General features: G+C 38.7%; 1 long non-coding RNA gene across 1 annotated transcript; it reads right to left on the minus strand.

Annotated features, from left to right (window-relative positions):
* Positions 1 to 6,178: 6,178 nt before the first annotated feature.
* LOC106095107 (uncharacterized) lies at positions 6,179 to 15,767 on the minus strand. Its single transcript, XR_001222690.2, has 3 exons — positions 15,624 to 15,767; positions 15,323 to 15,551; positions 6,179 to 6,841 (listed from the first exon to the last, which is right to left on the minus strand). It is a non-coding gene; the product is annotated as an uncharacterized LOC106095107 (long non-coding RNA).
* Between the last annotated feature and the right edge of the window lie 56,322 nt (positions 15,768 to 72,089).

A 72,089-nucleotide genomic window follows, 5' to 3' on the forward strand; every position in this document is an offset into this window, starting at 1 on the left:
AATTTTACCTGGGTAGGTTTATCTGAATCGCTAAAGACACAGTTTAAAGACTTTTACAATGATTTCGACATAAAGGATGACATACGTCGTAGAAAACAAAAGTCCAATGAGTCCTTTGACGAATATTATGAGACAATAATTTCTTTGGCTGACAAATTGCAGACACCTTTATCAGATAGTGAGCTTTGTGAGACTCATGTACGTAATCTTCGGACTGAGATCAGACACGAGCTATTACATCTGGATATTTATCGCATATCAGAATTACGGAAGGCAGTTCGAAGGCATGCAAAATTTGTAAGAGATACTCAAGTTTCACACAGTGGTAGATTGGTACGCCAGAAGGACAATTTGGCTGAGATTGACGGAGAATTTGAAGAGAACAGAGGAACCATTGATGGTGATGTCATGGAACTACATAAAAGTGTAGTTTGTTGGAATTGTGGGATGAATGGGCACATCTACAAGGACTGTTTAAAAGATAAGACAGTCTTTTGTTATGGGTGTGGACTGAAGGATGCTTATAAACCCACTTGTTCAAGGTGCCATGGTTCGGGAAACTTGCGGAAGGATGTCCCCCGTCAGCAGAGAGGACATCCGCATCATTAATGGGAAATTTAAACAACTTACCAGATGAGACAATTTACCAGGATAATACTAAATTTGTTCCTTTTACTAAAATAGGACAAACTAATTCACTCGGAGAGGCAAATATTATTACAGCCAAAGTTACACGCAGTGCAATTAGGATGCGGAAATATTGGAGAGAGCTAAGAAAATTTAGGAAATACAAGATTGCCTCCATAGTAACCAAGACTTCAGACTCTAGACCTTTTATACCTCTAAATATTGAAGGTCAATTATACATGGCTTTACTAGATAGCGGCGCAAACAAGATCGTTATCGGAGGAGACTTAGCAAGACGAGTGCAAAATTCTAAGAATTTCAGAAAATCTCGTGGTCAGGTTAGCACTGCTGACGGTCAGTCACAGCCAGTGTCGGGAGTTTTGGATCTCGAATTTTCAATGGATGGTCGTGATTGTAGATTTGAATTCTTAGTCATCAGCACGATAAAACAGGTCTTAATATGTGGCATAGATTTTTGGAGGAGGTTTGACATTACCATATCTATGGGTAATGAAGTAAATGAGGTTTGCTGTGAGATGAAGGAGTCAGTTCATATTGACCTGTCGCAGGAACAGAGGCGGAAATTAGATGCAATCATTGGGTTATTTCCGAATTCGGAGAAGGACGGTCTTGGTTGTACACAATTAGTAGAGCACCATATTGATACGGGAGACTCGAAACCCATCAAGCAAAGGTATTATCCGATATCAGAAGATTTTGTGTACTGAGATCGATCGGATGCTCTCCCTGGGAATTATAGAGGAATGTCCGCAGTCTCCTTGGTCATCTCCAGGCGTTCGTCAAGCCCGACAAGGTTAGATTTTGCGTTGATAGCCGGAAACTTAACTCTGTCACAGTTAAGGATTCATACCCAATCCCCAACATTGAGGGTATTCTATCGCGTTTGCCTTCTGTACATTTTATCTCCAAAGTGGATCTTAAAGATGCCTTTTGGCAGATAAGATTGGATGATGCTTCGAAACCTAAGACTGCTTTCACAATTCCCAACAGACCACTCTATCAATTCAAGAGAATGCCATTTGGGTTGTGCAATGCACCCCAAAAAATGTGCCGCCTAATGGACATTGTCATACCTTACGACATGAAAACTCATGTTTTCGTCTATTTGGACGATCTCTTGATTATGTCAGAGAGCTTTGATGAATATTTGCAGCATCTTCAACAGGTTGCTTCCCAGCTTAGGAAGGCAGGACTCACTATTAATGTGAAGAAGAGCTGCTTCGCAATTGCAAACGTTCGAAACCTGGGGTATATAGTTGGAGATGGAGCTTTAAGGGTTGATCCCGATAAGGTAAAGGCAATAGCTGAACTTGCTACTCCAACTAACATTCGGACCCTTCGCCAGTTCTTGGGAATGATCGGCTGGTACCGACGTTTCATTGGCGACTTTTCGACTTGTACCTTTCCGTTGACAGAACTTCTGTCTAAGAAGAAGAATTTTAGGTGGACGGTAGAAGCTCAAAAATCGTTTGATCTCATGAAATCAAGGTTGTGCAGCGCTCCAGTTTTGACTCATGCTGATTTTTCCAAGCCGTTCGTATTACAATGCGACGCCAGTAGTGTTGGTGTAGGAGCTGTGTTGGCACAGGAAGATAAGGATGGAGTTGAGAGACCAATAGCCTACATGTCGCAGAAACTGAATAAGGCACAACGCAATTATACAGTTACCGAGTTGGAATGCTTAGCCGTTGTGTTGGCTGTGAAGAAATTCCGGTCGTACATTGAGGGGCACGAGTTTAAGGCGGTGACGGACCACGCCAGCCTTAAATGGTTGATGCGACAGACTGATTTGTCAGGACGTTTGGCGAGGTGGTCTTTGCGGCTGCAAGGCTTTAATTTTACAATTGAGCACAGACGTGGAAAGGACAATGTCGTGCCGGACGCTTTGTCACGTGCATTTGAAAATGAGATTAGTGCTATAAACATTGAAAGGATGTCATCCGTGGATCTGGATTCGGACGCTTTTCTTGGTGAGGAGTATAGCCGCTGGCGAGATGCACTTCTCAAATCTCCATTCCCTGATTTCAAGGTGGAGGGAAAATATATTTTCAAGAGGACCAGATTTGCGTCAGGTGATGTCGACGACACTGAAGCATGGAGGCTATTGATTCCTACGGAAATTCGTGAGCAGGTCATTTATGCAGCACATAATATACCGTTTTCATCTCACTGCGGTATTGCTAAAACTATCGAGCTATTAAGAAGGAATTTCTATTGGCCAGGTCTAGTCGTAGATGTGAGAAACTTTATTGGGAGATGCAATATTTGCCGGACAAGCAAAGTGCCAACAACCGTTTTAAGGCCACCTATGGGTCAGTTTGTGCAAACTGAGAGGCCATTCCAACGGTTGTACGTGGATATCCTTGGACCTTTTCCCCGGACTAAGAGTGGCCATATTGGTATATTAATTGTTTTAGACCATTTTTCGAAATTTTCATTTCTTAAGCCATTGCGGAAATTAGTGACCAAGCCGATTGTTTTATACTTGCGAGATGAAATTTTTCCTTGCTATGGAGTGCCAGAGGTAATAGTCTCTGATAATGGTACTCAATTTAGGAGTAAGGAATTTGAGGATCTACTTTTGGAATTTGGAATAAAACATCAATATACAGTTGTTCACAACCCTCAAGCCAATGCGAGCGAACGGGTAAATAGAACTGTAAATGCAGCTTTAAGGTCTTATGTGAGAGAAGATCATCGGTTATGGGACAAATTTATACCAACCATAAATTGCGCCTTGCGCAACACAGTCCATCAGACGATAGGAATGAAGGTAATTTTTGGCCAGAATATGGTCAAGCATGGAAAAGACTTTGAACTTTTGAGAAAACTCCAACTTTTGAAGGAAAATGACAGTGAAATCGAGCGAATGGATAAATTTACGATTTTAAGGGATACACTGCAAGAGAAAATGAAAGCTGCTTATAGGAAGAACGAAAAGACATATAACTTACGTTCCAAAGATAGACATCTGGAAATTGGGCAAGAGGTGTTTCGCCGAAATTTTCCCCAAAGTTCACAAATTAGACATTTCAATGCTAAACTGGCTCCTGTGGGGATAAGGGCGAAAGTTTTGAGAAAGGTTGGTCATGTTCAATATCAGTTAGAAGACGTCGAGAATGGGAAGGTGGGCATATACCACTTAAAGGATATTTGGGAATGACAAAATTTTCTTTTGTTTTGGATTTTTTATAATTTTTTTTTTTTTTTTTTTTTTTTTTTTGCATGGTGTAATTTAAGCATTGCATATTCTGTTTCTTTTGCTTTATGAGAATAGAGAAATTTTCATTTGAATTTTCAAACTTCTCAAAGACAGTCGCTTTGGTCGCAGCAGGAATTTTCATTTGGTCTGATAATTTGTGTGTTGACCGTGAACCCGGAATTATTAGTATTACTTAAAAACCGTTAGTTTTATGTTCCGCGAGCTTTTTATTAGTGGAAAATTTTAAAGAATATCGCTCAAGGAATCTTCAATTCATCTTTTCGGAGTCTTTTTGGTGAGTGAATTGGAAAATGTACCTATAGACCATGTAGTGACCCCGCTTTTCCCAATTGTGTAGAGACTTCCCATCTGGAAGAGGTTGTGAAAAAACCTGCATTTTCGATTGTCCAATTGTTTTGTGGACCGTTTGGCAAGAAGGGAATATCTTGAAGCCAGAATCAATATTTTTGTTCCTCTTGATTACGATATCTTCGAGACGCTTCAAAGGATATTCGACAGGAAGCAGACATTTGGAATTTGACTGGAGGTCAGAAGTTTCTCCGAACCACCTGGGTTCGGAAGACCTAAATAGAAACTTTAAGTGAATATAAAGATATTTCAAAACATGGAAAACTAATCAAGGACACGACACATTATTGTAGAGATTTCTCTCATTAATTTTAATATCACACATCTATAAATAATCTTTTTATGACGTCATTTTTCGTCATTTAAAACATCCTGAGACATACCTTTATTATTTAATATAACCGTTTAATACTTACTTATTTAACATCTCGGTCTTTTTTATCCGAGTTAAAAAAAAAAAAGTCTGATTTAATCGTCTTAAGTCTACTTTTTGCGGTATTTTTCCTTAATACGAACTTAGTTTAGACACATCAAATATTTTTCATTAGATTTACTCTTTTTGTTACATATGTACATTTTTAAACACTTGAATTCTCATTGAGCTATGCAATTTTGAAATATCTTTTATAACGTAATTTCAAACCCTCAGCAAGTGGCTGCATATCCGAAGTCATCAGGCCTGGAGACAACTAAGGATTAATTTGGTGAGTCAAGTTATATATTTCATTTTTGTATACGCTCTTTCACACATTTTGTTTTAACTTTTACATCACACTTATTAAGTTTTTAATTCTATAATTTTTTGGATAATTTTTGTAATTTAAATAAGAATTTGAATTTTACTTACGGTCAGGATTTTTTTTTTGTTTCCAAACTTATCCAGTTACTTTGTTATTAGTTTTAATGTAAAATACAAACCTACAATATGAACTATTAAGTTTTAGTTTTCCTTACGAAAAGTGAAGTACACCAAGTAGAGGATGGTTACGTGGCTCAACATTGTAATTTAGACAAGGTTGGGTGAGAAATTTAAGAAGATGCGGCGAATTAACATCTAATGCTGCAGACATCATTCAAAATTTTCTGTTTCTATCCTATTTTAATATCTCCTTTTCTCATCTATCCCCTAATCAAAGAGCTACCTTATTTTACTTATATGAAAACGATTCCGTGCCTGCTTCTAATGAGTAAGAACCGCCCCATGACTGAGCACGGCCGGCGGCAAGGAGGTAGCCACATTCGGAAGAAGCAGGGCCCGCGAAGGTGGAACGTTACAATGCTCTACACATGCTATCACTTGCCGCACTGATATAACATAAGTGAGCTCGAAGTCCTATGTGTCCCGTTATGATACCAATATACTCCTTCTTGACCTCCTTCTGGTTTCCTTTCAGTAATAGCCTCGTCTTCTCACGATCTGGATCTCCCATAGGATTTTCGCCGTCCTACCGACCGTTTTGCTGTTCCACAATGTTGCATGCGCATTCGTCGCCCACTACCCTAACTCGGACTGCGTCGACCCCAAAGGCTTCGGGTTAACCTATTGTAGTTTATTGACGGCAGTCCTCTGGCCTTCACTGCCAAATCGTCTGCCCTTTCATTTCCCCTAACTCTGTTATGGCCCGGCACCCAAACGAGAAGGATGCAATAACTTTTTTTTTTTAATTATAAAAAAATCTCATTTACAGTTTACAGTATCGTTAAAAGGCAACAAATCTTCCCCAAACCAGCCACAGTGCCCAATCAAATTCCACCTTTTAAATAAAAGACAACATGTTCCTTGAATATTTTCCTGCATCTTAACATCTCCCGAAAATGTACATAGTAATCTCCATAGATTTCAAAGGATTTTAATCAGATCAAGAATTGCTCATAATGAGATATTACATATAATTATGTAACTCCACATCTCTGTTGCACCTTTTCCACAATTGTTGGGGCCCGTCCAAATTGTTGCATTGTTCAAGTTCATACGCGCAATTGCACATGTTCAACATTAAAGTTCAGTTAACATTATTCAACTTTAATCCTATAATTATTTTAAAGCTTTTTTCAACCTTGCCATCGTTAAATGGTTCATAACCATTGAGCTGACCGACAAGATTATAATGTCGCCTTGTTTAATTTTGGTGGAATCATCTCCGGGCCATGGAATAAAAAAAAGCTCGTACGCAATTCCGCCACACATGCCATTTTGTATCTTTATTAAATTTTATTGTCTGATCTTTGCAGTTTGTAGTTGGTCGTCGGGCTTTTCGTTGTGTTCAGTGGTTTTCTGTTTTCTTGTATTTCCTTTTTTGGAAGTGATGAAAATGTTTCTTCAACATGCAATGCCCATTAAAAGTGTTGTTGTCCAGCAGACGCAGCAACAATCTCAGCGAAATAAAATATGAAGATCTCCAACGTTTACGAAAGGAAAGAACGAAAATCCTTACAATTATTTGTTAATCCACCGCAGAATCCACCTGCCCTATTAACCAACAAAAGAGGAGTACAGATTTCAGTTAATAGCTTCGTGTAACTCCTTTAACTTCCTCAGGTGTACCAGCCAAAAGGTTTCGCACACCCTCTGGTCGACATTCAACTGGTTGTGGTATATGAGCCATGGCATGGAGAAATTGACTAAAAAAGAATTTCAATATGAGCTAGAATTTTTATGTCAATTTAATATAGTTATGAAAAAAAATGTTTACTTGGCCCACAAAAAAAAAACAAGTGAAAAGGCGTTAAGTTCGGCCGGGCCGAACTTTGGATACCCAGAACATCGGGTAAAATTAATAATTTCGGCGAAATAGGACAACAAATGCGTCTTTTATGGGTCCAAGACGTTAAATCGAGAGATAGATCTTTATGTTAGCTATATCTAAATCTGAACCGATCAGGGCCAAATTAAATAAGAATATCGAGTAGCCATACACAACTCACTCTCCCAAATATCACCAAAATCGGATAATACAATAAATGTGACTTTTATGGGTCTAAGACCTTAAATCGGCGGATCGGTCTATATAGGGGCTATATCGAGATATAGTCGGATATAGCCCATCTAACAACTTAACCTGCCTATGGACAAAAAAAGAATCTATGCAAAGTCTCAGCTCCATATATCTATTTTTAAAGATTTCAGCAGACAGACGGACATGGCTAGATCTTCTTAGATTTTTACGAGGATCAAGAATATATATACTTTATAGGGACGGAAATGGATATTTCGATGTGTTGCAAATGGAATGACCAAATCAATGTACCCCAATCCTTCAGTGGTGGGTATAAAAATGTCATGACGACCTAGAATATAAAAATATAAAGATTTAAGAGCCATAGGAAAGTTTTTCAAAGAAAAAAAACATGAAATTCAGAAAAATTAATGACATTTTTATTGGAATCGGTAATACGTTCCATATAATTAAATGTATGTATTTAATGTAATGAAAATTGTTCATGCAAATGTTGACCGTGACTGCTCCTCAAATGGTCCATCCACTTGGTCCATTTTTGGCATACTCTTTCCAACATGTCGGCCGGTATCTCAAGTATAACTGCTTCAATGTTGTCTTCCAATGCGCAAATTGAAGGCTTGTCTCTATAGATATGAGCTTTAACATAGCCCCACACAAATAGTCTAAAGGCGTTAAATCGCACGATCTAGGCGCCAATTGACCGGTCCCGAACGTGAGTTAAAATGATCTCAGACCTCGCGTCTCAATAAGTCCATTATTACACGTGCTGTGTGGCATGTAGCATCGTCTTGTTGAAACCACATGTCATGCAAGTCAAGCTCTTGCATGGGCAAACAAAAGTTGGACATCATCTTATGGTAACGCTCACCATTCACAATTACGTTACGATTCGCTTCATCTTTAATGAAGTACGGTCCAATGATACCACCAGCCCATAAACCGTACCAAACTGTGACATTTTCTGGATGCATTGGTAGCTCTTGCAATGCTTCTGGCTGATCTTCACCCCAAAATAGACAATTCTGTATATTTACGTACCCATTGAGCCAAAAATTAGATAAAACAAGTAAAAGCGTGCAAAGTTCGGCCGGGCTGAATCTTATATACCTTCCACCATGGATCGCAATTGTCGAGTTCTTTTCCCGGCATCTCTCCTTAGGCAAAAAAGGATATAAGAAAAGATTTGCTCTGCTATTAGAACGATATAAATTAAATTATATGTTGGAGACCTTTGTAAAATGTCAGCCAATTCGAATAAGAATTGCGCCCTTTGGGGGCTCAAGAAGTAAAATAGAGAGATCGATTTATATGGGAGCTGTATCAGGCTACAGACCGATTTAGACCATAATAAACACGTATGTTGATGGTCATGAGCGGATCCGTCGAGTCCTATTACGGCGGGGTATATTCAGAAGTCAGAGAATGTATGGACAATGTCTATGAGGAAACACTAGAAGTACTCGTTGATACACATTTCCCAGGAAATTCTCCAACAGACAACATAGCGCCAGAAAAGGTTGTCATTGGTATGCATTCGTCGGAGGTTGTTGGGGAAATTGTGTATGAGCCGAAAATCCTTTGGGCGATAAGAAGTTTCGATTCTTCAGGCCCTGATGATGTATCACCGGTTAAATTACAAGCTGTGTCTGATAGACTGGTTCCTTGACTAAAGGATTGTTTCAGCATGTCATTTATACCTGCGGGATGGAGGGACACAAAGGTCATTTTCATTCCGAACCTTACCACACGAAGGCGAGGGGTCCTCTCGCTGTCAAGGAATATACAATGGTAGTATTTCTTGATATTGAAAGTGCTTTCAATAATGTAAAACCGACGCCACTGGAGCTAGAGTTTTAAGGAATCAACTCTACCGTAAGAAAGGTAATTAATAACTTACTAAAAGATGCATTACGGCAGGCTTGGGATTTGTGGATCTAAAAAGATGGGTCAGCAGAGGAACTCTTCCAGCAGGTGTATTGTCTCCTCTACTTTGGAATATAGCCATTACCAATATATTATTGTCTCTGGTAAAAAAAGGTGTAAAAGTGGTCGTGTATTCTGATGACGTAGCTAATGGGGTTAGAGGAAAGTTTCCCAGCACTCTAAGAGTTATACTTCAGAAAGCTCTATGTGCAACAGCGAAGTGGGCAACCGAAAATTTACTAGGCATAAATCTTCTTGGGAGAAAAGAATGTTTCATTTACAGAAAGCCCAAAATACCAATACACCTGCGCCATTGGCAAAAGTTGGGGATTAAACCGCGCGACATGCACTGGGTATATAAAACAGTTGTCAGACATATATACAGCGGACCCTCCCCCTTACCCTAATTTTCAAAAACGCCAGATCTCGGAGATGGGTGGCGCGATTTAAGCGAATTTTGTGTACCGTCTTATAGTAGCCTAAAATCAAAATTTTTTTATATATATTTCGGATGGGGTACTTAGGGGGCCGCCCCACCCCATAACCAACTAAATATATTTATAACAATCACGACAATATAGGAATTAAATGAAAGGTATTTAAGATTAGAAAACGTATTTGATATCCAATTGTTGAACCAAGTGTTTTGGGATCACCCCAATCCCCAAAACACCCCTAAATCGGACATATTTACCCACCATGGCAATATGGGACTAAAATGAAAGGTATGTAGGAGTAGAATACAAATTTTGGTATCCAAATGTGTGATCAAGTTTCTGGGGGTCCAGCCTTTCCCCGAAACACCGCCAAACATGACTTATTTACTGACCATGGCAATATTGGGCTTAAATAAATGTTATTTGGTGTAGAATACGAATTTGATATCCAAAATTGGGGTCCACCCCTTCCCCTAAACACCCCGCAAACATGACTTATTTAACTGACCATGGCGATATGAAGCTTAAATAAAAGATATTTTAGTCTACTTAGAATACGAATTTGATATCCAAATGTGGGACCAAGCATTTGGGGGGCCGTCCCTCCCCAAACCATCGCCCAAAGAGGACGAATTTACGACCATAGCAATATGGGGCTCAAATGAATTGTCTTTGGGAGTAAAGCATGAATTTAATATCAATATTCGGGAAAAGTATCTATGGGGCCACCCCACACCCACAAACCACCCAAATAGGAAATATTTGCTGACTATTGCAATATGAGGCTCCAATGAGAGGGTTTCTAGAGTGGAACACGAATCCGATATCTATTTTCAAGGCCAACTCACTGAGTGGCCGCCCATCATCCAAAACACCCCCAAGCCGGTCATGTTTGCTGACTATGGAAATATGGGGCTCAAATTAAAGGTATTTGGGAGTAGACCACGTATCTGATATCAACATTAGGGACCAACTGTCTAGAGGATGTCGCACCACCATAACAACCCCCAAATAGGACGTATTTGCTCACCAAGACAATTTGGGTCTTACAGAGAGTGGAATTAAATATTTATATTTTTTAGGGCCAATACCAGAAACTGGACATATTTGCTGACTTTTGCAATAAGGAGTTTGAATGAGATTAAACAAGTAAAAGCGTGCTAAGTTCGGCCGGGCCGAATCTTACATACCCTCCACCATGGATCGCATTTGTCGAGTTCTTTTCCCGGTGTCTCTTTTTAGGCAAACAAAAGGAAGGGAAAGGCTTAAAGAAAAGAATCGCTATGCTATTGGAGCTATATTTAGTTATGGTCCGATTCGGAGACCACATTAGAAGTCATTGTGTAAAATTTCAGCCCTATAGGGGCTCAAAAATAAAATAGGGAGATCGTTTTATAAGCGAGTTGTATTAGGTTATAGACCGATTCAGACCATATTTGACACGTATGTTGAAAGTCATGGGAGAAGCCGTTGTACAAAATTTCACACCAATCGGATAAGAATTGTACCATCTAGAAGCTTAAGAAGTTAAGACCCAAGATCGGTTTATATGGCAGCTATATCAGGTTATGGACCGATTTCAACCATACTTAACACAGCTGTTGAAAATCATACAAAAACGACAGCCAAATCGGATAAAAATTGCGTCCTGTAGTGGCTCAAGAATTCAAGATCCAAGATCGGTTTATATTGGCAGCTATATCAAAACATGGTCCGATATGGTCCATTTACGATACCAACCGACCTACACCTATAAGAAGTATTTGTGCAAAATTTCAAGCGTCTAGCTTTACTCCTCCGAAAGTTAGCGTGCTTTCGACAGACAAACGGACGGACGGACATGGATAGATAATATAAGACATAAAATGTCTGAGACGAATATTTCGGGGAGTTACAAACTGAATGACGAAATTTGTATTCCTTCATCCTACGGTGAAGGGTATAAAAACGAATTATATATCCAAGGCCAATGGCAATATGGGGTTCAAATAAATGATATTTAGATATATGAGAATAGAGGACGTTGCAGGTATATGTTTCGGGCTTAGTGTTTGAAGGACCACCCAATCTCCAAAACACCCCTAAATCGGGCATATTTACCGACCATATCAATGTGGAGCTTAAATGAAAAGTATTGGAGGGTAGAGAAAGAACTGATACCCACTTTCGGGACCAATTTTCTGGGGATCTATCCCTTTCCCAAAATTCCCCACAAACAGCAATTTTTTTAGTGACCATCGCAATATGGGGCTCAAATAAAGGTATTTGAGTGTAGAATACGAATTTGTTATCCAAAAGTAGGACCATGTATTAAGCGCATCACCCCTTCCCAAAACACCCTCCCAAGGCTAAAAATTTTAGACCATGCCAATATGTGGTTCAAATGAAAATTATTTTAGATTAGAAAACGAATTTGATAACCAATTTTTGGGGCCATGTGGTTGGGGAACGCCTCATCGCGTAAACTCCTTTTAAACCCATGGCAATATGGGGTTTAAATAAATGGTATTTGAGAGAAAAGCACGATGCAAATATTTTTTCAGGGCCAAGTGGCTGGGTAACCACCTCACCCACAAAAACACCGCCCTGGTCCCGCTCCGCTGCGCCTTCTTTTATTGTACTTTATATGGAGCAGAATATATATATATATATATATATATATATGTGTGAGAAAAGAGCACGATACTGACATATTTTCAGGGCTTAGATTGTGGGGACCATCCTACTCCCCAAAACACCCCTGAATCGGGCATGATGGATATTGGGGAGTAGAGCACGAAATTGATACCCACTTCCGGGACCAATTTTCTGGGGGTCTATCTATTTCCCAAAATACGCTACAAAGATCAATTATTTAGTGACCATTGCAATATGGGCTCAAATAAAGGTATTTGGGAGTAGAATACCTATCTGATATCCAAATGAGGGACCAAGTATTTGGGAACCACCCCTTCCTCTAAACACCTCCTATAGGGTAACAATTTACCTACCATGCCATTATATGGACCTAATGAAAGGTCTTTGAGATTGCAAATAAAAATGTTGCCCTTGAAAATTCCGCTGAGGAACAGGGACAAACTTCTCACATGTCAATGAGTGCCGCAGTGCGACACCGCTTTGGAGAGAAGTTTTACATGGCATAGTACCTCACAAATGTTGCCTGCATTAGGAAGGAAAACCAACGCTGAAAATTTTTTCTGATGGTTTCGCCAGGATTCGAACCCAAGCGTTCAGCGTCAAAGGCGGACATGGTAACCTCTGCGCTACCATGGTATTTGAGATTAGGAAACCAAAAATTGTTAACCAATTTTGGACCCAAGTGTTGGGGGACGCCTCATCCAATAAACTCCCCTTAATCCAATGGCAATATAGGGTTTAGACAAATCGTATTTGAGAGAAGGGCACAATGCCAATATTTTTTTCAGGGCCAAGTGTCTAGGGGACCACCTCACCCCCGAAAACACCCCTAAATGGGACATCATGAGAATATCGGTCTGAAATAAAGTCTTTTATGAATGGAGTACATCTAACATCCAAATTTAAATGACATTAAACCCTCCGAGGGATTTTGTACTCAAAGCTTAATATCTTAAATTACATGATGGTCCATCATCTGCTTCCCCATAGAAATTGCTCATATATTAATTCCTACCAACAATATCACAGGCCAGTTGCCAGTGAAGTTCATCGACAACAATAACAACAAATATCAAAATACCAACGACGTTGAAATTTTAATGCTAATTTGAAAACATGTTTTAATAAGTGACCGAAAAACAAAAATAAAGCAACAACAAACTCATAAAAGCTCAAACCACCTGCAATGGACGTTATAAAACACTCTATACATTCGGTGCCGTAACACGCAGCAGCAGCAACCTGCTCATATAACAGCGTCCTCTGGTAAAACACAAAGTTATCCCCAGACACTGAAAGTCAGACACATTGCTTCAAACCACATAATGATATCAAAGTCGATACGCTCGATAAACTTCCCAAAATAAAAGAGAAGAAACACGTTTCGCCGTCTTTTAAATGACCACGAGAGCCGTAAAAAACGCAAAACGCGACGAATAACAGCGTGAACAAATGCGTACCCAGACAGCAGCTCATAGTTGAGTCTTTTTCGTAGAATTGTTTAGTGATCACTGAAGTGCTTTAGTAGTCACATTTACCTCTCACCCATGGAGCAACACATTATTATGCACCTTTGTGGCCTAACCATTGTAGAGAACGAAGACAAAATCACCACCAATTCGATATGGATGGTGGTCTCCTATACTTGGCGCAGACCTTAAAATAAACAGATTAAACAGCAGTAAATGTCTGTTTCTATTGTACACTGTAAGGTCTATTTCAAAATATGGACTTTTAAAGATTGATTTAAGATAAAACAAATAAAAATCATGTTAGGTTAATCTAGGTCGATTTTTTTTGCCCGATTTTATAGCTAGAAACTTAAGTAGGATAAATCTTGAGATCGGATTATATGGGAGCTTAATCAGGACTATTGTACTGATGATTAGTCTAGTCAATCAAATCGAATCTGTTGTCTGGCAATGTCATCAGTAATCAAAAAAGATCCTTCATTTCTTGTAATGTTCATTTTCTTGGTTAAATTAACTCTACTCTTTCCCGCGTTGGGGGAAATAATAACACAAAAAGTATAAATTTCCTGCTAAAAGGCACCAGCTCTACAAGTCAATATATAACAACTTTATTCTTAAGCAAAACAAAACCATTAAAATAACCACCACTTTATGCCTTGCTGCACAGCTTCGATGTGGTATATATATATATAAATATATATATATATATATATATATATATATATATATATATATATATATATATATATATATATATATATATATATATATATATACATACATATATATATATATATATATATATATATATATTTATATATATATATATATATATATATATATATATATATATATATATATATATATATATATATATATATATATATATATATGTGTCCTTTATTTACAACTAGAGTGTATAAAAATATTACAAAAATAAGTAAATACGCATTAGGTTCGACCGGGCAGAACTTTGAAAACCACATAAGGCACGGATGTCGAAAAGGCACGACAGCTAAATCAATACCTTAAATCGAGAGATCGGTCTATATGGCCGCTCTATCCAAATCTAGACCGACCTGAGCCAAACTGAAGAAGAATCTCGAGGTACCTAATAGAACTCACTGTCTCAAATTTCAGCAAAATTGTATAATAATAAATGTGGTTTTCATGGGCATAAGACTTTAAATCGGCAGATCGGTCTATATCGGATCTATATCAGGATAAAGTCCGATATAGCCCATCTTCGATCTTAACCTGTCTATGGACAAAAAAAGAATCTGTGCAAAGTTTCAGCGTAGCGTGATTTCAACAGACACACGGACATGGCTACATCGTCTTAGTTTTTATGACGATCAAGAATATATATACTTTTAGGGTCGGAAATGGATATATTGATGAATTGGAAACGGTATGACTAAAGGAATATACTATCATTCCTTGCAATTTTTCATTTGAACTACGGCCTGGCCGGAAAATTCGAAATATTTGTTGTAGGCAGCGATTAATAAAAACTTTGATTTGAGGGTAGTCGTTTGTGTCAAGCTCCAAATTGTGCAGCCATATAATAGAATATATTTCACATTACTATTGAAAATTCTGACTTTTGTCTTATATGATATATCACTGCATCTTCAAAATTTGTTGAGCACTTCAAGCCTTGTTAATACGTACGCGGATGTCTGATTCTGATTCTCCATCCTTTGTAATTTTGCTGACAAGAAAACAGAATTGGTCAAGATCTTCAATGCAATGGCCGTTTATAGTGAGTGGAGTCATATCTATCTTCATCAACTTGGTCATAACTATGATAATTTTCAGGCCTTCTTTGGCAGAATATCCAAACAAGAGTTCCAATTTTGCTTTCATTAGATCAAGGCGATGAAAAAAGAGCATACGAAGTCTGATCAAAAAATTACCGTTGTTTTTAATTATTTCAAAAATATTTATTTATTTATCAATAAAGTCTTATCACCTTTACATCAGATATTTTTTTCCAATTTTTTCCTTCTTTCAAATCCTTGCAACACTTCTTAAACGCGCTTTTTATTTATACAAAACTTAATGCAGTTTCTTTGATCCATTTTATCGAATAGTTAAAAATCGAAAAGCTCACCAAAATACGACTAACCTATTTATCTGTCAATAACAAACTGACAACCCAAAATGGCTGATATTACCAACAAATATTACAGACACGTGCACTAACGTAACAGAACAAAATACGAATATCGAACACACGTAAATCACGATATTTTAAAATAACGGCTATTTTTATACCCTCCACCATAGGATGGAGGTATACTAATTTCTTCATTATTTTTGTAACTCCTCGAAATATTCGTCTTAGACCCCATCGTGATAACATTTTAAGTCGATCAAGTCCATATGTCTGTCGAAAGCACGATAACTTTCGAAGGAGTAAAGCTAGCCGCTCGAAATTTTGCTCAAATACTTCTTATTAGTGAAGATCAGTTGGGATTGTAAATGGGCTATATCGGTTCATGTTTAGATATAGCTGCCATATAAACCGAACGTAGATTTTGACTTCTTGAGCCAATATTCTTAACCGATTTGGCTGAGATGTTTTGTTGTTTTTGGTGGTTTCCAAAACCTGTGCTAAGTATGGTTTAAATCGGTCCATAACCTGATAAAGCTGTCATATAAGCTGACCTGGGGTCTTGACTTCTTGATCCTCTATAGGGCGATTTGGATGAAATTTTGTACAACGGTTTCACCCCTGACCTTCAAAATACGTGTCAAATATGGTCTGAAATGGTCTATAGCCTGATACAGCTCCCATATAAACCGAATTCGAATGAGATTCATTGTAACATTTTCAAAATGACTTCTACTATGGTCTCCAACATTTAATTCAATAATGGTCCGAATTAAGGATCCCAATGTCAACTTTCGCCCAATCGATTAGCCGATTTTTGGGTAAAAAGTCGAAGTCGTCTTTTAAGTTAAATAGAAAAAAATCGTTATGTTCGGCCGGGCCGAACTTTAGATACCCACCACCTTGGGTATATACGTAAACAATCTTTAGTGATAATCCGGTGAAAAATGCATAATGTATGCCCCCATTGCAGCTATATCGAAATATGCTCCGATTTGGACCATATTCGTCATGGACATTGAGTGGTCTAATAAGTATAAATCACTGTTCAATTTTGTAGAACAAAATATAGGTCTTTTTGGTAGCTATATCCAAATATTGACCGATCTGAACTATGTACAACACAGATGTTGAAAAGTCTAACATAAGTCACTATGTCAATTTTCAGCGAAATCGTACTATTAATGTGACTTTTATTGGGGCAAAACCTTATATCGAAAGATCGGTATATATGGCAGCTATATCCAATTCGTCGAAATGGGACAACAAATGCGTCTTTTATGGAGATAAGTCTATATAGCGGCTATATCCATATCTGGACCGATCTGGGCCAAATTGCATAAAGATGTCGAGGGGCCTAACACAACTCACTGTCTCAAATTTCGGCGATATCGGCGCCTTTTATGGGCCCAAAATCTTGAATCGAGAGATCGGTCTGTATGGCAGCTGTATCCAAATCTGGACCGATCTTAGCCAAATTGCAAAACTATGTCGAAGAGAATAACATAACTCATTGTCGAAAATTTCGGCGACATCGGACAATAAATGCGCCTTTTATTGTTCAAAAACCTTCAATCGAGGGATCCTTCTATATGGCAGCTATATCCAAATCTGGATCGATCTGGGCCAAATTGACGAATGATGTCGAGGGGTCTAACACATCTCTCTGTCCCAGCTTTTGCCAAAATCGGGAAATAAATGCGCGTTTTATGGGCCCAGACTTTTAATCCCGTCTGTCTATATGGCAGCTATATCCAAATCCCAACCGATCAGAGCCAAATTGAAGAAAAATATCAAGGAATACCTTACACAACTCACTGTCCCAAATTTCGGCAAAATCAGAAAATAAATGTGGCTTTTATGAGTCTAAGACCTTAAGTCGGCGGATCAGTCTATATGGGGGCTATATCGAGATATAGTTTGATATAACCCATCTTCATCCATGGACGAATCACCCAATATTTTTCAATAGCTCCTATGTAAGGGTACATTTCACAAATAGAGATTTTAGAACCGAATTTAGGGAAGTCTAAATGGAATTTAGAATAGATAGACTCCGATTTGGGGTAGGCGGTATTTTTTCATGTTTAATGGTGACGACACAATTTGGAAAATTCTACATTTTTGAAATATGGTCTTACGTAATGGCGGATACGTAATATCGGATAGAATAGAGATATTTTTGTGTTCTTTTTGGATTTAATAGAAGAAGTGATAGAGAACTAGTAAACGCGTGCTAAGTTCGCCCGGGCCGAATCCTATATACCCTCCCCCATGGATCGCATTTTACGGTATCTCTTTTAAGGCAAACAAAGGATGAACTCAAATATTTGCTATGTTATTGGAACAATAACAAGTTATGGTTCATTTCGGACCATAATTGAACTGAATATTGGAGACCATAGTAGAAAATATTGAGTGAAATTTCACTCAATAGGCCTCCTTTTGTGGGCCCAAAACCTTAAATCGAGAAATGGGTCTATATGACAGCTATATGCAAATCTGAACCGATCAGTGCCAAATTGAAGAAAGATGTCGAAGGGCCTAAGATAACTCACTGTCCCAAATTTCATCAAAATCGGATAATAAATGTGGCTTTTATGGGCCTAAGACCCTAAATCGGAGGATCGGTCTATATGACATCTATAACCAAATCTTAACCGATCTAGACCAAATTAACGAAGGAAGTCGAAGAGCCTAACACAACTCACTGTCCCAAATTTCAGCTAAATCGGATAATAAATGTGGCTTTTATGGGCCTAAGACCCTAAATCGGAGGATCAGTCTATATGGCAGCTATAACCATATCTGAACCGATCCAGGCCAAATTAACGAAGGAAGTCGAAGGGCCTAACACATCTTACTGCCCCAAATTTCAGCAAAATCGGATAATAAATGTGGCTTTTATGGGCCTAAGACCCTAAATCGGAGAATCGGTCTATATGGCAGCTTTAACCAAATCTGAGCCGATCTAGGCCAAATTAACGAAAGAAGTCGAAGAGCCCAACACAAGTCACTGTCCCTAATTTGAGCAAAATCGGATAATAAATGTGGCTTTTATGGGCGTATATCCAAATCTGGATCGATCTGAGCCAAACTGGTAAAGGATTTTAAAGGGTCTAACACAACTCACTGTCCCAACTTTCATCAAAAAAATCAGAAAATAAATGTTTCTTTTATGGGCCTAAGACCCTAAATCGGCGGATCGGTCTATATGGGGGCTATATCAAGATATAGTCCGATATAGCCCATCTTCAAACTTAACCTGCTTATGAAAAAAAAAAAAAAAATAATAATCTGTGCAAAGTTTCTGCTCAATATCTCTATTTTTAAGGACTGTAGCGTGAATTCAACAGACTGACGGACGGACATGTCTAGATCGTCTTAGATTTATACGCTGGCCAAGAATATTTATAGGGTCGGAAATGGATATTTCGATATGTAGCAAACGGAATGACAAAAAGAATATACCCCCATCCTTCGGACGATTTAACAGGTATTATATTTAATGGTGGTTGTCTGTGAATGACTATGGTCCACCACACCCCAAGAAGGACTTTTACTGACCATTGCAATGTGGGATTTAAATAAGTGTACTTGAGTGTAGAAAAATCCATAGAAAAATTGGAATACAGTTTCAACTACAATTACACATAAATGTTCAAATTTATGGAACTTCTCTCTAATATAGCATAATCGGGCGCAGTAGAGCGGGCCGGGCTCAGCTAGTCTTATGTAAAACAAGTAAAAGCGTGCTAAGTTCGGCCGGGCCGAATCTTATATACCCTCCACCATGGATCGCATTTGTCGAGTCCTTTTTCCGGCATCTCTTCTTAGGCAAAAAAGGATATAAGAAAAGAGTTGCTCTGCTATTAAAACGATATCAAGATATGGTCCGGTTCGGACCACAATTAAATTATATGTTGGAGACCTGTGTAAAATTTCAGCCAATTCGTATAAGAATTGCGCCCATTGGGGCACACGAAGTAAAATAGAGAGAACGATTTATATGGGATCTGTATCGGGCTATAGACCGATTCAGACCATAATAAACACGTTTGTTGATGGTCATGAGAGAATCCGTCGTACAAAATTTCAGGCATATCGGATAATAATTGCGACCTCTAGGGGTCAAGAAGTCAAGATCCCAGATCGGTTTATATGGCAGCTATATCAGGTTATGAACCGATTTGAACCTTATTTGACACAGTTGTTGAAAGTAAAAATAAAATACGTCTTGCAAAATTTCAGCCAAATCGGATAGGAATTGCGCTCTCTAGAAGCTCAAGAAGTCAAATCCCCAGATCTGTTTATATGACAGCTATATCAGGTTATGGACCGATTTCAACCATACTTGGTACATTTGTTGGATATCATAACCAAATACTTCGTGCAAAAATTCATTCAAATTGGATAAGAACTGTGCCCTCTAGAGGCTCAAGAAGTCAAGACCCAAGATCGGTTTATATGGCAGCTATATCAGGTTATGAACCGATTTAAACCATACTTGGCACACTTGTTGGGTATCATAACAAAACACGTCGTGCGAAATTTCATTCTGATCGGGTAAGAATTGCGCACTCTAGAGGCTCAAGAAGTCAAGACCCAAGATCGGTTTATATGGCAGCTATATCAGGTTATAAACCGATTTGAACCATACTTGGCACAGTTGTTGGATATCATAAGAAAACACGCCGTGCAAAATTTCATTCCAATCGGATAAGAATTGCGCACTCTACAGGCTCAAGAAGTCAAGACCCAAGATCGGTTTATATGGCAGCTATATCAAAACATGGACCGATATGACCCATTTACAATACCAACCGACCTACACTAATAAGAAGTATTTGTGCAAAATTTCAAGCGGCTAGCTTTACTCCTTCGGAAGTTAGCGTGCTTTCGACAGACAGACGGACGGACGGACGGACGGACAGACGGACGGACATGGCTAGATCGACATAAAATGTCGCGACGATCAAGAATATATATACTTTATGGGGTCTCAGACGAATATTTCGAGTAGTTACAAACAGAATGACGAAATTAGTATACCCCCCATCTTATGGTGGAGGGTATAAAAATAAATTTTTGTTTGTTCGTAGGTTTGTTTGTTTGTTTGTGTGTTCCTTATAGGCTCAGAAACGGCTGAACCGATTTTCTTCAAATTTTCACAGATGGTGCATAATGATCCCGTGGTAAAAATAGGGTACTACATTTTTTGATATGGGGTACTAAATTTTGTTGACAATATGGGACTCAAATGAAAGGTATTTAGGATAAGAAAACGTATCTGATATCCAATTGTCGGACCAAGTGTTAGGGGGACCACCCCAACCCCCAAAACACCCCTAAATCGGACATATTTACCGACCATGGCAATATTGGACTCAAATGAAAGGTATTTGCGAGTAGAATACGAATCTAATATCCAAATGTGGGACCACGTTTCTGGGGGTCCACCCCTTTCCCAAGACACCCCAAAACAGGACTTTTTTACTGACCATTAAATGAAAGGTATTCGAGTGTAGAATTCGATCCTGATATTCCAATATGGGACCAAGTGTTTGGGGGTCACATCTCCCCCAAAACATCCCCCAAAGGGGACAGATTTACGACAATAGCAATATGAAAGGTATTTGGGAGTAAATGTAAGGTATTGGAGGGTAGAGAATGAATTGATACCCACATTCGGGACCAATTTTCTGGCGGTCTACCCCTTTCCTAAAATACTTCACAAACAGCAAATAAAGGTATTGGAGATTAGAAAACGAATTTGATAACCAATTTTGGGGCCATGTGATTGGGGGGCGTGTAAACTCCCCTAAACCAATGGCAATATGGGGTTTCAATAAATGTTATTTGAAAGAAAAGCACGATGCTGATATTGTTTTACGGCCAAGTGTCTGGGAAATTACCTCACCGTCGAAAACACCCCTTAATCAGATATCATGAAAATATCGGGCTAAAATAAAGTATTTTAAGAATGGAGTACACCTTACATCCAATCTTAAATTCGTAGACCAATAAAGATCGTATGGGATTCAGATAAAGGCACTTACATTGTTAAACTGTTAGTCAAGCTATATACTATTTTCGTAGCATGGTATTTCACTAAACGCTCTTTAATTGTCGAAAATAAATATTCCAAGGAAAATTTTGTTCCATATAAAGTAAAAGAAGGCGCAGCGGAGCGGGCTCGGGTCAGCTAGTTTATAATAAAAATTCTAAATTTTTATACCCTCAACCATAGGATTGAGTATACCAATACTAATGAAATTTTGCACAAATACTTCTTATTAGTGTAGGTCGGTTGGGATTGTAAATGGGCTATATCGGTACACGTTGTGATATAGCTGCCATATAAATCGATCTGGGATCCTAACTTCTTGAGCCGCTAGAGGGCACAATTCTTATCCGATTTGGCTGAAATTTTACATGACGTGTTTTGTTATGACTTCCAATAACTCTATTAAGAATCGTTCAAATCGGTCCATAACCTGATATAGATTCCATATCAACCGATATGGGGACTTTACTTTTTGAGCCTCTAAAAAGCGCAAGTATTATCCGATTTGGGTGTAATTTTTTACAACGGCTTTTCCCATGACCTTTAACATTCGTCTCGAATATGGCATGAATCTCTTTATAGCCTAATACAGCTCCCCTATAAACCGATCTCCCTATTTTACTTCTTCAGCCCCAAAAGTGCGCAATTCTTACTAGTTTTGGCTGAAATTTTACACATTGACTTCTACTATGATCTCCAATTTTCAGTATTCTTTTATCCTTTGTTTGCCTAAAGAGAGATACCGTGTAAAGAGCTCGACAAATGCGATCCATGGTGGAGGGTATATAAGATTCGGCCCGGCCGAACTTAGCACGCTTTTACTTGTTGGCGTTAATTTCTTGGTTAAAAGCAGAAATATAATAGAAGCAGTTATTTAGTTTGTTGTCATAAATTCATCAAAAAATTAGCAAATTGTAGAAAATTTGAATAATTTTTATACCCACCACCGAAGGATGTTATACCCACCACCGAAGGATGGGGGTATATTCATTTTGTCATTCCGTTTGCAACACATCGAAATATCCATTTCCGATCCTATAAAGTATATATTTTCTTGATCAGCTTAAAAATCTAAGACGATCTAGACATGTCCGTCCGACGATCTAGAGATATTGAGCTGAAATGTTGCACAGGTTCTTTTTTTTGTCCATAAGCAGGTTAAATTCGAAGATGGGCTATATCAGACTATATCTAGATATAGCCCCCATATAGACCGATCGGTCGGTTTAGGGTCTTAGGCCAACAAAAGCCACATTTATTATCCGATTTTGCTGAAATTTGGGAAAGTGAGTTGTCTTAGGCCCTTCGACATCCCCCGTTAATTTGGCTCAGATCGGTCCAGATTTGGATATAGCTGCCATATATACCGATCCTCCGATTTAGGGTCTTAGGCCCATAAAAGCCACATTTGTTATCCGATTTAGCTGACATTTAGGACAGTGAGTTGCCTTGGGCCCTTCGACATTTTTCTTAAATTTGACCCTGATCGGTTCAGATTTGGATATAGCTGCTATATAGACTGAACTCTCGATATAAGGTTTTGGGTCCATGAAAGGAGCATTTATTATCCGATGTCGCCGAAATTTGGAACAGTGAGTTATGTTATGCCCCTTGACATACTTCTGCAATATGGTACAAATCGGTCCAAATTTGGATATAGCTGCCATATAGGCCGATCTCTCGGTTTAGGTTTTGGGGCCTTAAAAGGCGCATTTATTGTCCGATTTCGCTGAAATTTGGGACAGTGTGCTGTGTGAGACTCTTCGACATTTTTCTGCAACTTGGCCCAAATCGGTGCAGATTTGGATATAGCTGCCATGTAGACCAATCTCTCGATTTAAAGTCTTGGCCCTATAAAAGGCGCAATTATAATCCGATTTCACTGAAATGTGACACAGTGACTAATGTTAGGCTTTTCGACATCTGTGTAGTATATGATTCAGATCGGTTTATTTTTAGATATAGCTACTTAAAAGACCAATATTTTGTTATACACAATTGAACAATGACTTGTACTTATTAGTATTTGGTCCAAATCGGAACATATTTCGATATAACTGCTATGGGACATAAGGTATGCAATTTTCACCGGATTTTGATGGAAGGTGGTTTACATATATACCCGAGATGGTGGGTACTCAAAGTTCGGCCCAGCCGAACTTAACGCCTTTTTGTTTGTTTTATATAAGAAGATTCGGGAAAAGTGTCTATGGTGCCATCCCACCCCCATAACACCACACATATAAGAAGTATTTGCTGTCCCCAAACCGGACATATTTGCTAACTTTTGCAGTAAGGGGTTTAAAAAAAAAAGTATTTGAGATTGAACAAGTAAAAGCGTGCTAAGTTCGGCCGGGCCGAATCTTATATACCCTCCACCATAGATCGCATTTGTCGAGTTCTTTTCCCGGCATCTCTTCTAAGGCAAAAAAGTATATAAGAAAAGTTGTGCTCTGCTATTAGAGCGATATCAAGGTATGGTCCGGCTTGAACCACAATTAAATTATATTTTGGAGACCTGTTTAAAATGTCAGCCAATTCGAATAAGAAGTGCGCCCTTTGGGGGCTTAAGAAGTAACATAGAGAGATCGATTTATATGGGAGCTATATCGGGCTATAGACCGATTCAGACCATAATAAACACGTATGAGAGAATCCATCGTACAAAATTTCAGGCATATCGCATAATAATTGCGACCTCTAAAGGCTCATGAAGTCAAGATCCCAGATCGGTTTATATGGCAGTTATATCAGATTATGAACCGATTTGAACCTTATTTGACAGAGTTGTTGAAAGTAAGAATAAAATACGTCATGCAAAATATCAGCAAAATCGGATAGGAATTGCGCCCTCTAGAAGCTCAAGAAATCAAGTTCCCAGATCGGTTTATATGACAGCTATATCAGGTTATGGACGGATTTAAACCATACTTGGCACAGTTGTTGGATATCATAACAAAATACTTCGTGCAAAATTTCATTCCAATTGGATAAGAATTGGGCCATCTAGAGGCTCAAGAAATCAAGTTCCCAGATCGGTTTATATGACAGCTATATCAGGTTTGGTAGCAAGATGAACTTGCTACCAAAACTAATTTGGAAAGATAGTAGAAAAATTCAATACCAAAGTTCTCTAAATGAAAATTTTGATTGTAGCTTATCCACAAACGAAGAAATAGGTCTAACCGATGTCTGTAAATTAATCCAACTATCTTCTGTGCCATCGACTGAATTATACTCATTTGAGCCGAAATGTAAGTGGTATAATAACAATTGCAACAAGGCAAGAATAAAAAGCTTTCAATTATTAAACGTGTACAGAAAAACAAAAGATTCAGAAGACCGAAAAAGATATCTGTCAGCGCAAAATCATTACAAGATAGTATGCAATAACAGTAGAGCCGATTATTATAATGAAATGGCAAGTAGATTAAATTATGTTACAAACTCAAAAGATTGGTGGAAAGTCGCCAGGGAAATACGTTGCCACTATAATCAAGCAGGATCTGCCCTTACATCAAATATTTTCAAACGCTATTTTGAAAATTTATTAAATTCAGTACAAAAAAATGCCGTTATATATTACGCACCAACATTTACGGAAGACTTGGATTTAGATGAACCAATAATGATGTCAGAGTTGAAAAAGATACTACAAAATGTGAAGATTAATAAGGCTCCTGGCGAAGACAGAGTGCCGTATGAATTCTTCGTTAATGGTACGGAACAGCTGCACAAACAACTGCTTAGAATATATAATAAAATATACACAGAAGGAACAGCTGATCCAACATTTACAAAAACGATCATTTATCCAATATATAAAAAAGGAGATAGCAATGATCCGTCAAATTATAGAGGCATATCCTTTATGAACTGTGTAGCCAAAATATTTATGGGAGTTCTGAACGAACGCTTGTATAATTGGGTTGAAAAATATGGGATTCTGACTGAGTTTCAAGCAGGATTCCGTAAGAAATATTCAACGGTTGACAACATATATAACCTTTCAACTGTCATTAGTCTAAAGCTGGGGGAAAAAAGAAAAGTTTATGCCTTCTTCGTAGATTTTAAAGCGGCGTTTGACAATATATCCAGGCAAGCACTAATCTACAAACTCTTTCAGTTGGGTGTGTCCCACAAAATGGTATCTATGATAGAATCAATCTATAATAAAACGCAATCGGCAGCTTGGGACGGTTATGAATTATCTGAATACTTTGATACTACTAAAGGAGTGAAACAAGGATGCTTACTGTCACCATTACTATTCTCTCTTTATATCAATGACCTGTATGAATACCTTGAAGGCGGAATTTTTGTCGAAAATTTGAACCTACGGCTCCTACTATACGCTGATGACATTGTGTTGCTAGCAGACGACGTCCATGTATTACAGAATATGATACACAACCTAGAAATATACTGTAATACCTGGAACCTGGAAGTGAACCTATCAAAATCGGAAATTATGGTTTTCAGGAATGGAGGCAGACTAGCCAAACACGAAAAATGGAAATTTAATGGAAACGTAATTAAAATTACAAATGAATATAAATATTTAGGGGTAATATTCACACCAAAGATGACATTTACTAAACATATCCAAAATCGGAACAACCAAGCAAAAATTGCAATAAACGCAACATGGAAAAACTTTGTAGGCAGAACAGACATAAATATGAACGCAAAATGGAAATTGTTTTTAGCGGTTTGCAGATCCATTCAAACCTACGCTGCCCAAGTTTGGGGGTTCTGTCATTTCGAAGAAGTTGACTCCTTACAACGTTATTTCTTAAAAAGGATTTTAAAACTACCAGTTTGTACTCCAAACTACGTACTCATGCTAGAAACGGAGGTAGAGGATACACATATATATACCCTGGGACTGCACTTAAAATATATAGGAAAAACTCTGTTTCAGCATTCGGGCGCTAGATTGCCAAACCAGCTATCCAATATTGCATTACGCAGAAATGTCTTCTGGGTAAAAGAACTGAAATCCTTAGCTGCAAGTATGGATATTCAATGGCCTGAAGCATTTCCTTCATCAAGCCTATGGTATGACTTTACCAAGAAACTTATAAACAGCTTAAAACTGAACCTCTATCAAAATAGGATTCACAGAAAAACGGAAAGCCAACAAAGAATATATAAATACCTGGACCCGAACAAAGCCTATCTCTATCTTAATGAGCGATACACATCAGAAAATATTACTTGGATATTTAAAGCTCGCAGTGGAATGATATCCCTGGGTTACAATAACTTTGAAGAGAATGAGTCGGAAAAAATGTGTAAGCTTTGCAACCTAAGAGAAACAGAAACTTTGGACCATTTCCTTGGAATTTGTCCGGTTCTAAGAGAATTTAGATTGGCCGCCTTTAGTAAAGCATCATTGAGCTTCGTAGAAGTACTCCATATACTAGACGGAATTGAAGTGGGAAATTGGGATAAGCTAACAACTTATTTACGAATGGCTTATAATTATCGGCAACTTTTATTAAATGAATATCATTAATTAAAATTTAAAGTTTATGCGACAGACGTTATACACATAGTCGCTAATAAATATTACTTCTTTCTAAGAATAAATGTACATATTTAGAAAATTAATTTTAAGTAACATATCTGCTATGAATCAAAGATTTTATTCGAATAAAGAAGTCCTACTACTACTACTACTACTACATATCAGGTTATGGACGGATTTAAACCATACTTAGCACAGTTATTGAATATCATAACAAAACATGTCGTGCAAAATTTCATTCCAATCGGATAAGAATTGCGCACTCTAGAGGCTCAAGAAGTCAAGACCCAATCGGTTTATATGGCAGCTATATCAAAACATAAACCGATATGGCCCATTTACAATACAAACTGACCTATACTAATAAGAAGTATTTGTGCAAAATTTCAAGCGGCTAGCTTTACTCCTTCAAAAGTTAGCGTGCTTTCGACAGACAGACGGACAGATTGACATGACTAGATCGACATAAAATGTCGCGACGATCAAGAATATATATACTTCATGGGGTCTCAGGCGAATAATTCATGTAGTTACAAACAGAATGACGAAATTAGTATACCCCCCCACCCTATGGTGGAGGGTACAAAAAGGAGTATCCAATTTCGAGGCCAATGACAATATTTTGCTCAAATAAATGATATACAATTTGGGGGACCACCCCACTCTCCAAAACATCAGTAAATCCGTCATATTTACAGACCATGAAAGGTATTGAGCACGAGGGAGTAGAGCACGAAATTAATGCTTACTTTTGGGACCGATTTCTCTTTCCCAAATCACCCCACAAACAGGAATTATGTGAGACCATGTATTTGGGGCACCGCCCCTTCCTCAAAACACACCCCAAAGAGTACAAATTTACCGACCATGGCAATATGTGGATAAAATGAAAAGTATTTGGGATAGGAAAACGAATTCGATGATCAATTTTGAGGTCAAGTGTTTGGGGGACGCCTCATCCCATAAACTCCCCTTGAACCAATGGCAACATGGTATTTAAATAAAAGGTCTTTGCGAGTAGAGCACAATGCCGATATTTTTTTCAGGGCTAAGTATCTGGGGACCGCCTTACCCCCAAAAACACCACTTAATCGGACATATGTATTTACCGATCATGGCAATATGGGGTTCAAATAAAAGGTATTTGAGAGCACGAAATTCGTAACCGCTTTCGGGAGTCCACACTGGGGTCCACACCTCCCGCTAAACCCACCAACCACCATCCTGGGGTCCTTTTCACCCCAAAATCCCCTTGGAAATATCGTGCTCAAATAAAATCTTTTAAGAATGAAGTACATCTAATATCTAAACATAAACGACCCTAAGCCCTCCTAGCGAATTCATAAACCAATAAAGATAATATAGGATTCAGATGAAGGCATTTAAATTTTTATACTTTGCCATATACAAATACTATTGTATTTCCGTAGCATGGTATTTCACTAAAAGCTCTTCAATAATATTCAAAGGATAATTTTGTTGAACATACAAACTGAAAGAAGGCGCAGCGGAACGGGCCCGATTCAGCTATTTTCTATATATATAACATAAACTAGTAAGGAATGGCGAAAGTCGAGCGGAGCCGAATATATAATACCCTACACCACCTGGTGTACTTCGCTCCTTTTATATGTGGAACTTAGAACCTTGTAAGATTTTCCTACGATAGCACAACAAATTTGGATTTCCACATCCTGAAAAGGCCAATTTTGGAAAAGATCGGACCAACATTGTGGCTGCTACAGCCTGCTATATCTAAATTTGAACCGATTTGTATGAAATTTTGCAATCGAATTGAAACTTCAAAGAAAACACTTCGTGCCAAATTTTGTAAAGATCCGACAAAAATTGTGGCTGCTACAGCCATAAAATTCCATATCGGATGAAAGTTATACATGGGAGCTATATCTAAATCTCTACCGATTTTTATTAAATTTTGCACACATATGAGGACGTTGAATAAAACACGCCATGTCGAATGATGTAAAGATCGGACCAAAATTGTGGTTTCTACAGCCTTAAAAACCCGTATCGGGTGAAAGTTATATATGGGAGCTATATCTAAATCTGAACCTATTTCTGCACACATATGAAGACGTCAAAGAAAACACGTCATGTCAAATTTTGTAAAGATCGGACCAAAATTGTGGCTTCTACAGCCTGTAAAGGCCATATCGGATGAAAGATATATATGAGAGCTATATCTAAATCTGAACCGATCTCGTTAAAATCAATAGCGTTCGTCCTTGGGCCAAAAAAGAGACTTGTGCAAAATTTCATGATAATCGGATAATAAATGCAACCTGTAACTTGATCACAAGAATACATGGACACACAGACGGACAGACACGTAGCTTAATCGAATCAGGAAGTGATTCTAAGCCGATCGGTATACTTATCAATGGGTCTAGACTTTTCCTTCTAAGCGTTGCAAACAAATGCAAAAACTTATAACACCCTGTATCACAGTGGTGGTGTAGGGTATAATGAATTTGTATTTGTTTGTAGGTTTGTAAATTTGTTTGTTCCGTTTAGACTCAAAAACAACTAAACCGATTTCTTTGAATTTTTCACAGATTGTAGGGAGTGGTCCAGAAGGAGCAATTCTACATATAACAAGTAAAAAGGTGTTAAGTTCGGCCGGGCCGAACTTTGGATACCCACCACCTCGGGTATATATGTAAACCACCTTTTGTCAAAATCCGGTGCAAAACCGACACCTTATGCCCCATAGCAGCTATATCAACATATGTTCCGACTTGGACCAAATACTAACAAGTAAAAGTCATTGTTCAATTGTAAAGGGTGATTTTTTTGAGGTTAGGATTTTCATGCATTAGTATTTGACAGATCACGTGGGATTTCAGACATGGTGTCAAAGAGAAAGATGCTCAGTATGCTTTGACATTTCATCATGAATAGACTTACTAACGAGCAACGCTTGCAAATCATTGAATTTTATTACCAAAATCAGTGTTCGGTTCGAAATGTGTTCATTCACCGTAACGTTGCGTCCAACAGCATCTTTGAAAAAATACGGTCCAATGATTCCACCAGCGTACAAACCACACCAAACAGTGCATTTTTCGGGATGCATGGGCAGTTCTTGAACGGCTTCTGGTTGCTCTTCACTCCAAACGCGGCAATTTTGCTTATTTACGTTGCCATTCAACCAGAAATGAGCCTCATCGCTGAACAAAATTTGTCAAAATTTGAACACATTTCGAACCGAACACTGATTTTGGTAATAAAATTCAATGATTTGCAAGCGTTGCTCGTTAGTAAGTCTATTCATGATGAAATGTCAAAGCATACTGAGCATCTTTCTCTTTGACACCATGTCTGAAATCCCACGTGATCTGTCAAATACTAATGCATGAAAATCCTAACCTCAAAAAATCACCCTTTATATAACAAAATATTGGACCTTTTAGTAGTTATATCTAAAAATAAACCGATCTGAACTTTATACAACACGGATGTCGAAAAGCATAACATAAGTCAGTGTGTCAAATTTCAGTGCAATCGGATTAAAAATGCGCCTTTTATTGGGCCAAGACTTTAAATCGAGAGATTGGTCTATATGGCAGCTATATGCAAATCTTGATCGATCTAGACCAAATTGCAGATATATGTGGAGGGGCTTAACTTAACTCTTTGTCCCAAATGTTAGCAACATTGGACAATAAATGCGCTTTTTATGACCCCAAAACCTAAAACCAAGAGATCGGTCTATATGGCAGCTATATCCAAATCTGGACCGATCTGTGCGATAATGCAGAAGTATGTCAAGGGGCTTAATTTGACTCACAGTCCCAAATTTCGGCGACATCGGACAATAAATGCGCCTTTTATGGGCCTAAGACCCTTAATCGGAGGATCGGTCTATATAACAGCTATATCCAAATCTGGACCGATCTGGGCCAAATTGACGAAGGGTGCTGAAGGGCCTAACACAACTCACTGCCCCAAATTTCATCTAAATCGGATAACAAATGTGGCTTTTATGGGCCTAAGACCCTAAGTCGGAGGGTCGGTCTATATGGCAGCTATATCCAAATCTAAACCGATCTGAGCCAAATTGACGAAGGATGCTAAAGGGCCCAACACAACTCACTGCCCCAAATTTCAAATAAATCGGATAACAAATGTGGCTTTTATGGGCCTAAGACCCTAAATCGGAAGGTCGGTCTATATGGCAGCTATATCCAAATCTGTACCGATCTGGGCCAAATTGACGAAGGATGCTGAAGGGCATAGCACAACTCACTGTTCCAAATTTCAGCTAAATCGGATAACAAATGTGGCTTTTATGGGCCTAAAACCCTAAATCAGAGGATCGGTCAATATGGCAGCTATATCCAAATCTCGACCGATCTGAGCCAAATTGACGGAGGACATCGGAGGGCCTTAGGCAACACACTGTCCTAAATTACAGCAAAATCAGATAATAAATGTGGCTTTTATGGGCCTAAGACCCTAAATTGGAGGATCGGTCTATATGGCAGCTATATCTAAATCTGGACCGCTCTGAGCCAAATTGCCAAAGAATATCGAGGGGCCCAAGACAATTCACTGTCCCAAATTTCAGCAAAATCGGATAATAAATGTGGCTTTTATGGGTCTAAGACCCTAAATCGGAGGATCGGTCTATATGGCAGCTATATCCAAATCTGGACCGATCTGAGCCAAATTAACGGAGGATGTCGAAGGGCCTAAGACAACTCACTTTCCCAAATTTCAGCAAAATCGGATAATAAATGTGGCTTTTATGGGCCTAAGACCCTAAACTGGATGATCGGTCTATATGGCAGCTATATCCAAATCTGAACCGATCTGGTCCAAATTAACAAAGAATGTCGAAGGGCCTTACACAACTCACTGTCCTAAATTTCAGCAAAATCGGATAATAAATGTGGCTCTTATGGGCCTGAGACCCTAAATCGGAGGATCGGTCTATATGGCAGCTATATCCAAATCTAGACCGACCTGAGCCAAATTGACAGAGAATGTCGAAGGTCTTAAGGCAACTCACTGTCCCAAATTTCAGCAAAATCGGATAATAAATGTGGCTTTTATGGGCCTGAGACCCTAAATCGGAGGATCGGTCTATATGGCAGCTATATCCAAATCTAGACCGACCTGAGCCAAATTGACAGAGAATGTCGAAGGGCCTAACACAACTCACTGTCCCAAATTTCAGCAAAATCGGATAATAAATGTGGCTTTTATGGGCCTAAGACCCTAAATTGGAGGATCGGTCTATATGGCAGCTATATCCAAATCTGAACCGATCTGAGCCATATTGACGGAGGATGTCGAAGGGCCTAAGAAAACTCTTTGTCCTAAATTTCAGCAAAATCGGATAATAAATGTGGCTCTTATGGGCCTGAGACCCTAAATCGGAGGATCGGTCTATATGGCAGCTATATCCAAGTCTGAACCGATCTGGGCCAAATTGACGGAGGATGTCGAAGGGCCTTACACAACTCACTGTCCCAAATTTCAGCAAAATCGGATAATAAATGTGGCTCTTATGGGCCTGAGACCCTAAATCGGAGGATCGGTCTATATGGCAGCTATATCCAAATCTAGACCGACCTGAGCCAAATTGACAGAGAATGTCGAAGGTCTTAAGGCAACTCACTGTCCCAAATTTCAGCAAAATCGGATAATAAATGTGGCTTTTATGGGCCTGAGACCCTAAATCGGAGGATCGGTCTATATGGCAGCTATATCCAAATCTAGACCGACCTGAGCCAAATTGACAGAGAATGTCGAAGGGCCTAACACAACTCACTGTTCCAAATTTCAGCAAAATCGGATAATAAATGTGGCTTTTATGGGCCTAAGACCCTAAATTGGAGGATCGGTCTATATGGCAGCTATATCCAAATCTGAACCGATCTGAGCCATATTGACGGAGGATGTCGAAGGGCCTAAGAAAACTCTTTGTCCTAAATTTCAGCAAAATCGGATAATAAATGTGGCTCTTATGGGCCTGAGACCCTAAATCGGAGGATCGGTCTATATGGCAGCTATATCCAAGTCTGAACCGATCTGGGCCAAATTGACGGAGGATGTCGAAGGGCCTAACGCAACTCACTGTCCCAAATTTCAGCAAAATCGGATAATAAATGTGGCTTTTATTGGCCTAAGACCCTAAATCGTCGGATCGGTATATATGGGGGCCATATCAAGATATAGTACGATATAGCCCATCTTCGAATTTAACCTGCTTATGGATAAAAAAAGATTCTGTGCAAAGTCTTAGCTCAATATCTCTATTTTTGATGACTGTATCGTGATTTCACAGACAGACAACAGACAGACGGACATATCTATATCGTCTTAGATTTTTATGCTGATCAAGAATATATATACTTTATAGGGTCGGAAATGGATATTTCGATGTGTTGCAACGGAATGACAATATGAATATACCCCCATCCGTCGGTGGTGGGTATAAAAATCAATTTGTGTTTGTTTGTAGGTTTGTTTGTTTGTTTGTATGTTTGTGTGTTCCTTATAGACTCAGAAACGGCTGCACCGATTTTCTTGAAATTTCCACAGATGGTGCATAATGATCCCGTGGTGGATATAGGGTACTACATTTTTTGATATCTGAAAGGTGGTCGGGGGGTGATCCTCCCCCTTACCCTAATTTTCAGAAATGCCAGATCTCGGAGATGGGTGGTGCGATTTAAGCGAAATTTTGTGTGCTCTCACATAGTAACCTACAAATAAAAATGTGCTATCCAAATTTCGGTTGGGGTATCCAAATGTGGGACCAAGTTTCTGGGGGTCCACCCCTTCCCCAAAACACCCCCCAAACTGGACTTATTTACTGACCATGGGAATATGGGGCTTAAATAAAAGGCTTTTGAATGTATTTAGAATACGAATCTTATATCCAAATATGGGACCAAATGTTTGGGCCTCTCACTAAAAACATCCCCCAAAGGGAACAAATATACGACCATAGCAAAATGGGGCTCAAATGATAGGTCTTTGGGAGTAAAGTAAGAATTTGATATCAATATTCGGGAAAAGTGTCTATGGGGCCACACCACCCCCACAAAACCACCCAAATAGTAAGTATTTTCTGACTATTGGAATATGAGGCTCAAATAAGGGGGTTTTTAAAGTGAAATACGAATCCGATATACATTTTCAAGGCCAACTCACTGAGTGGCCGCCCATTCTCCAAAACACCCCCCAAGCTGGTCATGTTTGCCGACATGGAAATATGGGGCTCAAATTAAAGGTATGTGGGAGTAGACCACGTATCTGATATCAACATTAGGGGCCAACTGTCTAGCGGTCGTCCCACCACCACCAAAACAATTTGGGTCTTAAAGAGAGTGGAACTAAATATTCATAATTTTTAGGGCCAATACCCCAAACCGGACATATTTGGTGACTTTTGCAATAAGGAGTTTAAATGAGATTAGAAAACGAATTTGATATCCAATATTGAGGGCAATGCCAACATGGGGTTAAAATAAATGATACATAGATATATGAGAATAGAGCACGTTGCTGATATATTTTCCGGACCACCCCAATCCCCAAAACACCCCTAAATCGGGCATATTTACCGACCAATAACAATGTGGGGCTTAAATGAAAGGTATTGGGGGTAGAGAAAGAATCGATACCCATTTTCGGGACCAATTTTCTGGGGTCTACCCCTTTCCCAAAATACCCCACAAACAGCAATTTTTTAGTGGCCGTCGCAATATGGGGCTCAAATAAAGGTATTTGGGAGTAGAATACGAATTTGATATGCAAATGTAGGACCATGTATTTAGGGCATCACCCCTTTCCTAAAACACCCCCAAAGGGAAAAGATTTTTCGACCATGCCAATATATGGCTCAAATGAAAGGTATTTGAGATTAGAAAACGAATTTGATAACCTATTTTGGGGCCATGTGTTTTAAGAATGGAGTACGCCTTACATCCAAACTTAAATTCGTAGGCCAATAAAGATCATATGGGATTCAGATAAAGGCACATATATTGTTAAGCTGTTAGTCAAGTTAGCATGGTATTTCACTAAAAGATCTTTAATTGCCGAAAATAAATATTCTAAGGAAACTTTTGTTCCATATAAAGTAAAAGAAGGCGCAGCGAAGCGTGCCCGGGTCAGCTAGTAGGCTATATAATTTTCTGATATCGCACGGGGTGCGAATCTGATATCTTTATTCTGGTCATATATCTAGCGAGTAGTAGCACCAACATTTAAGTTAGCGCCATCTACTAACTGTGTTTAAATAAATTGGGATTATCCAATTGAAAACAGACAGATAATGGTGTTAATTTGGAGATTCAACATGAGCAAAAAGAGGGCAGAGTGGTCAAAATTGATCATACAGCATTTTTATACCCACTAGCATTGGATAAGATATACTAATGACGTCATTTTGTTTGTAACTCCTCGAAATATTCGTCTAAGACCTCAAAATGCATATATATTCTTGATCGTCATGACATTTTAAGTCGATCTAGCCATGTCCGTCCGTCTGTCTGTCGAAAGCACACTAACTTTCGAAGGAGTAAAACTAGTCGCTTGAAAGTTTGCACAAATACTTCTTTTAAGTGTAGGTCGGTTGGGATTGTAAATGGGCTATATCGGTCCATGTTTTGATACAGCTGCCATACAAACCGATCTTTGGTCTTGACTTTTTGAGTCGCTAGAGGGCACAGTTCTTATCCGATTTGGTTGAAATTTTGCATGAGGTGTTTTATTACGACTACAAACAAATTTGCTGAGTATGGTTGAAATCGGTCCATAACCTGTTATAGCTGTCAAATGAACCAATCTGGGGTCTTGACTTCTTGAGCGTCTAGAGGGCGCAATTCCTATCCGATTTGGTTGAAATTTTGCACGACGCGTTTTCTTGTTCATTATTTACATTATTTATTTACTTTGCACTCTAAGACGTGCCTTAACAATAATTTTTGAAAACATCAAATCTCTGAGATGGGTAGGGCGATTTAAGGGAAATTTTGTTGGCACACTTACATGAACTTAAAAACAAAACTTTGGTATCTAAATCTAGGGTGGTGTGCGTAGGAGGGCCGCCCACCCCCAAAACCCGACAAAAGGATTTATAGATCGATCACTACAACATGGGTATCAAATTTAAGGTATTTGTGAGAAGAAAGCGATATCCAATTGTGGGACTAAGGGTTTCGTGGGTTACCCCACCCCCAAAAACCCCTTAAATCGGACATATTTATCGGCCATGGCAATATGGATCTTAAATGAAAGGTCTTTGGGAGTAGATCACGAAATTGACTTTCACTTTTGGGACCAAGTTTCTGTGGGGTTTTAATAAGAGGTATTTGAGTGTAGAAAAATCCATAGGAAAATTGAAATACATTTTCAACTCAAAATTAGGCAGGAATTTCCAAATTTAGAGTACTCCTCTCCAGCAGAGAATTATTGGGTGTAGCAGAGCGGGCCGGACGCAGCTAGTCTATATATATTTAAAAATCAATTTGTGTTTGTTTCTTGTATGTGTTTTCCGGCTGACATGATTTTCTTGAAATTTTCACAGGTGGTGCATAATAATCGTGTGGTGATTATTATGCACCACCCGAAGGGGGCGGACCCTCCCCTTTACCCTTATTTTCAGAAACCCCAGATCTCAAGGTAGGTGGTGCGATTTAAGCGAAACTTTTGTGTGCTCGCTTAAGGCAACCAGAAAACAATAATTTTGTATTCAAATTTGGGATGGGGTACCTACGGGCGCTGCCCCACCCCGAAAACTATCAAATATATGTATAGACCAATCACGACAATATGGGACACAAATTAAAGGACGTATTTGCTCACCAAGACACTTTGGGTCTTACAGAGAGTAGATCCCCAAACCGAACATATTTGCTTACTTTTGGGGTGTAAATGAAAGGTATTTGAGATTATCAAACGTATTTGATTTCCAATTTTGAGGCCAATGGCAATATGGGGTTCAAATAAATTATATTTGAGAGTATAGCAAAATGCTGATATATTTTCAGTGCTAAGTGTAAGGGGACCACACCTCTCTCCAAAACACCACTAAATCGGACATATTTACCGACTATGTCAATGTGATGCTCAAATGAAAGGTATTATGGAGTAGAGGACGAAATTGATACCCACTTTCGGTACCAATTTTCTGAGTGTATACGACTTCGCCAAAACACCCCACAAACAGCAATTATTTACTGACCATCGCAATATGGGACTCAAATAAAGGTTTTGGGAGTATAATACGAATCTGATGGAGGCCACCGTAGCGCAGAGGTTAGCATCTTCGCATATGAAGCTAAACGCCTGGGTTCGAATCCCGGGGAGAACATCAAAAAATATTTTCAGCTGTGGTTATCCCCTCCTAATGCTGCCTACATTTGTGAGGAACTATGCCATTTGAAAACAAGTAAGAGCGTGCTAAGTTCGGCCGGGCCGAATCTTATATACCCTCCACCATGGATCGCATTTGTCGAGTTCTATGCGCGGTATCTTTTTTTAGGCAAACAAAGAATATTGAATAAGAACTGTTATGGTATTGGAGCTATATCAAGTTATAGTCCGATTCGGACTATAAATGAATGCTGAACATTGTAAAAGTCATTGTGTAATAGTTCAGTTCCTTCGGATAAGTATTGCGCCTTGTAGGGTCTCAAGAATCAAAATCGGGAGATCGGTTTATATGGGAGCTGTATCAAGCTATTGATCGATTCAGACCATATAAGACATGTTGAAGGTCATGGTAGAAGCCATAGAACCAAATTTCAGCCAAATCTGATGAAAATTGCGCCCTCTAGAGTTTCAAAAAGTCGTGATCCCAGATCGGTTAATATGGCAGCTATTTCAGGTTATCTACCGATTTGCGCCATACTTAGCACAGTTATTGAAATTCATAACAAAACACCTCATGCTACATTTCGGACGAGAATTGCTCGCTCTATTGGCTCAAGAAGTCAAGTTCTAAGATCGGTTTATATGACAGCTATACCAGATTATGAACCGATTTGAATCATAGTTTACACAGTTGCTGCAAGTGATACCAAAACACCTCGTGCAAAATTTCTGTCAAATCGGACGAGAATTGCGTCCTTTAGAGGCTCAAGAAGTCAAGACCCAAGATCGGTTTATATAGCAGCTATATTAAAACATGGACATATTTGGTCCATTTACAATCCAAACCGACCTACTCTCATCAAAAGTATTTTTGCAAAATTTCAAGCGGCTAGCTTTACGCCTTTGAATGTTAGCGTGCTTTCGATAGACAGACGGACGTACGGACATGGCTAAATCAACTTAAAATGACATAACGATCAATAATATATGTAATTTATGGGGTCTCAGTCGCATATTTCGAGGTGTTACGAACTGACGAAATTAGTATACTCCCATCCTATGGTGGAGGGTATAACAAGTAAAAGCGTGCTAAGTTCGGGCGAGCCGAATCTTATATACCATCCACCAAAGATTGCATATGTCGGGTTCTTTTCCGATATATCTTTTTAGGCAAACAAAGGATAAAAGAAAATAATTGCTATAATATTGGAGCTATACCAAGTTACGGTCCGATTCGGACAATAATTGAATTAAATGTTGGAGACCATAGTAGAAGTCATTGTCTAGAATTTCACCCAATTCGAGTAAGAATTGCGCCCTCGGTTTGTATGGGAGCTTTGTCTGTATATAGACCGATTCGGACCGTATTTACCATGAATGCTGAAGATTATGGGAGAAGCTGTACAAAATTTCAGCCAAATCGGATAATAATTACGCCCTCTAGAGGCTCAAGAAATCGGTTAAAATGGCAGCTATATCAGGTTATAGATCGATTTGAACCATATTTCTCACAGTTGTTGAAAATCATTACATAACACGTCGTGCAAAATTTTAGCTAAATCGGATAGGAATTGCGCCCTCTAGACGCTCAAGAAGTCAAGACCAAAGATAGGTTTATATGACATCTATATCAGGGTTTGGACCGATTTCAATCATACTCAGCAGAGTTGTTGGAAGTTCAGCCAAATCGGATATGAATTGTCTTAGAAGCTATATACTTTAGAGTTTAATTAATGAATTATTTACTCACTACAAACCTTATTACCCCACTATATAAATATAAATAAAACTAATATTGCTTGATGAGTTTTAATTCAGTTGTAATAAATGAAAAAACTGCTATAAAGTTAATTATTAAATATTTTTTTCCTTGCTTTTTCAACGTGATGAACTTTAAATTAGCAAGTCCGCATCAATGGTAATAGGATTCAGTAAAAATTTGCTACAAAATCTTTTTACTATACAAAATTTTTTTGGTATGGTCAACGATTACGATTAAGGATGTACTTTTCCCTTCCGGGAGTATTTTCGAACATGAAATAATTTTTTTTCAACTGGTCATAAAGAACAAGTAAAAGCGTGCTAAGTTCGGCCGGGCCGAATCTTATATACCCTCCACCATGGATCGCATTTGTCGAGTTCTTTTCCCGGCATCTCTTCTTAGGCAAAAAAAAAAAGGATATATAAAAAGATTTGCTCTGCTATTAGAGCGATATCAAGATATGGTCCAGTTTGGACCACAATTAAATTATATGTTGGAGACCTGTGTAAAATGTCAGCCAATTCGAATAAGAATTGCGCCCTTTGCGGGCTTAAGAAGTAAAATAGAGAGATCGATTTATATGGGAGCTGTATCGGGCTATAGACCGATTCAGACCATAATAAACACGTATGTTAATGGTCATGAGAGAATCCGTCGTACAAAATTTCAGGCAAATCGGATAATAATTGCGACCTCTACAGGCTCAAGAAATCAAGATCCCAGATCGGTTTATATGGCAGCTATATGAGGTTATGAACCGACTTTTACTTTATTTGACATAGTTGTTGAAAGTAATAATAAAAAGCGTCTTGCGAAATTTCAGCCAAATCGGATAGAAATTGCACCCTCTAGAAGCTCAAGAAGTCAAGTCCCCAGATCTGTTTATATCACAGCCATATCAGGTTATGAACCGATTTGAACCATATTTGGCACAGTTGTTCGATATCGCAACAAAACACGTCGTGCAAAATTTCATTCCAATCGGATAAGAATTGCGCACTCCAGAGGCTCAAGAAGTCAAGACCCCAGATCGGTTTATATGACAGCTATATAAGGTTATAGACCGACAACACAACATAACACGTCGTGCAAAATTTCATTCCAATCGGATAAGAATTGCGCACTCTAGAGGCTCAAGAAGTCAAGACCCCAGATCGGTTTATATGGCAGCTATATCAGGTTATGAACCGATTTAAACCATACTTGGCACAGTTTTTGGATATAATAACAAAACACGTCGTGCAAAATTTCATTCTAATCGGATAAGAATTGCGCCCTCTAGAGGCTGAAGAAGTCAAGACCCAAGATCGGTTTATATGGCAGCTATATCAGGTTATAAACCGATTTGAACCATACTTGGCACAGTTGTTGGATATCATAACAAAACAGGTCGTGCAAAATTTCATCCCAATCGGATAAGAATTGCGCACTCTAGAGGCTCAAGAAGTCAAGACCCAAGATCGGTTTATATGGCAGCTATATCGAAATATGTACCGATATGGCCCATTTACAATACCAACCGACCTACACTAATAAGAAGTATTTGTGCAAAATTTCAAGCGGCTAGCTTTACTCCTTCGGAAGTTAGCGTGCTTTCGACAGACAGACGGACGGACGGACATGGCTAGATCGACATAAAATTTCACGATGATCAAGAATATATATAACAGACTCACTTAGACGTTTTCGTCCATTGTGATACCACAGGAACAGAAGAAGGAATATGCCTTCTAGTTCCTACCGTTGAACCATCCAGATCGCTTTAAAAAGCCAAGTAATTTGCGAATGTTCACATCCGCTAAATCAGGCAGGTTCTCAAAGAAATGAGAACCTAAAGTGGAACTCCTTCTAACTGCTAGTGCGGGTCACACACAGAGAAGGTGTTCTATAGCCTCTTCTCCCTCGATCTCCAGCTTCTGCAAAAGTCGTTGCTGGCAACCTTCAGTCTGTCAGCATGTTTTCCGATTAGACAGTGACCTGTCATGACGGCACAATGACTGAGAAGTCTGTTCTAGCCAATGACAGCAAAGCAGTAGACCTCTTCAAGTCTAGATAAGGCCACATAGTTTTGGAATGTTCTCAGCCCCCTCTTTGTAACCACCTATCATTCTTTGTCCTTCGGGTCTGGTCCTGAAAACTTAGCTTACATGTCGCTAGAGGCATACCCACAGATTTCGGTGTCCCTGGAGTGTGTAAGGTAGTTCCTAGTCTCGCAAGCTCGTCTGCTTTTGAATTCTCTGGGATATCTCAGTGGGCCGGCAGCCCGAACAAGTGAATTTTGAACTGTTCAGCCATCTTGTTGAGAGATCTGCGACAGTCGAGGGCGGTTTTTGTGTTCAGAAATACGTTCTCCAGGGATTTAATAGCTGCCTGGCTGTCTGAGAAGATATTTATGCCAATCGTCGTAATGCAAGGATCTCTGCTTGATACACACTGCAGTGGTCGGGTAACCTTTTCGATATGACCAGTTCTAGATCTTTAGAGTAAACCCCAAAGCCCACCTGGTCGTTTAGTTTGGAACCATCCGTATAGAAGTCTATGTAACTTCTGTTACCAGGGATATCGTAGTTCCAATCGGTTCTGTCAGAAATAGTGGTACAGTAATTTTTATCAAAAAGCGGCTCAGGTAGGGTGTAATTCACACTGCCTGGGACATCGGATATTGTATCAAGTATAACACAGTGTCCATAGCCGCCACATGACCAAAGAGAAAACTCCCTTAATCTCACGGCAGTGGTCGTAGCAATTTGTCTAGCCACAATGTCCAGACGTAATATATGTAGCATTAAATTCAGTGCATCAGATGATGTCGTCCTCAGTGCGTCTGTAATGCACTAACAAACCATCCTTTGGATCCGGTTGACTATTGAACAGTAGGTAGACTTTAGAAGCGACTTTCGATAGCCCACTTCGCTGTTGCAAGTAGAGCTTCCTAAAGTATATCCCTTAGAGTGCTTGGAAACTTTCCTCTAAACGCAATTGCCACGTCATCAGCATACTCGACCACTTTTTCATCTTTTTCTTCCAGAGACAATAATATATTGTTAATCGCTATATTCCAAAGTAGAGGAGACAGTACACCTCCTTGAGGTGTTCTTTTGCTGACCCATCTTTTTAGATACACATATCCCAAACCTGCCGTATTGCATCTTTTAGTAAGTAAACTTTTTAATAAACTTTTTTACGGTAGAGTTGATGCCTAGAAACTCCAACTCCTTCACGATTGACGTCGGTTTTACATTATTGAAAGCACCTTCAGTGTCAAGAAATGCTACCATTGCATATTTCTTGACAGCGAGAGAACCCTCTATGTAGCCAACCAGGTCGTGAAGTGCTGTTTCAGTGGATTTGCCTTTAATATTGGGTTGCCCAAAAAGTAATTGCGGATTTTTCATATAGTCGGCGTTGACAAATTTCTTCACAGCTTGTGACTCTAAAATAGCATTCTTTCTTCTGTCAGTTATCAGCTGTTACTTTTAGCTTGCTTTAGAAAAAAAGTGTAAAAAAAGTATATTTGATTAAAGTTCATTCTAAGTTTTATTAAAAATGCATTTACTTTCTTTTAAAAAATCCGCAATTTCTTTTTGGTCAACCCAATATATGCATGCTGCTGCCGCGACAGGTGATCTCCAGGGATATTTGCCCTAGGATATGTTTCTAGCAACCTCTCAAGAGTCTTCAGCATAAAGGATGACAGACTAATAGGACATAAATATTTCGCCTTCGTGTGGTAAAATTTTCCTGCTTTCGGAATGAAAATTACTTTCGTGTTCCTCCATCCCACAGCTATATATGACATGCTGTATATGACTCGCTAAGTCAAGGAATCAGTTTAGACAGACACAGCTTGTAATTCAACTGGTAATACATCAGGGCCTGGCGACTTAAAGGAGTCGAAACACTTTCATCGTCCAAAGAATTTTCGGCTCAGACACAATTTCCATAATAGTCTCCGATGAATGCATACCAGTGACAACCTCTTCTGGTGCCACGTTGTCCGTTGGAGAATTTCCCGGGAAATGTGTATTAAAGAGTAGTTCTAGTATTCCTTCACTAGACATTGTCCATACATTATCTAACTTCTGAATATAACCCATCGTAATAGGTCTCGAGGACAGAATCTTCTTAGCCTAGAGGCCTGAGCAGTATCCTCCACAGAGCTGCAGAATTCTACCCGGGATTTGTTCTAACCCTTTCTTAACTCTCCCTTATATTTTCTTAGCTCAGCCTTATAGATGTCCCAATGGTGTGGTGCTCTTGTGGCTTTTGCTCTGTTGAAGAGTTTTCTGCAGTCCTTCCTTAGACCAACCAGCTCTGGGGTCCACCATGGCAGTCGCTGTTTGCCCCTTTGCTTGGAACTAGAACATACTGACACAAGCGAGTCATTCAAGGCCTTTGTGATCCGCTTGACCACCATGTCTATATCCTCCGAAGTTTCCACTTCCTTTTCTAGCCTAGAAGGGATAGTGCCTTTGTCTGAATCCCATATGATCTTTATTGGTCTACGAATTAAAGTTTGGATGTAAGGAGTATTCATTCTTAAAATACTTTATTTCAGCCCGATATTCTCATGATATCTGATTTAGGGGTGTTTTCTGTGAGGTGGTCCCCCACCTTACTATCAGCATCGTGCTCTTCTCTCAAATACCATTTATTTAAACCCCATATTGCCATTGGCTTAAGAGGAGTTTACAGGATGAGGTGTCCCCCAAACTCATGGCCCCAAAATAATTTTTTCAAAATCGTTTTCTAGTCTCAAAAACCTTTCATTTGAGCCGCATATTGGCATGGTCGAAAAATTTTAACCCTTTGGAGAAGGGGTGATGCCCTAAATACATGGTCGTACATTTGGATATCAAATTCGTATTCTACTCCCAAATACCTTTATTTGAGCCCCATATTGTGATGATCACTAAAAAATTGCTGTTTGTGGGGTATTTAGAGAAAGGGTTAAACCCCCAGAAAATTGGTCCCGAAAATGGGTATCGATTCTTGCTCTACCCCCAATACCTTTCATTTAAGCCCCACATTGTTATTGGTCGGTAAATATGCCCGATTTAGGGGTGTTTTGGGGATTGGGGTGGTCCGGAAACTATATCAGCAACGTGCTCTATTCTTATATATCTATGTATCATTTATTTTAACCCCATGTTGCCATTGCCCTCAATATTGGATATCAAATTCGTTTTCTAATCTCATTTAAACTCCTTATTGCAAAAGTCACCAAATATGTCCGGTTTGGGGTATTGGCCCTAAAAATTATGAATATTTAGTTCCACTCTCCTTAAGACACAAATTGTCTTGGTGAGCAAATACGTCCTATTTGGGGGTTGTTATGGTGGTGGGACGTCCGCTAGACAGTTGGCTCCTAATGTTGATATCAGATACATGGTCTACTCCCACATACCTTTAATTTGAGCCCCATATTTCCATAGTCGGCAAACATGACCGGCTTGGGGGTGTTTTGGGGGATGGTTGAACACACAGTGAGTTGGCCTTGAAAATATATATCGGATTCGTGTTCCACTTTAAAAACCCTCTTATTTGAGCCTCATATTGCAATAGTCAGAAAATACTTACTATTTGGGTGGTGTTGTGGGGGTGGCGTAGCGTCATGGACACTTTTCCCGAATATTGATATCGAATTCGTGCTTTACTCCCAAAGACCTTTCATTTGAGCCCCATTTTGCTATGGTCGTAAATTTGTCCCCTTTGGGAGATGTTTTTAGTGAGAGGCGGCCCCCAAACATTTGGTCCCATATTTGGATATCAGATTCGTATTCTACATTCAAATACCTTTTATTAAAGCCCCATATTCCCATGGTCCAGTTTGGGGGGTGTTTTGGGGAAGTGGTGGACCCCCAAAAACATGGTCCTACATTTGGATATAAGATTCGTATTTAACTCGCAAATACCTTTCATATGGGTCCCATATTGCCATGGTCGGTAAATATGTTCGATTTAGGGGTGTTTTGGGGCTTGGGATGGTCCCCCTAGCACTTGGTCCGACAATTGGATATCAGATACGTTTTCTTATCCTAAATACCTATCATTTGAGTCCCATATTGTGGAGTTTGGTTTAAATATATGTTTGGTAGGTTTAAGGGTGGGGCAGCCCCCTAGGTACCCATCCGAAATTTGGATATCAAATTTTTATATTTAGGGTACTATATGAGAGCACACAAAATTTCGCTTAAATCACACCACCCATCTCCGAGATCTGGCGTTTCTGAGAATTAGGGTAAGGGGGAGGGTCCGCCCCCCTTCAGATATCAAAAAATGTAGGGATCATTATGCACCATCTGTGAAAATTTCAAGGAAATCGGTTCAGCCGTTTTTGAGTCTATAAGGAACACACAAACAAACAAACAAATCAAATTGATTTTTATATATAAGGCTCAATAAGCAGCTCACCCCTTCAACCAGCGACTTAAGGTTTGAAAGCGGCATCTCTGAATCGTGTACCACATAAAGGGAAGCCAGCCAGTAATGAGACTTGTTTATTTCAAGGCTGGCTACTACTAAATTCTCAGTGCTTAGCGACGGAAGAAGAAAAACAATTAGTCTGCTCTTTGCAAGAATACAGGCTCTTAGTCCACTAACCATTCCTCCTTACACCCATAATTCCTGGATAAGAACCACGTCAAATCCCCCTGCCATCAGGAAGACCTTTAGTGCCGCCGAAGCGGCCCTACAATGTTGGAGATTTATCTGTAGAAACCGGACCATAGTCAGGATTCAGAACTTCCACCACTGTTGTGTTAGCCTCGTCTTCTGACTACACCAGGAGTTCATCCTCACAAGTTTCGTAAGAACTTGTTATGATAAGCTTCCGTATGCATACAGGGGCAGGTGAGAAAGCTGTGGAACCACTCTTCCTCAGGACACTGGGCACTGACGATTTCTCCTTAGATTTTTCACTAACTGCTGCTGTCGAAGTACTTTCTGAGTTCCGTGCTTTCCCGCTGGCACGCACTTTGAGCCCAGTCCAACTTTGTGACCCACCCACACAAGGCTTTTCGGGTCCCGTTTCGATGCCATCCCCTCCAGTCTCGAATTTGGTATGGGGATTTTCAGTCTCTAGCAATCCGCCAGACTTTAGCGATGAGGTCGATAGTTCCACAGGCAAGTGTTCAGCAACAACTGCTGCGTCGTCTGCTGATTCCCCAACCCCACCGCTTCTATAGACCTTAAATTTCAACTTGTTGAATCCGTAGGATACAATCCCTTCAGACTTGTTGAAGTCTGCGAGACAGCCGGAGTTTAGTACGAATTCTGCATGTCTCCGGTTACCATCAGGCTCATCCAATCTACCACTCTTCCAGTCGGTAGTTGAAAGATTGGGATTACATTCCCTTAGTCTTCCAAGTATCGCTTTAGTATCTGAGGGAATCCTTGGTATCCAAGCATGCGCCATAGGTCGAGAAGGAATATCCTTCCTTGACTTCTTGACTAAATCTATTGCTGCACCTGGCCGGATCTCACCAATCTTTCTTAGCGCACAACGATACATTTCAATTGAGCGTTGATCGCCGAAGGCAATAAGTGTGTATCGCCCTCGATACCAGCCTGCATCGTCACAAACTGGAGGAGACCCAGGAAATTCCGCAAGGACATCGAAGTATACTGATGACAGTCCATTGACTATTCCACTCCAATTATTCCTATGTATGCAGACCTGTTCTTCTCCCTTGTTGACAACTGCCATCACCAAACTGTCCCTAGCGACATTAGCAAAGGTTCTTGGACCCATCCTACTGTTGTTCGCCCTAGTTCTTCTAGCCATGGGATGTCCTCCAGGTGACAGCAGCCTTTTGGCTGACAGCGGTGCAGTTTACAGCGAATTCCCGAGCCCAATTTAGGGAGTCTCTCACCCTATTAGTGAGAGTAATAGGATCATTCGCACCAAGCCTCTCAATAAACCTGAGAGCGATGCGTCTTCTATTATTCCAACCTCTTAAAGAGCGTGTTGGTTTGCCGGGGAAGGTCGATGGCCTAGGCAATTTATTGGCATGCGAAGAAGGAATAGGTTCGGCCTTGTCCTTTAGACTCGAACCAGGTGTCTTCGTCAAAAGCCCCTGCTGACCAGTCTTCTGTCGGCTTGTGGAGCATGGAGCAGCCGCTCCAAAAGTCGAGGTTTCTGTAGCAGACAACATTCTACGGTCTGATAACACCACCGAAGCTGTAGGGTCTTTGGAGTCCATTCTAAGCTTACTTTCGGGCTCTAGATCTGCCGCTTCACTCAAAACAGACGCAGATCATCAACAGCCTAATGGATACCTCTATCGCAGCTATCCTTGAGTGACTTAAATTTTCCTTCCAAAAATAATGACCTATTACGAGTTACAGGAAATTCTTGCGGAGTGAAATAAAAATATGTTCGCTCCACTCAACGGTTCGAACAAGAATCCAAGAATATAAATTGGGTTGCCCAAAAAGTAATTGCGGATTATTTAAAAGAAAGTAAATGCATTTTTAATAAAACTTAGAATGAACTTTAATCAAATATTTTTTTTTTACACTTTTTTTCTAAAGCAAGCTAAAAGTAACAGCTGATAACTGACAGAAGAAAGAATGCAATTACAGAGTCACAAGCTGTGAAAAAATTTGTCAACGCCGACTATATGAAAAATCCGCAATTACTTTTTGGCCAACCTTATGTATATATACTTTATGCGATCCTAGACTTATATTTCGAGGTGTTACAAACGGAATGACGAAATAACAATACACCCATCCTATAGTGGAGGGTATAAAAAGGGCCATATTTGAAGGAATTCCATGGACCTAGGCTTTAAATCAGAAGATTTGTCTATATGGGGCTACATGAAGATATTGCCCGATATAGACCATTTTGGAACTTGTCCATGATAAATCAAATAAAAACAAGTAAAAGGATGCTAAGTTCGGCCGGGCCGAATCGTATATACCCTCCACCATGGATCGCATTTGTCGAGTTCTTTTCCCGGCATCTCTTCTTAGTCAAAACAAGTAAAAGCGTGCTAAGTTCGGCCGGGCCGAATCTTATATACCCTCCACCAGGGATCGCATTTGTCGAGTTCTTTTCAGGGCATCTCTTCTTAGGCAAAAAAGGATATAAGAAAAGAGTTGCTCTGCTATTAAAACGATATCAAGATATGTTCCGGTTCGGACCACAATTAAATTATATGTTGGAGACCTGTGTAAAATTTCAGCCAATTCGTATAAGAATTGCGCCCATTGGGGCTCACGAAGTAAAATAGAGAGAACGATTTATATGGGATCTGTATCGGGCTATAGACCGATTCAGACCATAATAAACAACGTTTGTTGATGGTCATGAGAGGATCCATCGTACAAAATTTCAGGCATATCGGATAATAATTGCGACCTCTAGGGGTCAAGAAGTCAAGACCCAAGATCGGTTTATATGGTAGCTATATCAGGTTATGGACCGATTTGAACCACACTTGGCACTGTTGTTGGATATATTAAGAAAACGCGTCGTGCAAAATTTCATTTCAATCGGATAAGAATTGCGCACTCTAGAGGCTCAAGAAGTCAAGACCCCAGATCGGTTTATATGGCAGCTATATCAGGTTATGGACCGATTTGAACCATACTTGGCACAGTTGTTGGATATCATAGCAAAACACGTCGTGCGAAATTTCATTCCAATCGGATAAGAATTGCGCACTCTAGAGGCTGAAGAAGTCAAGACCCAAGATCGGTTTATATGGCAGCTATATCAGGTTATGAACCGATTTGAACTTTATTTGACACAGTTGTTGAAAGTAAAAATAAAATACGTCATGCAAAATTTCAGCCAAATCGGATAGGAATTGCGCCCTCTAGAAGCTCAAGAAATCAAATCCCCAGATCTGTTTATATGACAGCTATATCAGGTTATGGACCGATTTCAACCATACTTGGCGCAGTTGTTGGATATCATAACGAAATACTTCGTGCAAAAACTCATTCAAATCGGATAAGAATTGTGCCCTCTAGAGGCTCAAGAAGTCAAGACCCAAGATCGGTTTATATGGTAGCTATATCAGGTTATGGACCGATTTGAACCATACTTGGCACAGCTGTTGGGTATCATAACAAAACACGTCGTGCGAAATTCCATTCCAATCGGATAAGAATTGCGCACTCTAGAGGGTCAAGAAGTCAAGACCCAAGATCGGTTTATATGGTAGCTATATCAGGTTATGAACCGATTTGAACCACACTTGGCACTGTTGTTGGATATATTAAGAAAACGCGTCGTGCAAAATTTCATTTCAATCGGATAAGAATTGCGCACTCTAGAGGCTCAAGAAGTCAAGACCCCAGATCGGTTTATATGGCAGCTATATCAGGTTATGGACCGATTTGAACCATACTTGGCACAGTTGTTGGATATCATAGCAAAACACGTCGTGCGAAATTTCATTCCAATCGGATAAGAATTGCGCACTCTAGAGGCTGAAGAAGTCAAGACCCAAGATCGGTTTATATGGCAGCTATATCAGGTTATGAACCGATTTGAACCTTATTTGACACAGTTGTTGAAAGTAAAAATAAAATACGTCATGCAAAATTTCAGCCAAATCGGATAGGAATTGCGCCCTCTAGAAGCTCAAGAAATCAAATCCCCAGATCTGTTTATATGACAGCTATATCAGGTTATGGACCGATTTCAACCATACTTGGCGCAGTTGTTGGATATCATAACGAAATACTTCGTGCAAAAACTCATTCAAATCGGATAAGAATTGTGCCCTCTAGAGGCTCAAGAAGTCAAGACCCAAGATCGGTTTATATGGTAGCTATATCAGGTTATGGACCGATTTGAACCATACTTGGCACAGCTGTTGGGTATCATAACAAAACACGTCGTGCGAAATTCCATTCCAATCGGATAAGAATTGCGCACTCTAGAGGGTCAAGAAGTCAAGACCCAAGATCGGTTTATATGGTAGCTGTATCAGGTTATGAACCGATTTGAACCACACTTGGCACTGTTGTTGGATATATTAAGAAAACGCGTCGTGCAAAATTTCATTTCAATCGGATAAGAATTGCGCACTCTAGAGGCTCAAGAAGTCAAGACCCCAGATCGGTTTATATGGCAGCTATATCAGGTTATGGACCGATTTGAACCATACTTGGCACAGTTGTTGGATATCATAGCAAAACACGTCGTGCGAAATTTCATTCCAATCGGATAAGAATTGCGCACTCTAGAGGCTGAAGAAGTCAAGACCCAAGATCGGTTTATATGGCAGCTATATCAGGTTATGGACCGATTTGAACCATACTTGGCACAGTTGTTGGATATAATAACAAAACACGTCGTGCAAAATTTCATTCTGATCGGATAAGAATTGCGCACGCTAGAAGCTCAAGAAGTCAAGACCCCAGATCGGTTTATATGGCAGCTATATCAGGTTATGAACCGATTTGAACCATACTAGGCACAGCTGTTGGATATCATAGCAAAACACGTCATGCGAAATTTCATTCCAATCGGATAAGAATTGCGCACTCTACAGGCTCAAGAAGTCAAGACCCAAGATCGGTTTATATGGCAGCTATATCAAAACATGGACCGATATGGCCCATTTACAATACCAACCGACCTACACTAATAAGAAGTATTTGTGCAAAATTTCAAGAGGCTAGCTTTACTCCTTCGGAAGTTAGCGTGCTTTCGACAGACAGACGGACGGACGGACGGACGGACGGACGGACGGACGGACAGACGGACAGACGGACGGACGGACAGACGGACGGACATGGCTAGATCGACATAAAATGTCGCGACGATCAAGAATATATATACTTTATGGGGTCTCAGACGAATATTTCGAGTAGTTACAAACAGAATGACGAAATTAGTATACCCCCCATCTTATGGTGGAGGGTATAAAAGTATATAAGCAAAGATTTGCTCTGCTATTAGAGCGATATCAAGATATGGTCCGGTTTGAACCACAATTAAATTATATGTTGGAGACCTGTGTAAAATATCAGCCAATTCGAATAAAAATTGCGCCCTTTGCGGGCTTAAGAAGTAAAATAGAGAGATCGATTTATATGGGAGCTGTTTCGGGCTATAGACCGATTCAGACCATAATAAATACGTATGTTGATGATCATGAGAGTATCCGTAGTACAAAATTTCAGGCAAATCGGATAATAATTGCGACCTCTAGAGGCTCAAGAAGTCAAGATCCCAGATCGGTTTATATGGCAGCTATATCAGGTTATGAACCTATTTGAACTTTATTTGACACAGTTGTTGAAAGTAAGAATAAAATACTTCATGAAAATTTTCAACCAAATCGGATAGGAATAGCGCCCTCTAGAAGCTCAAGAAGTCAAGTCCCCAGATCTGTTTATATGACAGCTATATCAGGTTATGATCCGATTTGAACCACGCTTAGCACAGTTGTTGGATATCATAACAAAACACTTCGTGCAAAAAATGCATTCAAATCGGATAAGAATTGCGCCCTCTAGAGGCTCAAGAAGTCAAGACCTAAGATCGGTTTATATGGCAGCTATATCAGGTTATGAACCGATTTGAACCTTATTTGACACAGTTGTTGAAAGTAAGAATAAAATACGTCATGCAAAATTTCAGCCAAATCAGATAGGAATTGCGCCCTCTAGAAGCTCAAGAAGTCAAGACCCAAGATCGGTTTATATGACAGCCATATCAGGTTATGGACGGATTTAAACCATACTTGGCGCAGTTGTTGGATATCATAACAAAACACGTCGTGCAAAATTTCATTCCAATCGGATAATAATAGCGCACTCTAGAGGCTCAAGAAGTCAAGACCCAATATCGGTTTATATGGCAGCTATACCAAAACATAAACCGATATGGCCCATTTACAATACCAACCGACCTACACTAATAAGAAGTATTTGTGCAAAATGTCAAGCGGCTAGCTTTAATTCTTCGAAAGTTAGCGTGCTTTCGACAGACAGACGGACGGACAGACGGGCGGACATGGCTAGATCGACATAAATGAATATATATACTTTATGGGGTCTCAGGGTCTCTCTTACAAAAACAGAGTTTTGGACTGGCATGCATGGATCGCATTTGTCGAGTTCTTTTCCCGGCATCTCTTCTTAGTCAAAAAAGTATATAAGCAAAGATTTGCTCTGCTATTAGAGCGATATCAAGATATGGTCCGGTTTGAACCACAATTAAATTATATGTTGGAGACCTGTGTAAAATATCAGCCAATTCGAATAAAAATTGCGCCCTTTGCGGGCTTAAGAAGTAAAATAGAGAGATCGATTTATATGGGAGCTGTTTCGGGCTATAGACCGATTCAGACCATAATAAATACGTATGTTGATGATCATGAGAGTATCCGTAGTACAAAATTTCAGGCAAATCGGATAATAATTGCGACCTCTAGAGGCTCAAGAAGTCAAGATCCCAGATCGGTTTATATGGCAGCTATATCAGGTTATGAACCTATTTGAACTTTATTTGACACAGTTGTTGAAAGTAAGAATAAAATACTTCATGAAAATTTTCAACCAAATCGGATAGGAATAGCGCCCTCTAGAAGCTCAAGAAGTCAAGTCCCCAGATCTGTTTATATGACAGCTATATCAGGTTATGAACCGATTTGAACCACGCTTAGCACAGTTGTTGGATATCATAACAAAACACTTCGTGCAAAAAATGCATTCAAATCGGATAAGAATTGCGCCCTCTAGAGGCTCAAGAAGTCAAGACCTAAGATCGGTTTATATGGCAGCTATATCAGGTTATGAACCGATTTGAACCTTATTTGACACAGTTATTGAAAGTAAGAATAAAATACGTCATGCAAAATTTCAGCCAAATCAGATAGGAATTGCGCCCTCTAGAAGCTCAAGAAGTCAAGACCCAAGATCGGTTTATATGACAGCCATATCAGGTTATGGACGGATTTAAACCATACTTGGCGCAGTTGTTCGATATCATAACAAAACACGTCGTGCAAAATTTCATTCCAATCGGATAATAATAGCGCACTCTAGAGGCTCAAGAAGTCAAGACCCAATATCGGTTTATATGGCAGCTATACCAAAACATAAACCGATATGGCCCATTTACAATACCAACCGACCTACACTAATAAGAAGTATTTGTGCAAAATGTCAAGCGGCTAGCTTTAATTCTTCGAAAGTTAGCGTGCTTTCGACAGACAGACGGACGGACAGACGGGCGGACATGGCTAGATCGACATAAATGAATATATATACTTTATGGGGTCTCAGGGTCTCTCTTACAAAAACAGAGTTTTGGACTGGCATGCAACAGCACCGATTAAATAAGGCCTGATCTTAAAGCTGTTTTTGCAGCAGTTCTTGCTCTACCCCCCAATACCTTTCATTTAAGCTCCACATTGACATGGTCGGTAAATATGACCGATTTGTGGGGAAATTGGGGTGGTCCTTCAAACACTTCGTTTTAATCTCATTTAAACTCCTTGTTGCAAAAGTTAGCAAATATGTCCGGTTTGGGGTATTGGTTCTAAAATTTATAAATATTTAGTTCCTCTCTCTGTAAGACCCAAATTGTTTTGGTGAGCAAATACGTCCTATTTAGGGGTTGTTGTGGTGGTGGGACATCCCCTAGACAGTTGGTCCCTAATGTTGATATCTACTCCCAAATACCTTTAATTTGAGCCCCATTTTTCCATAGCCGGCAAGCATGACCGGCTTGGGGGGTGTTTTGGGGGATGGGGCGGCCACTCAGTGACTTGGCTTTGAAAATATATCAGAATCGAGTTCTTCTCGAAAAACCTCTTATTTGAGCTTCATATTGCAATAGTCAGCAAATACTTCCTACTTCGGTAGTGTGTGGGTTGGCCCCATAGACACTTTTCCTGAATATTGACACCACATTCGTGCTTTACTCCCAAAGACCTTTCATTTGAGCCCCATATTGCTATGGTCGTAAATTTGTCCCCTTTGGGAGATGTTTTTGGGAGAGGCGGCCCCCCAAACACTTGGTCTCATATTTGGATATCAGATTCTAATTCTACACTCAAACACCTTTTATTTAAGCCTCATATTCCTCATATAAATAAATCCTGTTTGGGGGTGTTTTTGGGGAAGGGGCGGACCCCCATAAACTTGGTGCCACATTTGGATATCAGATTCGTATACTACTCGCAAATACCTTTCATTTGAGTCCCATATTGTCATGGTTGGTAAATACGTCCGATTTAGGGGTGTTTTGGCGCTTGGTGTGGTCCCCCTAGCACTTGGTCCGACAATTGGTTATCAAATACGTTTTTATACCCTCCACCATAAGATGGGGGGTATACTAATTTCGTCATTCTGTTTGTAACTACTCGAAATATTCGTCTGAGACCCCATAAAGTATATATATTCTTGATCGTCGTGACATTTTATGTCGATCTAGCCATGTCCGTCCGTCTGTCCGTCCGTCCGTCCGTCCGTCCGTCCGTCTGTCTGTCGAAAGCACGCTAACTTCCGAAGGAGTAAAGCTAGCCGCTTGAACTTTTGCACAAATACTTCTTATTAGTGTAGGTCGGTTGGTATTGTAAATGGGCCATATCGGTCCATGTTTTGATATAGCTGCCATATAAACCGATCTTGGGTCTTGACTTCTTGAGCCTCTAGAGTGCGCAGTTCTTATCCGATTGGAATGAAATTTTGCACGACGTGTTTTGTTATGATATCCAACAACTGTGCCAAGTATGGTTCAAATCGGTCTATAACCTGATATAGCTGCCACATAAACCGATCTTGGGTCATGACTTCTTGAGCCTCTAGAGGGCGCAATTCTTATCCGAATGGAATGGAATTTCGCACGACGTGTTTTGTTATGATACCCAACAACTGTGCCAAGTATGGTTTAAATCGGCCCATAACCTGATATAGCTGCCATATAAACCGATCTTGGGTCTTGACTTCTTGAGCCTCTAGAGGGCGCAATTCTTATCCGAATGGAATGGAATTTCGCACGACGTGTTTTGTTATGATATCCAACAACTGTTGAAATATGGTTGAAATCGGTCCATAACCTGATATAGCTGTCATATAAACAGATCTGGAGATTTGACTTCTTGAGCTTTTACAGGGCGCAATTCCTATCCGATTTGGCTGAAATTTTGCATGACGTATTTTATTTTTACTTTCAACAACTGTGTCAAATAAGGTTCAAATCGGTTCATAACCTGATATAGCTCCCATATAAACCGATCTGGGATCTTGACTTCTTGACCCCTAGAGGTCGCAATTATTATCCGATTTGCCTGAAATTTTGTACGACGGATCCTCTCATGACCATCAACAAACGTGTTTATTATGGTCTGAATCGGTCTATAGCCCGATACAGATCCCATATAAATCATTCACTCTATTTTACTTCGTGAGCCCCAATGGGCCCAATTCTTATACGAATTGGCTGAAATTTTACACAGGTCTCCAACATATAATTTAATTGTGGTCCGAACCGGACCATATCTTGATATCGTTTTAATAGCAGAACAACTCTTTTCTTATATCCTTTTTTGCCTAAGAAGAGATGCCGGGAAAAGAACTCGACAAATGCGATCCATGGTGGAGGGTATATAAGATTCGGCCCGGCCGAACTTAGCACGCTTTTACTTGTTTTATCCTAAATACCTTTCATTTGAGTCCCATGTTATCGTGATAGGTCTAAATATATGTTTGGTAGTTTTAAGGGTGGGGCGACCCCCTGGGTACCCCATCCGAAATTTGGATATCAAATTTTAATTTTTGGGGTACTATATGAGAGCAAACAAAATGTTGCTTAAATCGCACCACCCATCACCTAGATCTGTCGTTTCTGAAAATTAGGGTTAGGGGGAGGGTCCGCCCCCCCTTCAGATTTCAAAAAATGTAGTACCCTTTATTCACCACGGGATCATTATGCACCATCTGTGAAAATTTCAAGAAAATCGGTTCAGCCGTTTCTGAGTCTATAAGGAACACACAAACAAACAAATCTACAAACAAGCACAAATTGATTTTTATACCCTCCACCATAAGATGGGGGGTATACTAATTTCGTCATTCTGTTTGTAACTACTCGAAATATTCGTCTGAGACCCCATAAAGTATATATATTCTTGATCGTCGTGACATTTTATGTCGATCTATCCATGTCCGTCCGTCTGTCCGTCCGTCCGTCCGTCTGTCTGTCGAAAGCACGCTAACTTCCGAAGGAGTAAAGCTAGCCGTTTGAAATTTTACACAAATACTTCCTATTAGTGTAGGTCGGTTGGTATTGTAAATGGGCCATATCGGTCCATGTTTTGATATAGCTGCCATATAAACCGATCTTGGGCCTTGACTTCTTGAGCCTCTAGCACGCGCAATTCTTATCCGATTGGAATGAAATTTTGCATGACGTGTTTTGATATGATATCCAACAACAGTGCTAAGTATGGTTCAAATCGGTGCATAACCTGATATAGCTGCCATATAAACCGATCTTGGGTCTTGACTTCTTGAGCCTCTAGCGTGCGCAATTCTTATCCTATCAGAATGAAATTTAGCATGACGTGTTTTGTTATGATATCCAACAACTGTGCCAAGTATGGTTCAAATCGGTCTATAACCTGATATAGCTGCCATATAAACCGATCTGTGGTCTTGACTTCTTGAGCCTCTAGACGGCGCAATTCTTATCCGAATGGAATGGAATTTCACACGACGTGTTTTGTTATGATACCCAACAACTGTGCCAAGTATGGTTTAAATCGGTCCATAACCTGATATAGCTGCCATATAAACCGATCTTGGGTCTTGACTTCTTGAGCCTCTAGAGGGCACAATTCTTATCCGATTTGAATGAATTTTTGCACGAAGTATTTCGTTATGATATCCAACAACTGTGCCAAGTATGGTTGAAATCGGTCCATAACCTGATATAGCTGCCATATAAACCGATCTTGGGTCTTGACTTCTTGAGCCTCTAGACGGCGCAATTCTTATCCGAATGGAATGGAATTTCACACGACGTGTTTTGTTATGATACCCAACAACTGTGCCAAGTATGGTTTAAATCGGTCCATAACCTGATATAGCTGCCATATAAACCGATCTTGGGTCTTGACTTCTTGAGCCTCGATAGTGCGCAATTCTTATCCGATTGAAATGAAATTTTGCACGACATGTTTTGTTATTATATCCAACAACTGTGCCAAGTATGGTTTAAATCGGTACATAACCTGATATAGCTGTCATATAAACCGATCTTGGGTCTTGACTTCTTGAGCCTCTAGACGGCGCAATTCTTATCCGAATGGAATGGAATTTCACACGACGTGTTTTGTTATGATACCCAACAACTGTGCCAAGTATGGTTTAAATCGGTCCATAACCTGATATAGCTGCCATATAAACCGATCTTGGGTCTTGACTTCTTGAGCCTCTAGAGGGCACAATTCTTATCCGATTTGAATGAATTTTTGCACGAAGTATTTCGTTATGATATCCAACAACTGTGCCAAGTATGGTTGAAATCGGTCCATAACCTGATATAGCTGCCATATAAACCGATCTTGGGTCTTGATTTCTTGAGCCTCTAGAGGGCACAATTCTTATCCGATTTGAATGAATTTTTGCACGAAGTATTTCGTTATGATATCCAACAACTGTGCCAAGTATGGTTGAAATCGGTTCATAACCTGATATAGCTGTCATATAAACAGATTTGGGATCTTGACTTCTTGTTTGTCCATAAGAAGGTTAAGTTCGAAGATGGGCTATATCGGACTATATCTTGATATAGCCCCATAAAGGCCACATTTGTTATCCAATTTTGTTTAAATTTGGGACAGTGAGTTGTGTTTGGCCCATCAATATCCTTCGTCAATTTGGCCCAGATCGGTTCAGATTTGGATGTAGCTGCCATAAAGAACTAACCTCCGATTTTGGGTCTTAGGCCCATAAAAGCCATATTTATTATCCGATTTTGCTGAAATTTGTGACAGTGAGTTGTGTTAGGCCCTTCGACATTATTCGTCTATTTGGCCTTCGACATTATTCGTCAATTTGGCCTAGATCGGCTAAGATTCGGATATAGCTGCCATATAGACCGATCCTCCAATTTAGGGTCTTAGGCTCATAAAAGCCACACTTATTACCCGATTTTGTTGAAATTTCGGACAGTGAGAAGTGCTAGGCCCTTCAACATCCTTCTTCAATTTGGCCTAGATCAGTCTAGATATGGATATAGGTGCCATATAGACCGATCTCTCGGTCTTAGGTTTTGAGGCCATAAAAGGCGCATTTATTGTCCGATATCGCCAAAATTTAAGACAGTGAGTTGTCTTAGACCCTTCGACGTCTTTCTTCAATTTGGCCCTGATCGGTTCAGATTTGGATATAGCTGCCATATAGACCGATCTCTCGATTTAAGGTTTTGGTCCCATAAAAGGCGCATTTATTGTCCGATTTCGCCGAAAATTGGGACAGTGCGTTGTGTTAGGCTCCTCGTCATTTTTCTGCAACTTGACTTAAATCGGTACAGATTTGGATATAGCTGCCATGTAGACCGATATCTCAATTTAAAGTCTTGGCCCCATAAAAAGCTCATTATAATTCGATTTCCCTGAAATTTGACACTGTGATTTATATTATATATTTGACATCCATGTCGTATATGGTTCAGATCGGTTTATTTTTAGATATAGCTACTAAAAAGACCAATATTTTGTTATACACAATTGAACAATAACTTGTACTTATTAGTATTTGGTCCAAATCAGAACAGATTTTGACATAACTGCTATGGGACATAACGTATGCAATTTTCACCGGATTTTGATGAAAGGTGGTTTACATATATACCCGAGGTGGTGGGTATCCAAAGTTCGGCCCGGCCGAACTTAACGCCTTTTTACTTCTTATATATATATATCTTATATATATATATATCTTATATATATATATCTTATATATAACAAGCACACATTGATTTTTATATATAAGAAGATGTCTGATCATTTTTATTTACTTACTTATCGTCGCCCAGCCCAAATGGCAAAAAGTAGAATCATGAAATGTCGCACAAATGTTGGTATTGGATCATAGGCACGGAATAAGAAGGGATTTGACGATATTCATACGTTTAGGTACTAAAAAGAACCAAAAAGTACGAAATTGTGTGTTTTTACCCAGAACGAACGGATAGGTCCAGCATTATAAAGAGCGTCTCGAAAAAATAAAATTTGGTGGAAAAAAATCCAAAATAGGGCCGGAAGTAGGAGAAATAGTAAGTTTAGTGGCCCAATTGGTACTATTTGGGACTTTGTTTGTAAATAGAGCTAGTGCTCTGAATTTTGGAACTTAGGTACACTATGGCAATCTTAATTGGACGTCTACAAGAGATATTGAAAATATGTACTAAAAAAAGTACCCAAAATGTCCGAAATGGGTGAGCTTTGTATAGGGTGGATGGATAGAGCTAGAATTTAGAAATTTGTCTTGAAAGACATCTAATGAAAAGGAAAAATTGGAAAAATACTACTGGTAACGATAGAAAACGTACTTTCTTTACAGATGGAGCAAGAGCTCTGAAATTTTGCATGTCGGTAGAAATAGGAAATATATGATGGTTGACTATATGAATTATTCAAAATTCGTACAATTTGGTAACAAATTTGGTAACAAAATTGGTACCATTTGTTACTTACTTTATAGATGGAGCTACAGGTCCGAAATTTGGCATTTGGATACAACGTGGAAAAATATCGCGGGTGACTAAATGATCTATTTAAAGTTTGTATATTTTTCCACCAAAAATGGTACCATTTGGTATTTTCTTTATTGATGGAGCTACAGGTCTGAAATTTGGCATGTAGGTACAACTAGGAAAAATATGGGCTCAAGAAGTAAAATAGAGAGATCGATTTATATGGGAGCTGTATCGGGCTATAGACCTATTCAGACCATAATAAACACGTATGTTAATGGTCATGAGAGAATACGTCGTACAAAATTTCAGGCAAATCGGATAATAATTGCGACCTCTAGAGGCTCAAGAAGTCAAGATCCTATATCGGTTTATATGGCAGCTAAATCAGGTTATGAACCGACTTGTACTTTATTTGACATAGTTTTTGAAAGTAACAATAAAAAAGGTCTTGCGAAATTTCAGCCAAATCGGATAAGAATTGCGCCCTCTAGAAGCTCAAGAAGTCAAGACCCAAGATCGGTTTATATGACAGCTATATCAGGTTATGGACCGATTTGAACCATAACTGGCACAGTTGTTGGATATAATATCGAAACACGTCGTGCAAAATTTCATTCCAATCGGATAAGAATTGCGCACTCTAGAGGTTCAAGAAGTCAAAACACCAGATCGGTTTATATGGCAGCTATATCAGGTTATGGACCGATTTGACCCATAACTGGCACAGTTGTTGGATATAATAACGAAACACGTCGTGCAAAATTTCATTCCAATCGGATAAGAATTGCGCACTCTAGAGGCTCAAGAAGTCAAGACCCAAGATCGGTTTATATGGCAGCTATATCAGGTTATGGACCGATTTGAACCATACTTGGCACAGTTGTTGGATATCATATATCATATATATGGCAGCTATATCAAAACATGGACCGATATGGCCCATTTACAATACCAACCGACCTACACTAATAAGAAGTATTTGTGCAAAATGTCAAGCGGCTAGCTTTACTCCTTCGGAAGTTAGCGTGCTTTCGACAGACAGACGGACGGACGGACGGACGGACGGAAGGACGGACAGACGGACGGACATGGCTAGATCGACATAAAATTTCACGACGATCAAGAATATATATACTTTATGGGGTCTCAGACGAATATTTCGAGTAGTTACAATCAGAATGACGAAATTAGTATACCCCCCATCTTATGGTGGAGGGTGTCACGAACCCTTTTTTAATCGAGGACGGAATGGCACGGTGTTCTCTGCTGCGGCTTAGCTCGCCGGATGGGGGAATTCTTTGTCCTCTGTGGGTTGACACTTTAAATTTATATGATGTGCCATATGATTACAACGGCCAAAAATAAGACTGAAATCAAAACAAAACGGAAACGGATATACAACGACATTGCCTTTGATCTTGGTCCAAATAGGTTCGAATCCTAAGGAACATGGTGTTGTTGTTCCTCACGGCTACCCACCCCGTATGACTTCTTAGTCATCCATGGTATTTTCTTAGCCGGTTACTTCACGAAAATACCCCTGAATTGTTTAAACCGCCATTTCAAATTTTACGACCGTTACATTTCCAGCCTGATATCAATAACTAACACATTTTGTTTTTCTTATTTAGCTACATAATAGGCAATAGATTTATTATAAACAAAAGGTAATTAGTTATAAATTTACATTTGTTTTAATTAATTAAATATTTTAATTAGGCTTAAGGAAATAGTTTACAAGTTATGTTTATTATAATATATATAAATTTATATAATTTTGGCTCTGGTAGATCTAGCAGTATGTTTATAAGTAGGTTTTTCTTTCTTTTTTTTTTTGATATATGCATATATTGATTGTTGTTTCTATTTATATTTTTTATGTGTATATTTACATAGTTATAATAGCATATTTAATTAATTAATTATAACCAAAAAAAAAATAGTAATTATGATCTTTTTAATTTTTTTTTTCTTTTTCTTTCTCTCCAACTTGCAACGAATTTTCAAATTTACATATTAAATCAAATTTAATTACATTTCTTTCCTTTTCTACTATTCTGTATTTCCATTTTTTTTTTTTTTATTTATATATATTAATATGCGCATATATTTATGAATATATATATGTATAATGTACATATATATAGTGCACACACAAACATACATACACACATACAAATATATAATAAATTATGTTTTTTTATTTATTTTTCTGTGCGTTAATTAATATATTTAGTCTTCTTCTAATTACTCTTTTTTTTTAAATACTACAAGTTCAGTTTTTTTGTATATATATATATATATTTTTATATTTGTAAATTAATTCCGGAGCCAAATTTGGTAAAGAAATGGTATTAGTGTTGAATACCACTCCTGAAGCAAATTTGGTTTGAGTTCTATTTACTTTACTTATGTTTTCTCTTTTCCTTTCTTGGACTTTATTCCTTCAACTTTTTAAACTTAGTCTATTTAACTACAATCAATGTCTTGTACGAATTTTCTTCACATAGTTAGTTAAGTTATTTAGGACAACACACAGGGATAAGCGATATTAGCACATTCATATAAGGAGATATACGTATACTTTTCTTTCTTACTGTTTCAGCTAGATTTCGTTTACAAAATACAACCTCCAGCTCTGGACTCAATGAATGCGACCTACAATAGCAGCTGGTCGCACTAGCTATGTAGCAACTTGGTGTCACTGGCTGACCGGGTCGTACTATACCGACCAGAGAAAAACACGTGCGTCGGCCAAAATGGAGAGGGCGCACCTAAGTTATCCCTGTGCCAATTGAAAAACATAGATATAAAAAAAACTACAAATCCTTAAAGGCTGGTACAAATTCTAATGACCATGGTCATGGTGTCTCAAAAAAAAAAGATACCATGCCTTACTCCGCGTTACACGTGAACAGTCATTTACATTGAAATGAAGTTGGAATATTCATATTGCTACTTTATTGTAAAAATATATTACACAATCTAATGAACGTTATTTTTCGTGTAGATAACGACATAAATAATAATATTTTTCTTTTTTTTTTTTTTTTTTTTTTTTTTTTGCTTATAACTAGCAATTATTTAAACATTCTTATAAAATTTAACACAATTTGTTTTTGCACATGGCCATTTGAATTGTAATCCTTAAATTAGACACGATAACTAGCACGGTGAACTTTCTTACCTTTCTAAACTCCAAATACCAAGACAAATTATCTCCAAAATTAGTTAATATAAAAAAATTATTAACTTTTTTAGCACACTTAGCTAATTCAACATTTTCCTTCTAACTTCTTGTTTAAACACTCCAATGTCGGTGGAGCTAAATGGTGTGAGTTGTGTCAGAGTCCAAAAGAAAAAGAAAATGGGCACGTTTACGTTCCCTCAAAGAAGTCACCTATCAGTAAAAAAAAGGGCAGAAAACATTTCTCTCTCGAAAAATCCCAAATTCTGACTCTCTCATGGCAACCCCTCTCTTGAAAGTGATAGTTTGCCAGACCCTGGCCGTTCACAAACAACCCTGTTCTACCTTTCTGATATGGCATCCCTACATCAACTGTTACAAAACAAGAAGCGGCACTGGTATTTTCATAAATAGAAATGAAAATATCAAGATAAAAAAATTAAAAATAAAAGCAAATCAAATTGCCAAACAAAAAAAAAACTGCCATTACAAAGCCAGCAAATTTGACGTAGCCTGTGGAGTACAAAATTGTTGGGCAAAGGAAAATATACTGATATACTGGCCTGCATTTCTTGTGTGTACCTATGTCCGTGCCATTGGCAAAAAAAAAGAAAACATTCACAAGCGTAAGTAAACAAAACAATGTCTCAGGCAATACATTCAATAATGGTCTTCTTTTTCCACCGTTCATCCTGCGTCCACGTCCAAAATAATAATGTCAATGAATCGCCAACGACTTGGTGTAAAACCGCACCTTTTCCTGCACTGATGTCCTGGATAAAAAAATGTTGTGGGACAAATGCTCTTAGTGGACAACAAATACTTGGTAATAACACCAATGGCCAAACAAAAATAGTCATTGTTTCAGCACATATGTCTGGCTGTGTGCAATGTATATTGATTGCAATTCCTATTGGATGCCGCTGTTGGCCATTTATTGCCTGCCAAATGCAAAAAAAATGGATAGCATATTTTGTATACGAATATATCTCAAACGAAAACGGACAGACATTGCAAAAAAAAAAAAACAGGTAGGTTGTGAAATATAATTACCATCCTATTTCCTTAAATAAGTAGCATTCTATTCGTTTCTCCGGTAGATTCCATAAAAATCAAGATATGAGCCAATCCCTTGCGTGTGTGCGAACAGAAGTGGCATGCAACATTCACAAAAAAAAATATTCCTGGCCATGTACCTATGCGTGATGTGGGTTCTTGTGTGCCATAAAAGTGTGGCTGGACGTATGTGTGTCATTTGGGTATTCCTGCTGACTGTGATAATTGTTCGTGATGATGCCAACAGAGCACAACGCACAAGATAAGTTCGCATTTGGAATTTTCAGTCTCGAACAAACTACTAACAATTTTTTTCTCTCCCCATAGGTATTTTATTTTCTTTTTTCTAAAGTTCTTATTGTTTATTTTTCAGGTACTACTGGAATTTATAAGGTCCTTTTATTTGATGTCGACTGCAGCAATAATTGTGTGGGCTTTAAGGGTTTTATGGTGAGAATTTATATGTAAGTTTAGTTTTATGACAATAGAGTGTCACTGTTTTAGGTGTTGTGCGTGAATAACTCCAATTAGATTTCCTTTAAGATTTTCCACCTCATATTGGCTGTTTCCTATTGCTTTTCTTATCCGACATTTTAACCAGGGTTTGCATAATTTGGCATTTATGCCTTTAGCGAAATTGCTTTGAGTAAAATTCTTTCGATAAACTTCCTGTCCGGGTTTGAATAAGACAATTCGGCTTCGCTTATTGTACGACTTAGCATTTCTTAAATAGGCTTCATGCATTTTGTCACTTATTTGTTTGTGCAATAATTGCATTTGTGGTGCTTTAGATAATATATTTGTTTCACCGTCTTCCAACGCTCCAAGCTTTTTAAGAATTTTATATTCATCGGCATGAGTTATCATGTTGTATCCTATTAAAGCAAAATAGGGCGTTGTTCCAGTTGAAGAGTGAATTGTTGACCTCAGTGAGCATTCGATCTTTGAAAGATTTTCATCCCATCTAGATTGGTCTGTCTTTATGAAACTTCTTATGGCACAAAGAATTGACTGGTTCACTCGTTCGCTTGCATTTGCCTGTGGCGAGTGAATGGCGGTCTTGATGTGTCGAATCCCAAATATTTTAAGCATGTTTTCAAATGCCTCAGAGGTAAATTGTTTTCCGTTGTCTGAGTGCAACACCTCTGGCACTCCAAATTTATGGAATATTTCTTCTACCAAGAATTTGTTGACAAGTTTTGTTGTTGCTTTATGCATAGCCTTGAGAAGGACAAATTTGGTCTTATGGTCTAGTACAATAAATACAAATGTCTTGCCAGACTTGGTGCGAGGGTATGGCCCTAAAAAATCTACGTAAATTTTTTGAAATGGCCTGTTCGTTATGACCTCATGTCCCATTGGTGGCCTAAGTGTCTGTTTTGGGTGTTTGGTTTCTTTGCAGGTAGTGCAATTTTTAACAAAATCTTTTATTTGTGTGGCCATTGATGGCCAATAAAAATATTCTCTAATGTTGTATAGGGTTTTCGCCACACCACCGTGTAGTGTGTTACACTCATGCGATTTTTTTATTACCTCATTCGTCAAACCATCAGGTAGCCAAATTCTCCAACAAGCTGCTTCACTATCAACATCCTCACGATTGAATTTTACCCTTCGATACACAATGCCGTCACATATTTTCAAATCTGGTAGTATATTTTTGTTTTGTTGTATGGTATCGATTAAATCCATATACTTTTGTGCTTTAAATTCCTCAGAGTTAAAATTCAAGATACCTGTGTTGTCAATAGATATTTCTTCCATGTCCAATCTGGACAACATGTCCGGTACTACGTTTTTAGACCCTTTTCGATGTTCGATTTTGAATGTGTATCCTTGTAACTTTAAACTCCATCTTGCGAGACGTCCATTCAGGTCGTTTTGCCTCATTAACCATTGAAGGCTAGAGTGATCGGTTATCACTGTAAAATCCATTAATTCGATGTATTGTCGAAATCTTTCTATGGCAAGGATTACAGCTAAGCACTCTTTTTCTGTTGTCGAATAATTTCGCTGGGCTGAATTTAGTTTTTTAGAAAAATATTCGATGGGGTGCTCTTCATCATTACTATCTTTTTGAAAAAGCACAGCACCAACTCCGACATTTGAAGCATCGCATTGAACGAAGAAAGGTTTCGAAAAGTCCGGGCTAATGAGCACTGGGCTTGAGACTAGACGATGTTTCAGTGTTTCAAACGCTTCTATTGCTGCTGGGGGCATAAAAAATTTGGTAGATTTTTTTAGAGTATCAGTTAGTGGAGCTGTTAGTGTGGAAAATTCATGGATAAAACGTCGGTACCATCCTACGGTACCTAGGAATTTTCTCACATCTTTCGCACATTTGGGTGGTTTAATATTCAAAATCGCCTCTATCTTAGCCGTGTCAGGCATTAATTTTCCACCGCCGACAATATAACCAAGGTATTTTAGTTCGGTGTAGCAAAATTTTGATTTCTCTATATTGATGGTCAATCCTGCACCAGTTAATCTCTGTCCAACGGTTTTAAGTAGATCCATATGAACGTCGAATGTCGATGACACCACAAGTAGATCATCCAGATACACGAAGACTCGCTCCTTCAACTCTGGAGGAATCACTTTGTCCATCAAGCGGCACATACGTTGAGCAGCATTGCACAGTCCAAAGGGCATTACCTTAAATTGGTAATGTGGCCTTCCTTGGACTGTGAATGCTGTCAATGGCCTGCTTGACTCCTCCAGAGGAATCTGCCAGAATGCGTCTTTCAGATCTATTGCGGAGATAAAGTGGGTATCGCCTAATCGAGCCAATAAACCATCGATGTTCGGGAGAGGGTAGGCGTCTTTCCTTGTAACCTTATTTAATTCCCTCGCATCCAAACATAATCGGTTTTTATTGGGCTTTAGAACCAAGGTAACTCGATTATTCCACTCGGCATTTGAAGCTATCTCTATAACATCTAGTCCGAGCATTCTGTCCAGTTCTGCGTACATTAGATTTTGTACAGCTGGGCTTACGGGATAATATCGCATTTTCTTCGGTGTTGCATTTCCCACATCAATGACGTGTTTTTCCAAATTTGTCTTACCCAAACCAAATTTTGTATAGCAATGGAAGGATTGTTTTACCTGCTCCAAAATGTCTCTTTGTTTTGGCGATAAAACATGTTGCTTTGGGTCTATCGTTTCAATCTCTTCTATACCGTTAGTCATACAAATTTGAATACCTAGTTTCGGCCAGCAATCATATCCAAGGATCAGATTCTGTTTTAGGTTTGGAACCAGGTAAAATGTAACATTTTTTACATTTGAACCGCATTTGACATCTAATTTTACCTTACCTACAATTGAATGCATTTTGCCGTCGGCTGTATTTATGGCTGATTTAAAACTCATCACATGGGCATTCATTTTAGAAACGTTTTCAAGGCAGTCTTTTCCCAGGCAACTTATGGATGCACCACTGTCCAACAAACCTTTAAATTGCATACCATTCAAGGTGACATTCATGTATGGTCTCATATCGTTGTCTGCCTGTAGGAATGCTGAAGCGATTTCATTTCGTTCGTTTTTTCGACGAATATAACTCTTTCTAGCCTTCAGGACTTTCTTGCTAAAGCCAGGTAAAATTTCTTTAAAAATTTCCTCCCTTTTTCTCTCATATTCCTTGAGTCTTTGCTCATATGGGATTATTTCTTTCAGAAATGTTTGCTTGGTTGGTTTTGAGTTAGACTTAAAAATTTGAGTGGGGTTTTCCTTTTTGTATACATTTTTCATTATCTGATAGGATTTTTCTTTCATATGGTCATTTCTGGGTATTTGTGAATAAATAGTAGTCTGCTCGTTTTTGGTGTCAGAATTATTCTGGTTCAATTCATTCTTGCCGTATCCGTTTTTTTCATTGTTGTGGCTAGGAAAATTATCGGTCTTGTCTTTTAGGTTTGAATTTGGCGTTTCTACTGGGCTGTCTCTATTTGTGAACATGTTGGCCCAGGTTTCACCATGTTCCTTGTAGGGTTTCCCAAACATTTCGGACATTGCGGAGACGTAACTCCATCGAACCCACACCTAAAGCAAAAAATGTTCCTTTGCTCAAGTGGGCAGTCCATGAAAGTATGTCCTGTCTTCTTACAGTTCCAACAGACAACTGGTCTGTTTGGAAACTGATTATATTTTAGCTCCTCGACCTCAATGTTGCCTTCATTGACCTCTGGGTCATTGTATTCCAATTCATTTACCCTTCTATAGTTCTGAAGTTGTTGTTGCTGGCGATGTGAACTTCTTTTGGCAATATTTCGTTCAGCTCTTCTACACTCTTCCAATAAGACGTCTATAGTCTCAATCTCTTTTGGGTAGACTAGCTGAACTAAACCATCTTTTAAATTATCTTTGATCATTCTTACTATCTCATGTTCAGGGATTTGAATGCGCATTTGATTCTTTAGCTTTACAATATCTGAAATATACGAGTCAGCCGATTCCGATTGCAATTGACGTCTTTCCATAATTCGTCTTTGTATCTCGAAATCGCTTTCGAAGCTGCGGAATTTCTTTTTAAAATGATATTTTAAATGATCCCACTGGCAGTAGGGATTTTGCTGACGAAATTCCCAAATCCAATCGTAGGCTCTACCTGTGAGAAGGTGGTGAAATCCTTTCACAAACACATCCCAAGGGCAGTTGTAGTCAAGTCTTAGGGATTCCGCTCGAAATACAAATTCTTCTACACTTACTGACTTAGATGACCCATCATATTTCAAACCCCATTTTTGTAGTTGAAGTGGTGTGATGGGTTTATATCCCAATGCCAGATTCTGGTTTACATACTGTGTCTGTGGACCATGATAAAAATCAGAGTGGTATTGTTGCGGTGGTTGCTGGTAATGAGGCTCAAATCGTCTATTTCGAGACGATTGTTGGTTTGTGTGGGCTTGTTGTCCTTGTTGTTGTGTATGGTTCGTATGGACTTGTGGATTTGTGTCATTTTGGCCTGTTCTCATATGACCACTTTGATGACTATGTTCAAACGAGCTTTGTCTTTGGGAGTCAATCGAATTTCTTATTGCTTCTGGAATCATGACAGCCATGTCTTCTTGTAGGCTTCGCATGATGCTTACCTGTACAGCACCTACAGAAGCATCAATATAATTACGTATATGCTCTCTTTCTTCATTCGGATTGAATTGATTCATTGTGTCGTAGTTTTCAGGCAAAGTAGGCAATCTTGGATTCTGTCTTGACATTCTAGAAAATTCTCTGTGAATCTCACGTGCTGTCAAACTACTATACTCAGGAGTAGTTATTGAATTGTTTGTTTCGGGTGACGAAGTTGTCTGTGGCCCTAAATCTCGAGATAAATTCAAAGACATTAACGGCCTTATACCGCTGTTAGAAATCACAGTTTGATTTGCAGTGGACGTGGCAGAAGTATTCGATGCTGTTGTGGCGTTATGTACCTCACTTTCGTTTCTACCTGTATTGGTCGTGTGTGTGTCAAAGTTCAAAGTTGGTGGACAAGAATTGCTATTCTTAGCCGCTATTCGTTTCGACGATCTAGTTGGAAGTGATCTATGAGGCATTTCGAATAGAAAAATTTCCCAAATATTCCTATTTCATCCTATTCTACCTAGATGCCTAACCTTAAATCGTTCCCTCCAAAAATTCAAAAATAAGTCCAACGAAAATTTCGCCCTAATGCCCTTTAGAATATAGGTTAAACGATATGGTTTAATGTATATGTGTAGGTAACAAATACAAATTGGTCCAATAGAAAATAACACAAAAAATATAATCTCCAATCAGATGTAAATGCCCTGATTCAAAATGTATTAATTTCGTATTTTAATTAATTTTTTTGTCAATTAACTATTGTCTTTCCTTTTCTTTTTAGTATTGTAATTCAAATGTATGGGGGTTAAATATAAAACATGCAAGTTAGTACATAAATTAATAATATATAATTTCTCTATCTTTTCAGATTTCAAAATTCAAACTAAATTCGGCTGTTTTTTTGTAACGGACTAAATCGAAATGGCTTTATGTGGACTCGAAATGAAATTCTAAATAGAAAGCTTCTTTATAATTAAGAATTATTTTTAATGTGTATTAAAAAAAAATTAATTATATTGAATTAGAACTCATAATATTCTTCAATCAGATTTTAGTAATAAAATTTTTTGAAAATCAGTTGGACGAAAGTCGTGTTCTTATTTCCAAAGGCAATCTCAATGTTTTGACTCTAAGAATCGCAAATTGGTTATGTCTAAAACTTTCTAACACATACTTTCTGTGAATTTTAAACAAAAACTAATGATTTTCTAGCTCTATAGCCTAATGTATCATGATTTCTGGTAAAATTACAAATTGTATAAAAATAAAGTTTGTCTGGTTGACCTTAAATCTCGATAATACATCCTACATCGTTGCTACACTGGCATGGCATTCTTCTGCCTTCCGGGACACCGTGTAAGCGATAATCTTGAATTAAGTCATGGGCTATTTATACTAAATTTCAAATTGCTCGAACGTTGGGCGCCAAAAATGTCACGAACCCTTTTTTAATCGAGGACGGAATGGCACGGTGTTCTCTGCTGCGGCTTAGCTCGCCGGATGGGGGAATTCTTTGTCCTCTGTGGGTTGACACTTTAAATTTATATGATGTGCCATATGATTACAACGGCCAAAAATAAGACTGAAATCAAAACAAAACGGAAACGGATATACAACGACATTGCCTTTGATCTTGGTCCAAATAGGTTCGAATCCTAAGGAACATGGTGTTGTTGTTCCTCACGGCTACCCACCCCGTATGACTTCTTAGTCATCCATGGTATTTTCTTAGCCGGTTACTTCACGAAAATACCCCTGAATTGTTTAAACCGCCATTTCAAATTTTACGACCGTTACATTTCCAGCCTGATATCAATAACTAACACATTTTGTTTTTCTTATTTAGCTACATAATAGGCAATAGATTTATTATAAACAAAAGGTAATTAGTTATAAATTTACATTTGTTTTAATTAATTAAATATTTTAATTAGGCTTAAGGAAATAGTTTACAAGTTATGTTTATTATAATATATATAAATTTATATAATTTTGGCTCTGGTAGATCTAGCAGTATGTTTATAAGTAGGTTTTTCTTTCTTTTTTTTTTTGATATATGCATATATTGATTGTTGTTTCTATTTATATTTTTTATGTGTATATTTACATAGTTATAATAGCATATTTAATTAATTAATTATAACCAAAAAAAAAATAGTAATTATGATCTTTTTAATTTTTTTTTCTTTTTCTTTCTCTCCAACTTGCAACGAATTTTCAAATTTACATATTAAATCAAATTTAATTACATTTCTTTCCTTTTCTACTATTCTGTATTTCCATTTTTTTTTTTTTTTATTTATATATATTAATATGCGCATATATTTATGAATATATATATGTATAATGTACATATATATAGTGCACACACAAACATACATACACACATACAAATATATAATAAATTATGTTTTTTTATTTATTTTTCTGTGCGTTAATTAATATATTTAGTCTTCTTCTAATTACTCTTTTTTTTTAAATACTACAAGTTCAGTTTTTTTGTATATATATATATATATTTTTATATTTGTAAATTAATTCCGGAGCCAAATTTGGTAAAGAAATGGTATTAGTGTTGAATACCACT

The sequence above is a fragment of the Stomoxys calcitrans genome, chromosome 1, assembly GCF_963082655.1.
Source record: "Stomoxys calcitrans chromosome 1, idStoCalc2.1, whole genome shotgun sequence".
NCBI lineage: Eukaryota > Metazoa > Arthropoda > Insecta > Diptera > Muscidae > Stomoxys > Stomoxys calcitrans.